Here is a 60,948-nt window from a genome sequence, read left to right on the forward strand (position 1 = left end):
TTATTTTTCCTGAAATGCACAAGATCCTCTACTCCGACAATTAATCCACAGATAAAACGGTCAACCGAATCGTTTCTAGTCATCTCTCCTCCTTCCAGGCTTTTTCATCTTTGAACTTATATGGTGATTGTCATCTAAACTTTCATAGTATTACTACACCGACCGGCAACACAGTTCGTCTTTCAATCACCCATGTGGGTATAACCAATGAGGAGATGGCACGTGGGTACCTGCTTCTATTAACCAATGAGGAGATGGGAGAGGCAGAACTTGCAGCACGATCTGCGTCAGAAATAGAAAGGAGTTCTATTTTAGCCCTTGGCAACGCAGGCGCTTGTTGACGCGACGTGAGCGGTGTGGTCAGCCTATTAGAGTATGGTTGCATCTATATCCACCGGGCTCCAACCTGCAGAGACGAACTAAAGAAAATGTTACCTGTATTTCAGTGGCGGTCGGTACCATTTAAGATGATGCAGGACAATATTTTCTTTATGTGCATGGCCTTATTTCTATTACAGCATATTGGATGATTCATATTCCATTCACCCAGTTCAATGTAACATCAATAGGTTTAGGCTACTACATGATACAACATTTTCCTTATATCCATCATGAGGTTGCTACAAACTACCCTATGAATGAAAGTTTACAACGTAGTGACACATGGGCAGACAGTGACACATTCAATACCACCTTGCACATTCTTGCCTGCATCTAGCTGATCCAGGGTGTAATCATTAGTCCAACAGTTGCAAACGAGAATTTCTATTGGACTAATTCCGATATGTTTATAACCGTTTTGTTCTGTTTGCTTCCGTTTTAAAAGTTTTTCAACAGAATCAACTTTCATAGTGTAACGGCAGTCCTCCTCCTCTTCATCTGAAGAGGAGGAGTATTGAGGGAACCAAGGCGCAGCGTAGTGAAATGACATATTTTATTAACGAAAACACGAACTTGACTAAACTAACAAAAACAACAAACGGTGTAGACAGACCTAAACGACGAACTTACATAAAACAAGAAGAACGCACGAATAGGAAACATAGACTACACAAACCGAACAAACCGTAAACAGTCCCGCGTGGTGTACAGACACAGACACGGAAGACAATCACCCACAACGAACACTGTGACAACGCCTACCTAAATATGACTCTTAATTAGAGGAACGCCAAACACCTGCCTCTAATTAAGAGCCATACCAGGCAACCCAATAAACCAACACAGAAACAGAAAACATAGAATGCCCACCCAAACTCACGTCCTGACCAACTAACACATATAACAAATTAACAGAAATAGGTCAGGAACGTGACACATAGCCACATATAAACAGCTTGTTGTATTCCTTCTCGCGTCTATGCACTCTCCTCCTCTCACCTTGTCCCTTCGCTTGTGGAATTCAAAGCACAACACATCAGCTGTCTGTGACCAGTCGAAAAAACCTTTCCAAGCCAAACCTTCATATGATAACCTCTTCCCACAGCTCACATTGTTGTCACCATATTAGCTAAAGTAACATCATAGTCAACATAGCTAATAGAACTAACGTGTTAGTAAACCTGCCACAATCATGCAATACAGTGTACAGCCAATAAGCGGTTTAGCAGTTACACAGACGGGCCCTGGTGGCAATAAATTAGTAAAACCAAAAGCTTTCCTTGACTTGGAAGAGTTCCAGTGTTGGATAGTCATAGCCAGCTAGCTAACATATCATCCATCTATTTGACCTGGGTGTTTGAGTAGGCTAAACTAGCTAGCTGCGTTTGCTAGCTAAGTAAGTGAAAGTGATTTAAAACATAAATAAATATAGCTATACTACATGACCAAAAGTATGTGGACACCTGCTCGTCAAACATCTCAATCCAAAATCTTGGCCATTTATATGGAGTTGGGACTTGCTTCCATTGAAACACAAGAGCATTAGTGAAGTCGGGCACTGATGTTGGCCGATTAGGCCTGGCTCGCAGTTGGCGTTCCAATTCATCCCATAGGGGTTTGATGGGGTTGAGGTCAGGGCTCTGTGCAGGCCAGTCAAGTTCTTCCACACCAATCTCGACAAACCATTTCTGTAAGGACCTTGCTTTGTACACAGGGGCATTGTCATACTGAAACAGGAAAGGGACTTCCCCATACTGTTGCCACAAAGTTGTAAGCACAGCATTGTTTAGAATGTCATGGTATGCTGAGGCGTTACCGGGCCTAGCCTGAACCACGAAAAACTGCCCCCGACCATTATTCCTCCTCCACCAAATTTTACAGTTGGCACTTTGCATTTGGGCAAGTAGTGTTCTCCTGGCATCCACCAAACCCAGATTCGTCCGTGGGACTGCCAGATGGTGAAGCATAATTCATCACTCAAGAGAACGTGTTTCCACTGCTCCAGAGTTCAATGGCGGTGAGCTTTACACCACTCCAGCCGACGCTGGCATTGCACATGGTGATCTTAAGCTTGTTTGGAGCTGCTGGGCCATGGAAACACATTTCATGAAGCTCCTGACAAACAGTTATTGCTTGTTGCTTGCAGAGTCAGTTTGGAACTTGGTAGTGAGTGCTGCAACCGAGGACAGACAATTTTTACAGGCTACACGCTTCAGCACTCGGCGGTCCCATTCTGTGAGCTGAACCTTTGTTGCTCCTAGATGTTTCCACTTCACAAAAAGCAGCACTTACAGTTGACCGTGGCTGCTCTAGTAGGGCACAAATTTTACGAACTGACTTGTTGGAAAGGTGGTACCTTATGACGGTGCCACATTGAAAGTCACTGAGCTTTTGAGGCAATGAGGAATGAGGCCATTCTAGTGCCAATGTTTGTCTATGGAGATTACATGGCTGTGTGCTCAATTTTATACATCTGTCAGCAACGGGTGTGGCTGAAATAGCCGAATCCACTTGAAGGGGTCCACATACTTTTGTATATATATAGTGTAGCACTCCTCTCTTTCTCCTCCATTTTGGAAGATTTTTATTTATTTTAAAAATGGTCTTTCTCTCTCTTTGAGCCATCTACTCACCGCATTTTATGCACCACAGTGCTAGCTAGCTGTAGCTTATCCTTTCAGTACTAGATTAATTCTCTGATCCTTTGATTGGGTGGACAACATGTTAGCACATGCTGCAAGAGCTCTGATAGGTTGGAGGATGTCCTTCCGGAAGTTGTCATAATTACTGTGTAAGTCTATGGAAGTGGGTGAGAACCATAAGCCTCGTCAGCTTTGTATTGAAGTCAATGTACCCAGAGGAGGATGGAATCTAGCTGTCTTCCGGCTACACCATGGTGCTACCCTACAGAGTGCTGTTGAAGCTGCAGTAGACCTTTTTTGAAAAACAGTGTGTTTTAATCAATTATTTGGTGATGTTAATATATTTTATATAGTTTTATCTAAAAAGGATAACTTTTTAAATGTTTAACTCATTTTAAAAAATGATCAAATTCACTGAGGAGTTATTCAGTGAGGAGGCTGGTCCTCCCCTTCCTCCTCTGAGGAGCCTCCACTGCTGTATTTAGGATTCATGTATCAGTTTACATACTTCATGATTCATGTCTTTAAATGGCAAGAATAGAGCTGAAAACAAATATTCATGCCATTTTGTGGCTACGACAAATTACATGGCATCCATGTGAATTTATAGCTAAGCTATTATTTATATTATGGCAGCACGTCTCAACTCACTAACAATTGCTACCTCGACTCATGACACCATGCTCCTTATTTGACTGTGGTTTTTCTGCTAGCTAGCTTAGCTAGCTGCCTGTGATTGTTGAGGGCTAATTTAGCAGTCAAACGAATTAAAATATGGTGATTAGGCTAGGTAGCTAGCTAGCTAACTACATGACAGCTCTATTAATTCTTGGGTAGGTACAACAGACAGTAAGACAAAAAAAGTACATGGGTTTGACAGAGAGGACTAACTGATGTCTCCAAGTAGCCACACACCTCTCCAAAGTGTGCACGGTTCCTAAGCAATTTCAATGCACTTTCTTCAAAGAAGAGTCTTCATCGATAAGGTCATTTTTTGAGCTCTCCTAGCTGTGCCGTTGAGGAACTAGAGCAAGCACACTTGTAGTTATTTAATTTGGAACACAACGTTGCATCCCCACCATCACACAATTACTGTTGCTGTTTACGCAATCCAAAAGTGATCAATTATAAATTGCAATCTGTGTCAGCTGGCCATGATTTGAAAGCTTGTTCTATTGTCAACATAACTAGCTAAGTTACACTATAAAATTTGATCGTACGGTGTTAGGCTTTCACAAGGCAATTCAGAGAAACAGATCGTAATTTTAGTGCTCGTAGAATGGAGTCATGATGGTTGCATTCAGGTGCGTGTGACCGGCAAATTTTCTTCACAATAAACAAAATTAGGCTCATTCTGTTCAAAACAACCCAGTGTATGACACCATGTCATCTTGTAACTGTACTTCAAACTTGCTGATCATAAACGTTGACACTGTATATGACATGAGTTTTATGATTTGGAAATGTGAAGTGCTTGCTTGTATGACATTAAAGAAGTGTTTATTATAATACTCAACATCTTTCAAATTGCATGGAGTCATCCTAATTTACAACATTTACCTCACTCAGAACCCAGAACATTTTCAAAAGTTGCCCAATTACCGGGAGTGATGTGGGCAACTTCTTGTCACCCGTGGTGCTCATGTTCAGAACATCTGTCAGTCAAAATCCATATAGCACTGTGAAGCACAGAGCCAGAGCTCTGACGAGTGTTATGGCTACTGAAGAGGAGGTCATCAATCCAGATGTATGAGAGAGAGGTGCTCATCTGATTGTTAAGAACCCTGAATAAAATCTCAGTCAAACAGCAAAGGGACATTCAATGATGTTCTCTCTCTCTCTCTCTCTCTCTCTCTCTCTCTCTCTCTCTCTCTCTCTCTCTCTCTCTCTCTCTCTCTCTCTCTCTCTCTCTCTCTCTCTCTCTCTCTCTCTCTCTCTCTCTCTCTCTCTCTCTCTCTCTCTCTCTATCCAGTGATCACTCACTTTCACCTCTATTCCCATAAGGTGTTGAAAAGCTTTAAGCCTTCAGTAGGTGTAGGAAAGAGACCATTAATCAACCTGGGCTCCTGGGGTCCGGTGTGGCTCCGTTGGTAAAGCATTTCACTTGCAACGCCAGGGTTGTGGGTTCCAGTTCGAAAAAGGACAAAAAATGTATGCACTCCCTGTGCTGTAAGTCGCTCTGGAAAAGAGTGTCTGGTAAATGACTTAAATGTATATGTAACCTTCTAAAGGACTGCTAAAAGCTCTGTTTTTTTCCTTCTGAAACCTGTTACGTTTGCAGTGACCCGTAGGACAGTGGTATTAAACAGCTGAGAAATCGAACAGTCTTGACATACTGTTTAGCATATTAACGCTGCTGTTTTTTAATACAGCATTACCAGAGATCTGTGTGTTACTGTTAGGCTTAGACTAAAATCTGTGAATATAGAGGGCTTTTCCAAAAAATGGTTGCTTTATAACAACTGAAATAATTGTATAATTGTGGCTTGTTTTAGGAAGCTAGGCACTACTTCACAGGAGCGCCATTTGAAATGCCTTCTGGAACATGTGATCGTTCATGTGCCTTAATTACAAACTAATACACTTGTTAAATTACGAGCCTAGTTGGTTCAGCCACGGAAAAGCGAGCAACCTTCCCGCTAGCCATGATAGTCTGAGATAATGAGTGGGCTGGAAATGCAGAGAGATTAGTTCAGATTGGTCTGCCATGTAGCTCGCTTCTGTCTATAACATGAGCTGGTCTGTATGTGTAGGTATTCCCTTCTAACGAGGATGTTTTGAAAGATATCCGATAGTAGAACTACGTAAGTGTTGCTCTCCACTCTCCGAGTTTTGAAATCAGTGGAATTAGAGTATGATAGCTAAGGAGATGGAGAAACGTCTGGCTTTTGATTACAAATATGCAGACAGAGTCGAAAAGAGGACACACAGAAGGCTGTTGTATAAAACACTTGCCTCCGGATTACATCTTCAAACAAAGGGCAACCATGGCATCCGTGACAGACAGGGAGAAGCGTCCATCTATGTACACGGGTAAGAGAGTTTAGCTAGTTACATTTTCAGATATTACACATTTCTAATTTTGTCAGAAAGTTATTTTCATTTCAAGTTAAAGTGTACTGTTAGTAAGCTAGGTAACGTTACGTTTATGATCAGTGTAGTAATATTATTCGTATCTCAGAGCCATTTGCATTGCAAGTTATAGCCTAATGTTAGCTAGCTAACATTGACCCTGGTTGGTTAGCTACCTGCAGATTCATGCAAGGTAGTAACATTATGAGTTGGAATTATGGTTCATTGTTTAGAAGGGTTGGGGAGTAACGAATTACATGTAATCCATTACATGTAAGGGATTACAAAAAACAGTAACTGTAATTTGTTACGTTACCAGCTAAAATATTTTAATCAGACTACAGATACTTTTGAAAAACTAGATGATTACTTCGAGAATTACTTTTAAATTCAGAAAGGATGTTTGTGGAAAAAATGACATTCAAATCAGCATTGAAAAAAGGAGCAAGTTAAAAATGTTCTAACCACCATTTATTTTATACCATTTATTTGTGTTCCAAGATGGCATAGCAGTTCAGACGTCTTTTTTGTCCTCGTATTGTCGTGTCCTGTATACATATATATTTACACCTTTCTTCGCATATCTTTATATATTTTATTATCCAAGAACTCAACTACAAAAGCTTTCCTGCAACCCGCCTCACCAATTACAAAAAAAAAAAGTATTATTTACCTCAAATCTGAAAATCCACAGTGGTAGCTAGCCAAAGGCTAACCAGAAGCCGGCCAAAACTAGCCAGAAGCTAGCCGGAAGCTACCCAGAAGTTAACTAGAAGCTAGCCAGTAGCTGATCTGAAGCTGCCCAGAAGTTAGCCGGTTTGCTGGCTAGCGTTGGTGTTTCAGCTGCCCACGTTTTGTGGTCTTCAGCTATTCCTTCAGCTCGATAATCTATCGGCACTTTTGTGCAACGCGACTCGGACCGGAGCATACCGGGCCTATTTTTCTCAGTGTCCCCGGATTTCAGCCGCAGGCTCTGGACGTTTGCACCTTGATTTCGCAGCTAGCTAGCTGCAAACCGTGTGACTATTGGCTTACGTCGATCCCGTAGCAAACTTAAATTATTCCGAAGCTAGCCAGCTGAGGAGTTCCATCAGCCATTCCTGGGCTACAGTCACCTATCCGTACCCGTTTTTTGTTTTTGTTTTGTTGTTGCTGCAGATGCGGAGCCCCATCGGGCCTTCACGACTGACTGCCGACATTATCTGCCCGAGGGAGTTATCCAACTGGCACCTCCGTCGCAACGTTACCTGAATGCTCATCTGGGGCCCGCTAATCGTTAGCTGTCTTCTCGGCTGCTATCTGAATAAGTATGTCGGACAATTTTTCTTGGGTCACTATATCTATTTTGCCAATTGGATTGATCCCCTCTACTACACGGAACCCCACTAATCTACCGACGGAAACGCACGAGGTGTCTAAAAAAATTAAAAATAGACTTCCATCCTATGCTATCTTGCTACCGATAGCCATCTACCCGGCCAGCTGTCTGGATCGCCGTTACCCCAACCAACCTCTACTCACTGGACCCTTATGATCACTCGATTAAGCATGCCTCTCCTTAATGTAAATATGCCTTGTCCATTGCTGTTCTGTTTAGTGTTTATTGGCTTCTTTCACTGTAGAGCCTCTAGCCCTGTTCACTATACCATATCCAACCTTTCAGTTCCACCACCCACACATGCGATGACATCACCTGGTTTCAATGATGTTTCTAGAGACAATATCTCTCTCATCATCACTCAATACCTAGGTTTACCTCCACTGTATTCACATCCTGCCATACCTTTGTCTGTACATTATTCCTTGAAGCTATTTTATCGCCCCCAGAAACTTCCTTTTACTCTCTGTTCTAGACGTTCTAGACGACCAATTCTCATAGCTTTTAGCCGTACCCTTATCCTACTCCTCCTCTGTTCCTCTGGTGATGTAGAGGTGAACCCAGGCCCTGCAGTACCTAGCTCCACTCCTATTCCCCAGGCGCTCTCTTTTGATGACTGCTGTAACCGTAATAGCCTTGGTTTCATGCATGTTAACATTAGAAGACTCCTCCCTAAGTTTGTTTTGTTCACTGCTTTAGCACACTCTGCCAACCCGGATGTTTTAGCCGTGTCTGAATCCTGAACCAAAAATTCTGACATTTTCATCCCTAATTACAACATTTTCAGACAAGATAGAACGGCCAAAGGGGGCGGTGTTGCAATCTACTGCAAAGATTGCCTGCAGAGTTCTGTTTTACTATCCAGGTCTGTTCCCAAACAATTTGAACTTCTACTTTTAAAAATCCACCTCTCTAAAAACAAGTCTCTCACCGTTGCCGCCTGCTATAGACCACCCTCTGCCCCTAGCTGTGCTCTGGACACCATATGTGAACTGATTGCCCCCCATCTATCTTCAGAGCTCGTGCTGCTAGGCGACCTAAATTGGAACATGCTTAACACCCCAGCCATCCTACAATCTAAGCTTGATGCCCTCAATCTCACACAAATTATCAATGAACCTACCAGGTACCACCCCAATTCCGTAAACACGGATACCCTCATAGATATCATCCTAACCAACTTGCCCTCCAAATACACCTCTGCTGTTTTCAACCAAGATCTCAGCGATCTGCCTCATTGCCTGCATCCGTAATGGGTCAGCGGTCAAACGACCTCCACTCATCACTGTCAAACGCTCCCTGAAACACTTCAGCGAGCAGGCCTTTCTAATCGACCTGGCCGAGGTATCCTGGAAGGATAATGATCTTATCCCGTCAGTAGAGGATGCCTGGATACTTTTTTTAAATGCCTTCCTCACCATCTTGAATAAGCATGCCCCATTCAAGAAATTTAGAACCAGGAACAGATATAGCCCTTGGTTCTCTCCTGACCTGACTGCCCTTAACAAACAGAAAAACATCCTATGGCATTCTGCATTAGCATCGAACAGCCCCCGTGATATGCAACTTTTCAGTGAAGCTAGGAACCAATATACACAGGCAGTTAGAAAAGCCAAGGCTAGCTTTTTCAAGCAGAAATTTGCTTCCTGCAACACAAACTCAAAAAAGTTCTGGGACACTGTAAAGTCAATGGAGAATAAGAACACCTCCTCCCAGCTTCCAACTGCACTGAAGATAGGAAACACTGTCACCACCGACAAATCCACTATAATTGAGAATTTCAATAAGCATTTTTCTACGGCTGGTCATGCTTTCCACCTGGCTACCCCTACCCCGGTCAACAGCACTGCACCCCCCACAGCAACTCGCCCAAGCCTTCCCCATTTCTCTTTCTCCCAAATACAGTCAGCTGATGTTCTGAAAGAGCTGCAAAATCTGGACCCTTACAAATCAGCCGGGCTAGATAATCTGGACCCTTTCTTTCTAAAACTATCTGCTGAAATTGTTGCCACCCCTATTACTAGCCTTTTCAACCTCTCTTTCGTGTCGTCTGAGATTCCCAAAGATTGGAAAGCAGCTGCGGTTATCCCCCTCTTCAAAGGGGGGGGGGACACTCTTGACCCAAACAGCTACAGACCCATATCTATCCTACCCTGCCTTTCCAAGGTCTTCGAAAGCCAAGTTAACAAACAGATTACTGACCATTTCGAATCTCACCATACCTTCTCCGCTATGCAATCTGGTTTCAGAGCTGGTCATGGGTGCACCTCAGCCACGCTCAAGGTCATAAACGATATCCTAACCGCCATCGATAGGAAACAATACTGTGCAGCAGTATTCATTGACCTGGCCAAGACTTTCGACTCTGTCAATCACCACATCCTCATCGGCAGACTCGACAGCCTTGGTTTCTCTAATGATTGCCTCGCCTGGTTCACCAACTACTTCTCTGATCGAGTTCAGTGTGTCAAATCGGAGGGTCTGTTGTCCGGGCCTCTGGCAGTCTCTATGGGGGTGCCACAGGGTTCAATTCTTGGACCGACTCTCTTCTCTGTATACATCAATGATGTCGCTCTTGCTGCTGGTGATTCTCTGATCCACCTCTACGCAGACGACACTATACTGTATACTTCTGGCCCTTCTTTTGACACTGTGTTAACAACCCTCCAGGCGAGCTTCAATGCCATACAACTCTCCTTCCGTGGCCTCCAATTGCTCTTAAATACAAGTAAAACTAAATGCATGCTCTTCAACCGATCGCTGCCTGCACCTGCCCGCCTGTCCAACATCACTACTCTAGACGGCTTTGACTTAGAATATGTGGACAACTACAAATACCTAGGTGTCTGGTTAGACTGTAAACTCTCCTTCCAGACTCACATCAAACATCTCCAATCCAAAGTTAAATCTAGAATTGGCTTCCTATTCCGCAACAAAGCATCCTTCACTCATGCTGCCAAACATACCCTTGTAAAACTGACCATCCTACCAATCCTCGACTTCGGTGATGTCATTTACAAAATAGCCTCCAATACCCTACTCAATAAATTGGATGCAGTCTATCACAGTGCCGTCCGTTTTGTCACCAAAGCCCCTTACACTACCCACCACTGCGACCTGTACACTCTCGTTGGCTGGCCCTCGCTTCATACTCGTCGCCAAACCCACTGGCTCCAGGTCATCTACATGACCCTGCTAGGTAAAGTCCCCCCTTATCTCAGCTCGCTGGTCACCATAGCAGCACCTACCTGTAGCACGCGCTCCAGCAGGTATATCTCTCTGGTCACCCCCAAAACCAATTCTTCCTTTGGCCGCCTCTCATTCCAGTTCTCTGCTGCCAATGACTGGAACGAACTACAAAAATCTCTGAAATTGGAAACACTTATCTCCCTCACTAGCTTTAAGCACCAGCTGTCAGAGCAGCTCATAGATTACTGCACCTGTACATAGCCTATCTATAATTTAGCCCAAACAACTACCTCTTTACCTACTGTATTCATTTATTTATTTTTGCTCCTTTGCACCCCATTATTTCTATCTCTACTTTGCATTTTCTTCCACTGCAAACCAACCATTCCAGTGTTTTTTTACTTGCTATATTGTATTTACGTCGCCACCATGGCCTTTTTATATTTTTATTTATTTTTATATATATTTTGTTTGCCTTCACCTCCTTTATCTCACCTCACTTGCTCACATTGTATATAGACTTATTTTTCCACTGTATTATTCACTGTATGTTTGTTCTACTCCATGTGTAACTATGTGTTGTTGTATGTATCGAACTGCTTTGCTTTATCTTGGCCAGGTCGCAATTGTAAATGAGAACGTGTTCTCAATTTGCCTATCTGGTTAAATAAAGGTGAAATAAATAAATAAATAAAAATTTAACCAGGCAAGTCAGTTAAGAACTAATTCTTATTTACAATGACAGCCTACCCTGGCCAAACCCAGACAACGCTAGGCTAATTGTGCACCACCCTATGGGACTCCCAATCACAGCCAGATGTGATACAGCCTGGATTTGAACCAGGGGCTGTAGTGATGCCTCTTGCACTGAGATGCAGTGCCACATTGCAGACCAATGTGCCACTCGAGAGCCCGAGTCAGAGACCACTATTATGACACCACCAAATGTGTTTGATGGATCACGGGAAAAGAGCAGGAATATACTTTTGTCTTCCAATGGTGCGACTGCTGTCGGCATTCCAAAGATTATCCAACTTGAATAAACGCTTGGAGGTAAGGATGACCGCAGTGCAGTAGTCTACGGCGATACGGATATCACTTATTATTGATATCTACATGGCGCATTGATGTGAATCACACTGCTGCGCTCTCATTTAGCTATTTGCGCTTACGGATTGTGGTTGTTGTGGATGGCTGTTCACAAATCTAAATGTGTATTTGAACCCAATAATGGTTGAATTCAATAAGTTTAAGCTGCCTATCAATCATTGTTTTTGAAACCAGTGGACAGCCAGTGAAAAATGCGCTCTTGCAATAGCTGCATAGTGCAATCCCAGCCTGTGGAATAAAAGTGGGGCTTTTATTGTTCAATCTAATTTATGCTGATTAAAAAGAAATCCATCGGCCTAATGGACATATGCTGAAACTCGCACTCTTTTGATAGACTTAAAGAGGCAATCTGTAGTTGCTACATCCATTTGTGGATTTATATATATATATCAATTGATTCTTGATGGACTCCATGAGAACCCAAAATATAAGCTTGTTTTTCGCCACAGTAAATGTAAACAAACACTGTATAGCCTCATAACATGGTTAAAACAATACTTTTGATATCATGGATGGTCAGTCCTTGCATCCATAGCTCTGTCCATTAATCTGAGAGTGGTAACATTTCTCCAGGCCCATCCCTCAGCTTTTTACCAAAACAGAGTAGGGACAGCTGTTTTATTGTTTCATCTGTGGATTTGCTCTTTAAACAGCTGCATATTATCAAGATATCAAAGTGTCACCAACAAAAAGGTAAACAATAGGCCTATAGCAAATGCAGCACATGGCATTCATTTTTCACATGTAAATAGCACTTTTCAGTAGTGCTCAAAGCATGCCATTCCATGAGCGCAGCATTTACTGGAATCAACTGGAATCAACTGGAATCTATGAGCACAATCAGTACTCCATGACGACAAAATCATAAACAACTACTCTGTAGTTAATAAGTCCTTAGTTTTGGGGTTATGCTCAGGTAAAATAATTTGGCTAATCTATACTTCCATATTTCCAAGTCCTATTCTTGAAGATCAAGGGGTATAGCATTTACTAGAATGACTGGAATTCTGATAGACTTTGGTTTTTAATGTAAAGATATAATTTAATTGTATTAATATATGTAGTAGAAAGCGATAGCTTAGAAGAAGCCTACATAATCCATAAAGTAACATTTTACATCCATATGTGGCCAGCTAGGTAAACTTTAACATTGATTTATCCTGCAATAGATGTGGTTCAATTGGTAACATACTGTAGCGACCCGCACAGACAGCTGTGTGTTATGTGTTAGGCTAGTAGGTGGTTGTGTTGTACTGACCAGTACCCAGTGTTCGCGGGGTCCGACATGTCAATCAACCTGCTATCTGCCAATCACGGGAATGCCTGGAATGTTCTGATGCCGGGCATCCTGGCGGTTGGCGGAGTGGTGTGGAGGGGGGTTGGGCAGGGGGATGGAGCATTGGAAGTTAAGACCAGGTTTCGCCTTTGTTCTCTCTCTTACGTCTGGGCTTCACAAGAGAAGGTCACGATTGGCTTGTGGGTTATCTGTCATTTATTTGGCGTGTGCTACGGCCCAAACAGTAGCCTGTGTAAAGTTGGTTTAATAAACCGTCAATTCGCAAACTCAAGCCTCTGTCTGGACAATTGTTCATTTATGATCTAGTCAGGTCATTACAATACATTTTTGCCTTCTTCTAATGCCTCTTAAGAGGAAAGTATTCTAAAGGGAACTGAATGTAATCAGATTACGTTACTGAGTTTGGGCAATCCAAAAGTTACGTTACTGATAACCATTTTGGACAGGTAACTAGCAACTGTAACGGCTTACATTAGAAAGTAACCTACCCAGCCCTGTTGTTTAGCTAGCTAGCTACATGTCTAAACAAAAGACTCCACAAGTAACTATTTCAATAGAATGTTTATGATGTCACTGCGGCAACTGTCGATAGACGTAGCTTGTAAATCTACTCCGATTTCAGGGCACTCTCATCTGGGTGTGCCAGAGCGCAAAATAACGACAAATTTACAAACGCTCAACACCCGTTGAATGTGGCCGGTGTCAGTAAACATTGACAAAAAAAACGTAATTAAATTGTTGCCAGCAGCACAGTTGCAGTCAGCAACGCTCTGGATAACATAAAAACAGCCTCACCGGCTCTGCTAGGGCGAGAAAAATGGTCAGAGTGAGCTGTTCTCTCACTTGTGTCTGGAAGTAGCTAGCAAGCTAGCCAACGTTAGACAGTTAGCTTGGGTGCTTGACTGCTGTTGCTAGGTCAGAACGCTCAGATCAACCCTACTCCTCAGCCAGAGCGCCCAGTGTGGGCTCTGAACACTCTGAGAGCGAAACGCTCTGAATTTACGAATGGACAATCTGACAAAGCTCTGAGTTTACAAACGCCCAGAGCACACTATGGCATTCCAGATTAAATTTACAAACACACCCGTAATATAAACCTGGCTTTAGTCTGGTCTTTAGACATGTGAATCCTTAAAGAGATGGGTGAGGCTAAAGTTTAACCTTTTGGGGCTATAGGGGGCGCTTTGGAAAAACTGGAAAATATGTGCAAATTTTCAAACGGCCTCTTAATATATTTTTGCTCTTACCATATGCATATTGTTACTACTGTTGGATAGAAAAGAGTCTATAGTTTCTAAAACCGTTTTAATTTTTTCTCTGAGTGGAACACAAGTCCTTTGGCAGCACTTTCCCCGACCAGGAAGTAAAATGCAAGATGTTTATGCTCGCTTCAACGCTCTGCCTATATATGGTCATGCCACCTATGACCCGAAACACACGTCGTACGCCTTCCTCTGGGTGTCAAGAGGACGTCAGAAGAGAAATCTTGCGTTTATCTTGTTCTGACGTGAAATAAGACCTATTTCTTTGGCGTGACCGTCAATTTCAGGAAGTCAGAAGCGCGCGACTTGGGAGAGATATCATGTTTTGTTTTGCTGCCGTTTCTGATGTGAACTATCTCCAGCTCGGATTTGATTTGATAAATGAGACCATGTCATCGTAATGTATGTTTTTTCAATATAGTTTAATCAGATTATTTGAATTTTTTCGGGAGTTTTGCCGTGTTCTGTAATGTTTCCTTTGTTTACTTTGGAGAGATCCATGCCACTCGACTAGTACCACTGCTAAAGGAAGATGGAAAGTTGCCATTCTGAATGGATTGAACGACTATTCTGGACTAAGGACAACTTGATCAACATTCTGATGAAAGATCAGCCAAAGTAAGACCAAATTTATAATGTGATTTCATATATCTGTCGTGCATGTCAACTGGTCGCGCGCGCCCAAGTGTGTCTGTCTGGCGTGGCTATGCTAATTTAGCGCTACATTTAGTTTTCGATGTAAAACATTTCATAAATCGGAAATATTGTCTGGAATCACAAGAATCCTGTTTTTCAATTGCTGCACAGTATGTATTTCTCCGAAATGTTTTATGAGGAGTAATTAGGTATTTGATGTTGGTGTCTGTAAATGCTATGGCTGCTTTCGCTGCAATTTTTGAGTGTAGCTGAAATGTAATTTATGATTTATACCATAAATATGCAAATTTTTCCAAAAAAACATATGCTATACAATAAATATGTTATCAGACTGTCATCTTAGGAAGTTGTTTCTTGGTTAGTGGCTATATATATCTTCATTTGGTCGAATTTGTGATAGCTGCTGATGGAGTAAAAAACTGATGGAGTTAGAAAAAGTGGTGTCTTTTGCTAAGGTGGTTAGCTAATAGATTTACATATTTTGTCTTCCCTGTAAAACATTTTAAAAATCGGACATGTTGGCTAGATTCACAAGATGTCTGCCTTTCATATGCTGTATTGGACTTGTTAATGTGTGAAAGTTAAATATTTTTAAAAAATGTATTTTTTGAATTTGCCGCTCTGCCTTTTCAATGGAGTGTGGGAGGAGTGCCGCTAGCGGCACCCCTGTCCTTGACAGGTTTTAAGAGGATGTGAACGATGCTGAATGTATGTAGACAAAGAAGAGCTCTCCAGTAGGTACCAAAACATTCAAGGGCCATTTTCTCAAAAGTAAGGTTACAAGTTTATCAACTTTCAAAGCAGAATTACTTTCCCATTGTTCCTCGACTGTAGTGTACGATATATAATTTTTTGCTCTGGGTCCAGTGTAAAAAACACCATTTCAAATTTTCCTACATAAGACCGAGTCGAGCAGGTCGGTCACATATTAAGTAGTAGAATAGTATAGTATACCCACTGGGCAAAACTGGCTGAATCAATTTTGTTTCCACGTAATTCAAAAAAATAATACCAATGTGATGACATTGAATCAACGTGGAAAACTGATTGGATTTGAAAAAGTCATCAACGTTAGGGGATTTCATTTTATTTCACCCAACTTTTCACCTGAATGACAAGGTGCAATTTTTTGTTGACTTCACTTTGAATTCACATTAGTTGAAAACTCAACCAAATGTAAATGAAAACTAGACGTTGGAATGACGTCTGTGTCCAGTGAGTAGGTTCACATGGATTTGGATATGATAAGTTCCCACAAGAGTACAGACTACAGCCTCATTATCGTGGGAAAGGCTCCATTCTCCATATAATCTTCCCACAGAGTAATAAGCAGAAATAAATGGGATTAAAATGTGATCATTTTTCTAATCCAATTTCATTCCATCTGGAGAAATCTGTGTCCAATTGACTGAAACTTCTCATCAAACATCTTAACTAAATTCCCATCTCTTCCAATCAGTTTGTTTCTGTGGTTAGTTTTCACCACTTTGTGTACAATTTTTCTCATTGTCAGTCCATGGGAAGCTCACTGTCTCTGCACGGAATAATTAAAAGGCGCTTGAACTTCATGCAACAAGCCTCTCAACATCCGTATCATCAAATCCCACATGCCAACTCACTGAAACCACTTTAGTAATTCTATCTCACTGTTAAAGCCCCAGAAAGAATGTAAAACAACATACAACAAGGAAACTGCCAGAATCCATTTGGACTGGAGTTGATATTATGTAACCTTTTATGGAACACATCCTTTCCAACATGGCCACTATTGACCTGGATGCGTCCGAAATGGCACCCTATTCCTTTTATAGTGCACTACTTTTGACAAGAGTAAGGAATAGGGTGCCATTTGGTACACAGGCCTGAAGTTCCCATGGCTTGAGCACGGGGACCTTGTCAAGCACCAGGAACTAACAGGGTTCTACATGGAACAGGACATTTCTCCCGTGAGCCCTGTGCACACCCTGGCCCAGTTTAGCTATCAAGATGTTAAAGAATTTAATTCACCCTCACCATGCTGTGCCTAACGTTACCCCATACTCCTGACTCAGAGCCATGTATTTAGCTTCATTACTGTTTTGAAGTGTCTGTCTTATATCTAGGTGACACAACATATTTGTTTACACAAAACTACCTCCATACTTCCATTTGTTTGTATGGGTTCCATAGAGTGGTCCTAATAGTTTCAAGGCCAAACCGTTCAGACGCTACAGACGTTTTCGTGAGAAGACCGATTTTCAGGATGTCTCATGGTCTGACAAACATCGCTGGAGCTCAGCTACCTTCCACCGCAGATGCCTTGTTATCTCTTGCTTAAACTGACAGATTTTGATGGGGATTCTTTTATTATGTTACTTAGATTGACATTTAATGATGAATTAAATGAGTGTCAATATGTTTTATTTTTATCCAATCACCACAGGGGAGAGAGTCATTTGATTTGTGGAGCAAGCAAGTGAACAGCCGAGCACTAGCTCGCCAGGGTGTAAAAGCAGGTGATTACTCCTCATCTCTACAAGCCATTCCCTGTCAGAATCAATTATACCTTTTCTTAGCTTTGTTATCTTTTCATCAATCAGTTTCTATGGTTGTAAGATTTCCAACTCAATATAGAAGTGATGCATACAGTATCTAGGTGTTGACTGTCTAAAAGCATGCAAGTGTTTTATTTTAGGAGACTGATAGATTATATGGTTCTAAGAAATAAATTATAAACCAAGATCTGGCAGCAGAAGTTATTTCCGAACACTAATCTACCAAATCTGAGATAAAATCCTATCTCAGGAGGATACATTTGTCTGTTTCACATTAATAAAAATGTGTTACATTGTCTTTTATGGCAGCTGGTATCATGATACTAGGTGAGACCCAAATGCAGACACAGGAGGCAGATGGTTGGAGTTTAAGATGTTTATTAAATCCAAAGGAGTAGGCAAGAGAATGATCATGGACAGGCAAAAAGTCATAACCAGATCAGAATCCAGGAGGTACAGAGTGCCAGGCAGGCTCGAGGTCAGGGCAGGCAGAACGGTAAGGCAGGTGGGTACAGAGTCCAGAACAAGCAAGGGTCAAAACCGGAAGGACTAGAAAAAGGAGAAAAGGCAAAGCAGGAAAACGGGAAAAACCGCTGGTAGGCTTGGACATACAAGACGAACTGGCACAGAGAGACAGCAAACACAGGGATACATACACTGGGGAAAACAAGCGACATCTGGAGGGGGTGGAGACAATAACGAGAACAGGTGAACAGATCAGGGTGTGACAGCTGGCCCTGTTATTATTATGGTTGAACACATTCAATCCAAGCCTGGCTTGGATGGTTCGCACTTTCAGTTTGGAGCGAATGCTGCCATCTATCCACGGTTTTTGGTTTGGATATGTTTTTATCGTCACAGTGGGAACAACTTCCCCTATACACTTTCTGATTAACTCAGTCACTGTGTCAGTGTACACGTCAATGTTATTCTCAGAGGCAACCCGGAACATATCCCTGTCTGTGTGATCAAAACAATCTTGAAGCATGGATTCCAATTGGTCAGACCAGTTTTGAACAGTCCTTACCACAGGAACTTCCTGTTTGAGTTTCTGCCTATAGGAAGGGAGGAGCAGAATGGAGGCGTGATCTGATTTGCCGAAAGGAGGGCAGGGGAGGGCCTCAGGATTTATTAAAGTCCCAAGCTACAATAAATGCAGCCTCAGAATATGTGTTTTCCATGTTGAGAGCCATCGTGGTATTGGCTTCAGGGAGAATATACACAGCTGTAACGATGACCGGAGAGAATTGTCTCGGGGGGGAATGCGGTCGGCATTTGATTGACAGTTTAATAATTATTCCTATATCAACAAAAATCTTACTCAACATTCAATTTACTATTTTCTTATTCTGAATGGGCGTCGAGATCAAGAATCCAAACGCTCGTTAAGGACTTCAATGCAACAACGGATTTAGTTCAACGTTTTATTACAAAAAAAATTGGTAGGTACAGTTGTCTTAACTCTTAAGAATCCATTTCGGTCGTTTACTTTAAATTACTATAGCGGGCACGAACGGCCTTGTTTTTCTAAAAATAATATCTGTGTCAATATCGCAAAATTAACTTGTTGTGTATTCACGTGACAGTTGTCATCAACCAGAAACCGAAAACAGAGAACGCTGTCATTTGACTTTTAAAAGTTTTTTTTTTAACTTCATTACTCAAAATGACTGCACTGAAGCGGACACGACTTTTCACTGTGAAAGAGGCTGTATCTAATGTTAGTTGGTGATATGGATTCGGACACATCCTTGCACTTTGAAAAGTGAAAACAGCAGATACAGTATTCACCCGCTTGGTATTTCTCCTGTTTTGTTGCCTTACAACCTGGAATTAAAATATATTTTTTGGGGGGGTTTGTATCATTTGATTTACACAACATGCATACCACTTTGAAGATGAAAAATATTTAAGAAAGATATTTAAGAAAGAAAAAAAAACTTGAGCGCGCATAAGTATTCACCCCCCCCCCCCCCCCCCCGCAATGTCAATACTTTGTAGAGCCACTTTTGCAGCAATTACAGCTGCAAGTCTCTTGGGGTATGTCTCTATAAGCTTGGCACATCTAGCCACAGGGATTTCTGCCCATTCTTCAAGGCAAAACTGCTCCAACTCCTTCAAGTTGGATGGGTTCCGCTGGTGTACAGCAATCTTTAAGTCATACCACAGATTCTCAATTGGATTGAGATCTGGGATTTGACTAGGCCATTCCAAGACATTTAAATGTTTCCCCTTAAACCACTCCAGTGTTGCTTTAGCAGTATGCTTAGAGTAATTGTCCTGCTGGAAGGTGAACCTCCGTCCCAGTCTCAAATCTGCCAGCACCATGCTTCACTGTGGGGATGGTGTTCTCAGAGTGATGCAAGGTGTTGGGTTTGCGCCAGACATAGCATTTTCCTTGATAGCCCAAAAGCTACATTTTAGTCTTATCTGACCAGAGTACCTTCTTCCAAATGTTTGGGGAGTCTCCCACATGCCTTTTTGGTGAACACCAAACGTTTACTTATTGTTTCTCTTCTTTAAGCAATGGCTTTTTTTCTGGACACTTTTCCATAAAGCCCAGCTCTGTGGAGTGTACGGCTTAAAGTGGCCCTATGGACAGATACTCAAATCTTCACTGTGGAGCTTTGCAGTTTTTTCGGGTTATCTTTGGTCTCTTTGTTGCATCTCTGATTAATGCTCTCCTTGCCTGGTCCGTGAGTTTTGGTGGGCGGCCCACTCTGGGCAGGTTTGTTGTGGTGCCATATTCTTTCCATTTTGTAATAATGGATTAAATGGTGCTCTGTGGGATGTTCAAAGTTTCTGATATTTTTTTATAACCCAACCCTGATCTGTACTTCTCCACAACTTTGTCCCTGACCTGTTTGGAAAGCTCATTGATCTTCATGGTGGCACTTGCTTGGTGGGGCCCCTTGCTTAGTGGTGTTGCAGACCCTGGGGCCTTTCAGAACAGGTGCATATATACTGAGATCATGTGACAGATCATGTATCACTTAGATTGCACACAGGTGGACTTTATTTAACTAATTATGTGATTTCTGAAGGTAATTGGTTGCACCAGATCTTAATTAGGGGCTTCATGGCAAATGGGGTGAATACATATGCACGCACCACTTTTCCGTTTTGAATTTCTTAGAATTTTTTGTTATTTTTTTCATTTCACTTCACCAATTTGGAGTATTTTGTGTATGTCAATTACATGAAATCCAAATAAAAATCAATTTAAATTACAGGTTGTAATGCAACAAAATAGGAAAAATGCCAAGGGGGATGAATACTTTTGCAAGGCACTGTATGTTGGGTGTTGTCGATTTTTGATGCTCTGAAACTTGGGGAATAGCTCTCAGATTAGCAAGTCCTGTCATGATAACTTGGTTGCTACAGGCGAGCACATCAGCAGTGGAGCTCAAATGATTGCTCTCTGTCTCATAGAAATAGTTGAAGTGTTTAGCTGTATATAGTCAGCTAACTAGTTGCTTTTTTTCTCTTGTTTCTATCAGTGTAATTCATATGTAAATGGCCAAGTTGCTTGCTATAGCTAGCTAGCTAACTAGTTAGTCTGTCAGGCAAGAAAAGTTGTGTGTAGCGGTAAATTTGGGCTTCGTTCACGAGCGTCAACCTCAGTTGTAGCTTTCACTAGCTAGCCACACAGACAACCAGCTAACTAGCCAACATAATAAAGGCTAGAGTAACTTGTGTTTATCTGTTGAGCTTAGGTTATGGTTTGTCATGCTTGCTTGGTGCAGATATTCATTGAGTATACATTGCCTCGTTTTCTTATTATTTGTCAGCTTAACTGTCATGTTAGGGTAGTAGATGCCCGCTCATATGAAGAGTTGGATATTTGTTTCCATAGCCAGTTAACAAGTTGCTTGTTTCATACCGATGCAATTCATTTGGAAACTGTCCCAGCTTCATAACTAATCAGCTAACATTGGCAAACCCTGTAGTCTGCAAGAAAGAAAGAGTTGATGGAGGAGAGAGAGAGTGTGTGTGTGTGTGTGTGTGTGTGTGTGTGTGTGTGTGTGTGTGTGTGTGTGTGTGTGTGTGTGTGTGTGTGTGTGTGTGTGTGTGTGTGTGTGTGTGTGTGTGTGTGTGTGTGTGTGTGTGTGTGTGTGTGTGTGTGTGTGTGTGTGTGTGTGTGTGTGTAATGGGAGGCGTGTAACTGTATCAGTTTCTTATGGAAACACCTTATTAGGAAGAGAGTATGTGTATGGCAGTGGTGGTCAGTGCCGTTTAAGATGAGGGAGAACAATTTTTTTTCTCATGAGCATGGCCTTATTTCTATTACAGCATATTGGATGACTCTCATTCCTATTCCATTCACCCAGTTCAATGTAACAGCGATAGGTTAAGGCTACTGCATGAGGTTTCTACATCCTAGCCTATGAATGAAAGTTTACAACGTAGGTGCACACAGGTCAAGAGTCAAATTTGAGGTGACAGTGGCATTCAATACCGCATTGCACACTCTTGCCTGCATCTAGCTGATATAGGGTGTAATCATTAGTCCAACAGTTACAAACGAGAGTTTCTATTGGACAAATTTAATTCCTCTTCCTCTCCACTTTCCTCTCCCTCCACTCTCCTCCTCTTCACTCTCCTCCACCACTTTCCTCTCACACCACATCTCTATCCGACCAATCATCTCCTACTCCTCTTCCTCCCTGCATTTTGCTGCTGAACCCTGACTCTCCACATCACTTCCTTCACTTTCCCTGACCTAGAGGAACAGAGCAACAGAGGGAGAGGAGAGGAGCAACAAATAGGATACAATTGTGGTCAGGAACATAATCTCCCTCTCACACTCTCTCTCTTCCTTCCTCTCTTTCTTTTTCTCAACCATACACCAGTGGAGACTCCTCAGAGGAGGAAGGAGAGGACCATCCTCCTCAGTGAATTTCATAAACATTTAAATTGCAAAACATTTACAAGTTATAATTATTAGATAAAACCATACTAAATATAATCACGTCACCAAATAACTGATTAAAAGAAGTAAGTCTACAGTACCCTCAACAGCACTCTGTAGGGTAGCACCATGGTGTAAGCGGAGGGCAGCTAGCTTCAGTCCTCCTCTGGGTACATTGACTTCAATACAAAATCTAGGAGGCTCATGGTTCTCATGCCCTTCCATAGAGTTACACAGTAATTATGACAACTTAAGGAAGACGTCCTTCTGCCTATCCACGCAATCAAAGGATCAGAGAATGAATCTAGTACTGAAAGCAAAACTACAGCTAGCTAGCACTGCAGTGTATAACATATGGTGAGTAACGTTAGTTGACTCAAAGAGAGAGAAAGACAATAGTTGAACAGTTTTGAACAAATACATTTCTTCCAAAATGAAGGGAAATCAAGAGAGAGAGAGAGAGAGAGAGAGAGAGAGAGCGCAAAAGAGAGAAAGAGAGAGAGAGAGAGAGAGAGAGAGAGAGAGAGAGAGAGAGAGAGAGAGAGAGAGAGAGAGAGAGAGAGAGAGAGAGAGAGAGAGAGAGAGAGAGAGAGAGAGAGAGAGAGAGAGAGAGAGAGAGAGAGAGAGTGTCTTTTTTCACTTTCAGGTTCATTTACTTTGCTAGCAAATGTAACAAGCTAGTTTATCCTACTGAAACACCCTGCTCAAAGAGAGGGATGCCATGTTAGCTAGCTGGCTATGACTTTCAAACACAGCACTGGAACTCTTCCAAGTCAAGGTAAGCTTTGGTATTACTAATATATTGCCACCGGGTCCTACCGGTGTATCTGCTTACTGACTGTACACTAACGTTACTGCATGATTGTAGCGGGTTTACTAATGCGTTCGTTCTATTAGCTATACTGACTATGACCTTACTTTAGCTAATATGGTGACTACGATGTAGGTTGTTTGTAGGGGTTTGGCTTGGAAAGGTTTTTTCGCCTGGTAACAAACAGCTGATTTGTTGTGCTTTGAAGTCCACAAGCAAAGGGAAGAGAAGGAATACAACGTGGGTGTTATAAGAGTGAACTCTGTTAACACGTGATCAGGGGGGTATTCATTCCACCGATTCTGTAACATATGAATTTGTCCTACAAATCTTTTATTATCTCCGAACAGTTGTTGTGTTTTGTATCTTCTCTCTTTATCTGTCTCTGTCTAGTACTTGTTGCATTCACTGAATTGTTGTCGTAGTAGGCTATGATTTCTACATTTTGTGTCAGGCCTGGTCTGTACTAAATCTTATTGAGAGAGGTTACCTATATGTTGTGTCAGGCCTGGTCTGTACTAAATCTTATTGAGAGAGGTTACCTACATGTTGTGTCAGGCCTGGTCTGTACTAAATCTTATTGAGAGAGGTTACCTACATGTTGTGTCAGGCCTGGTCTGTACTAAATCATATTGAGAGAGGTTACCTACATGTTGTGTCAGGCCTGGTCTGTACTAAATCTTATTGAGAGAGGTTACCTACATGTTGTGTCAGGCCTGGTCTGTACTAAATCTTTTTGAGAGAGGTTACCTACATGTTGTGTCAGGCCTGGTCTGTACTAAATCTTATTGAGAGAGGTTACCTACATTTTGAAATAGTATCTGAATAGTTGTTTGCATTTTTACATTACAGTGATCCCTCGCCACTTCGCGGTTCACTTATCGCGGATTCGCTATTTCGCGGATTTTCATAATGCATTTTTTTTTTTTTTTTGGTGCATTGTGCTCTGCATTCTGATTCGCTAAAAACTCACTCCCGCTTCTTGTATCAAAACATGCTACGAATTGTGCTATCATTTTGTCGTCTCGTGCAGTTATGTGTACGTACATAAAACAGCTTGGCAAATTTACATTAAGTTGGCCAAATTATCTTGTAATTTCGAACATCTCCTAAACCCATAATGTCGACGAAACGCTCTGAAGAGCAGTGAAACGGCCTACACGTGAGTCACTGTATTTGTATACATGTAATAGTTGCTAATTGTAAAAAAAAAAAAAGTTTTCTATTTCGCGGATTTCACTTATCGCGGGTCATTTTCGGAACGTAACCCCCGCGATAAACGAGGGATTACTGTATTGCAGAAGTAATACTCATTGTCAATCAAATAGCCTATGTTGTGTGGGTATTGAAATACAGTACTTTCTGAATACTGTCCTCTGGTCACAGTTTGGATACTTTTTGAATGTATATGTAAATTACATGTATAAGTATAATATATTATACCTGGTACATTTGAGATAGTAATTTAGTCAAATCTACTACAATTTAAATACTTGTTGTGTTGAGTGTTAATCGTTTTATGATAGTGAGTGTCTTTATACAATGGAAGACAAAATGAGTGTTGACATGAATGTGGTGTCATATTAAAGAAGAGGTTGTGGTCATTAAAACTAAGTTAACTTGTTATAATCATTTGTTCTTTGTTTTTGAGCTATGTCTGTTTGTTTGAAATGTATTTGTCATACATGTATTGAACACACATACACACAGGTATCCAAATGTGTAAAGTATGGATGTGTATTCCGAACATAACACACTATCAATACAAATAAGGGGAAAGAGTGACCAAACAACAAAAGCGCAGTAGAAGAAAACAAAAGCATTTGTGCTAGAAATAAATAACAGAAAAAAATGAGGCTACATCTCGCTGTCTTTGTGGGTCTGGCCATAAGACTTCCTCCACATCACATGTTGTCTTGAGCTAGGCAGTGTGGAAAGTATCACCTGGTGTACCGTATCCAGGCCTGGCATGACCCCTGATCGAAGTCTCCACAAGCATCCTCCATTGCCTCTAGAAGGGGTATGCGTTGGTGGGGCTGGCGATCATACACCTTCCAACACCATGCAGAGAAGAATTCAAGAACGGAGAGTAGGGGGGAGATTGAGTGCGATGAAAAGTGGGTGACCTGTGAACCAATTGCGGACAATTTCAGACAGCACCTGGGCTGCTCTTTTTTTTTTTTTTTTTTACTTGGCAAGTCAGTTAAGAACAAATTCTTATGTTCAATGACACCCTAGGAAAAGTGGGTTAACTGCCTGTTCAGGGGCAGAACGACAGATTTGTACCTTTTCAGCTCGGGGATTTGAACTTGCAACCTTTCGGTTACTAGTCCAACACTCTAACCACTAGGCTGGCCCCTGTTCATTATGGATTAGTCTGTTGTGGAGGATGTCCACAAATGTGATAATGTGTGCAGTGTTGTATGGGCCTAGGATTGCATGATGGTGAAAGACGCCGTTTTGACACATTGTTATGTTGCAACCACGTTGTCCCGGGACATTGGTGATGGCATGGTGTCCGATGATATTTCTGCCACAGCTCCTTGTTTTTGAAACCAGCCTCGTCCACATATATTAGCTCATGATGAACTGCATCTGCTTCTAGCTCCATGACTCTCTGAAAGAGACAAGACAAAACAATGTAGCACAGTATGAAAAGACAGGGATCAGTCAATATGATGTAGCACCATACACTTCCAGATCCAGTACCAATGATAGGATAGTATAGCTTACCTGCACATATTCATATCTCAGTTGTTTTACAAGATCTGCGTTTCTTTCGAATGGGACTCAGTACAGCTGCCTCATCCTAATTGTATTGTGTTTCAGTAGATGAGACAGTGCAGAGAGACTCACTCTGTTGACGTTTTGGAATATGGTGCTATCTGCCATTATGTGGTCCTGCAGTTATCTGAGTCTGATGCAGCTATTTGCAATGACCATATTTACAATATGGGTCTCCTCCTATTGGGGTGAACAGTCGACCTCTTCCACCAGATACTGGTTTTCTTGCAGTTCTGTAAACACATTTGAATGGTTTTAGTGATGCATCCTTCTCATTATGAAAGTACAGTACATATTACTGTACCAGTAAGACTACAGTTACTTACCGGTTCTCATTTCAAAACATCTGGATGATACCTGTAAACAGTATAGCGGAAGAATTGATTGAACCCGTTGCCCAGCCTCCCTCATGCTCATCCCATGGTTGACAACATGGTCAACCACGGTCACTCTGATTTCATCTGTTATCTTGTTCCTGACTCCCCTTCCTCTTCCACTGCCCCGTCCTCTCCTTCTCCCCATCCTACTTCACCTCTTCCTCCTCCTCCTCCTCCTCCTCCTCCTCCTCCTCCTCCTCCTCCTCCTCCTCCTCCTCGTACTTCTTCATCTTCTCCTCCTCGTCCTCCTCTTCCTCCTCTAGTTCTCACCCCTCTTACTCTCTGTCCAATATTGGCCTCTATTGTTGTCCAAACCAAATGTTTACCTGTGGCCTATTTGTAGTGCTCAAGCTCTGATTTGTAAGTGAACTCATTATCTAAAAGTGTTTTCACATGTGTCAATGTGGAAAGGCAATTGGCGAAATAGTGTAGCAATGTAGAGACCAATGTTCACAGTTTTGCTAGCAGAGTGTTATTAAATTGCAAACTGAGTGTAAAGCAGTGAGTTGTGTTTACAGTTTTGCAAAAAGTGTGTCATAAAATTACAAACTGAGTGTAAAGCAGAGTTTGGCACACTTGGTAAATGAATTGTCTACAAGTGTAAATGGTTTCAGAGATAATGTTAGTGTTTAAGCATTCAGAAAAAACTGTAAAGAGAGAACACTGCACTAATGAGGAAAGGATATGTCATGACCAGTTGGAACTTTATGGTTTTACTCTATATGATCATTATTAGACTGTGATTGGATACAGAACATTATTCATTTGGTTTCCATTAATATCAAGTTTCAAGTTTTTATTGTCACGTGCACAAGTACAGTGAAATTATTTTCTTGCAAGCTATTTCCCAACAGTGCAGTAATCAATATCAATGTAGTACTAAATATAACATAAGGTAGAACAAAAACACGACAAATAAAAATAAGAAATGAGAAGAACACAAGAAAGTAAGTAAGCTATGTACAGGGTCAGGTCCAGGGTCAGTTCCAATACCATATTTACAATGTGCAGGGATACTGGAGTGGTAGAGGTGGGTATATAAAGGGGTAAGGTAGGGGTGTGTGTGTGTGTGTGTGTGTGTGTGTGTGTGTGTGTGTGTGTGTGTGTGTGTGTGTGTGTGTGTGTGTGTGTGTGTGTGTGTGTGTGTGTGTGTGTGTGTGTGTGTGTGTGTGTGTGTGTGTGTGTGTGTGTGTGTGTGTGTGTGTGTGTGTGTGTGTGTGTGTGTGTGTAGAGTCTTGTGCGTGTGTGTGTGTAGTCTTGTGAGTATGCATAGAGTCAGTGCAAAATAAAAAAATCATCAACTGAGGTGGAAGGTCCTATACAGTGCCTTCAGAAAGTATTCACATCCCTTGACTTTTTCCAAGTTTTGTTGCATTACTAAATTTAAAAGCGATTAAATTGAGATTGTTTGTCACTGGCCTACACACATTAACCCATAATGTCAAATTGGTATTATGTTTTTAGACATTTTTTACAAATTAATTACAAATGAAAAGCTGACATGTCTTAAGTCAATAAATATTCAACCAGATTGTTGGCAATTAAGCCTAAATAAATTCAGGAGTAAAAATAAGTTGCATGGGCTCACTCTGTGTGCAATAATAGTGTTTAACATGATTTTTGACTGACTACCTTATCTCTGTACCCCACACATAAAATTATTATAGTCAAGCAGTGAATTTCAAAAACAGATTCAACAACAAAGACCAGTGTCAGGGCTGTGTGCGGAGAATACTTGGAGTCAAACGCAGGACACAGGTGTTGAGCGAAACCACAGAGTTTTACTCAAAATAAATGCACAATTCCACAAATGGAACATAAACAGATACGAACACGTATCAAATACAACACCTAACGCACAAACAATCACGGACAAACAGAAATGAAAGCGAGAGGGTTAAATAGGGAACATGATGGGGGAATTGAAACCAGGTGTGTATAATACAGACAAAACAAAACGAAACTGAAAAGTGGATCGATGGCGACTAGAAAGCCGGTGACGTCGACCGCCGAACACCACCCGAACAAGGAGAAGGGCCGACTTCGGCGGAAGTCGTGACAACCAGGGAAGTCCCCCCCCCAAAAAAGCAGACATTGAATATCCTTTTCCACATGGTGATGTTATTCATTACACTTTGGATGGTATATCAATACACTCAGTCACTACAAAGATACAGGCGTCCTTCCTAACTCAGTTACAGAAGAGGAAGGAAACCGCATAGGGATTTCACCATGAGGCCAATGGTGATTTTAAAACAATTACAGTTTAATGGCAGTGATAGGAGAAAACTGAGAATGGATCAACAACATTGTAGTTACGCCACAATGCTAACTTAATTGACAGAGTGAAAAGAAGGAAACCTGTAGAGAATTTTAAAAATCCAAAACATGCATACTGTTTGCAACAAGGCACTAAAATAACACTGCAAAGAATGTGGAAAAGCAATAATTTTTTTGGTCCTGAATACAAAGTGTTATGTTTGGGGCAAATCCAATACAACACATCACTGAGTACCACCCTTCATATTTTCAAGCATGGTGGTGGCTGCATCATGTTACGTATATACTTATGATTGTGAAGGACTGGGGAGCTTTTCAGCATAAAACTGAATGGAGCTAAGCACAGGCAAAATCCTAGAGGAAAACCTGTTTGAGTGTGCTTTCCACCAGACACTGAGAGATGAATTCACCTTTCAGCAAGTCAATAACCTAAAACACAAGGCCACGTTTATGCTGGAGTTGCTTGCCAAGTAGACAGTGAATGTGGCCAAGTGGCCTAGTTACAGTCTTCACTTAAATCTACTTGAAAATATATGGCAAGACATGAAAATGGTTGTCTAGCAATGATCAACAACCAATTTGACAGTTTTCGAAGAATTTTGAAAATAATAATGGTAAATGTTGCACAATCCAGATGTGGAAAGCTCTCTCACTCACACACACACACACACACACACACACACACACACACACACACACACACACACACACACACACACACACACACACACACACACACACACACACACACACACACACACACACACACACACACACACACATACAATCCCATATCATGCTACTGCTACTACTGTGCTGTCATCAGGAACTATAATTCCATATTTCTTGATGTACAATTTAGCAATAGGATTTTGCTAATGACAGCACTCTGTACCAAAATCATCACAGCAAAGACCAGCATATGTTTTTTTCCACAGCACGCTGTACCAAAATCATCAAAACAAATACCAAATGATTAATTTCTACATCACTCTGTACCAAAGTAATCACAGCAAAGACCATCAGATCATAAGAGAGGATGACTGACCACAGAAAAGTACATCAAAACATTAGCTCTAATGGATGTTCAGAGCATTGTTAGAGGAGACAGAACAAATAAACCAAAGAGAGGAAAAGAGAGATGAAAAGAGAAGATACATGATAAGAGCAAATTTTAATTTTAAAGGTCATACTGAATATGAGGGTTTGCGGAAACTTGGGCACACAGCAAAAAATATTGGTGCTTTGTGGTTGTATGTACTTTTTTGAGAGCTGTATATGTATGATGGAACATTGATGGTGGTGTAAACAAAGTAGGAGCTATAATTGACACAGAATGTTATCTAAAGCCATCAATCACACTGTTCATGTGGCCATTATACTGTACATGCGGCGGCAGGACACCTGCCCTAGATCCAGGTCAAATAAAGAAGGTACAGTGGTTGTGTCACGCCCTGGCCTTAATGTTCTTTGTTTTCTTAATTATTTTAGTTAGGTCAGGGTGTGACATGGGGAATGTATGTGTTTTTTGTAGTGTCTAGGGTGTTTGTAAAGTTTAGGGGGTTTATTAGAGTAGTTGGGTTTATGTTTAGTATAGAAGTCTAGCTGTGTCTATGGTTGAGTGTAGGTATCTAGGAAAGTCTATGGTTGCCTAAATTGGGTCTCAATTAGAGACAGCTGATTATTGTTGTCTCTGATTGGGAGCCATATTTAAGGCAACCATAGGCTTTAGCTGTTTGTGGGGAATTGTCTATGTTGAACGTAAGTAGCTTGTGTGTGCACTTTCGTTTGTAGCTTCACGTTTGTTATTTTGTATAAGTGTTTTGTTTCATGGTCATCTTCAAAATAAAGAGATGTATTTTGCACACGCTGCGCCTTGGTCCACTCTCTTTAAAGAAGACAATCGTGACAGGTTGTTACAGTAAAAGTGATGAGTGTTAATGCTCTGGATGCTATAGCACATGTGATTTACTATAAATACATATACTTATCGCCATAAGCAACCTAATGTACCATGAATGGGGTTGTGTGCCCTGATTGTTTTTTGACCACAGCATTCCTTGGGTGGAACAGTGCCATTTAAACTAACTAAAATCATAAATAATGGTACTCCTGGGGGAAATACTTTTAGGGAGATTATTTTAAGGACTTTCACAATTCATAATCATGTGACCCCTGACATTTTCATATGACTCTTATGTCCCAGTGAAATGTCCAGGGAGTATCACTCGAATCAAAGGAGAGAATCTAGTATTTCTGTATTAGTTATATAATCTGTCTTGTTTTTCACCTCAGAAAAGCATTGAATTTGAGCGAGATGTGAGGAGCAAGGAAAGGAGCCCGTGTGTGATATCTCCGCACACTCCTAAGAGCAGACATGATAGGGCTTTTAGTACCAGACACACCATTTGCTAAATTTCGCACACTAAAACAATTATCATTGTTTCACTATCTAATCGTGGCATGGGATTATATTTGTTTGAAATCTATCATTTGCTGGTTTCATTGCAGAGACACATAATGTTTTTTTGCTAAATACTATATATCCACCTCCCTCTCAGATAAATAATTAGCACAGCTAGGTTTTACACAGGCAAATGTAACAAATAACTACATTTTTAATCTAGAACTGTACAAATGATACAAGTGAAAACATTTTTTTTTAAAGAATCGATACAGTAATATGAGATTTGTATGTAAAACATCTACATTTTACATTTTAGTCATCAAGCAGATGCTGTTATCCAGAGCGACTTACAGTTAGTGCATTCATCTTAATAAAGCACGGTGCGACAACCACATCACAGTCAACTATACAGTCAACTATGTGGTGTGGGGGCTGTGCTTTGGCAAAGTGGGTGGGGTTATATCCTGCCTGTTTGGCCCTGTTCGGGGGTATCATCAGATGCGGCCACAGTGTCTCCTGACCCCTGCTGTCTCAGCCTCCAGTATTTATGCTGCAGTAGTTTGTGTCGGCGGGCTAGGGTCAGTCTGTTATACTGGAGTACTTCTCCTGTCTTATCCGGTGTCCTGTGTGAATTTAAGTATGCTCTCTCTAATTCTCTCTTTCTTTCTCTTTTTTTCTCTCTCTCTCAGAGGACCTGAGACCTAGGACCATGCTTCAGGACTACCTGGCATGATGACTCCTTGCTGTCCCCAGTCCACCTGGCCGTGCTGCTGCTCCAGTTTCAACTGTTCTGCCTGAGGCTATGGAACCCTGACCTGTTCACCGGATGTGCTACATGTCCCAGACCTGCTGTTTTCAACTCTCTAGAGACAGCAGGAGCGGTAGAGATACTCTTAATGATCGGCTATGAAAAGCCAACTTACATTTACTCCTGAGGTGCTGACTAGTTGCACCCTTGAAAACTACTGTGATTATTATTATTTGACCATGCTGGTCATTTATGAACATTTGAACATCTTGGCCATGTTCTGTTATAATCTCCACCCGGCACAGACAGAAGAGGACTGGCCACCCCTCATAGCCTGGTTCCTCTCTAGGTTTCTTCCTAGGTTTTGGCCTTTCTAGGGAGTTTTTCCTGGCCACCGTGCTTCTACACCTGCATTGCTTGCTGTTTGGAGTTTTAGGCTGGATTTCTGTACAGCACTTTGAGATATCAGCTGATGTAAGAAGGGCTATATAAATACATTTGATTTGATATACAGTAAACAAACATCCCATTCCAGCTTAACAATGGAAACATATCTATGAATAAAAATCTATTTTTCATACACATGGATGTACCCATAAGCAATCATTTCTGATGAAAAGACACAAATGTGGAAAAACTGGTGTATATAGCGTTTTGGAAATAAACTCTTCGTATATTGCTCATCGAAATGTTTATTCCTGGAATTTGTAACAGCCAAATATAATGTTTGATAGTGCTTTGATATACATATTCTCCAGGATGGAGGTTTACTGTGATAATGTTTTACAGTTCTACAACCTTAAAACCTTGGCACACGTCCAGTGAGAATGTGATTGTGATCCAAGCCCAGATAGTAAACCTTGTCACGTCCCCACTCCCCCTTAACTCTCCATCTACCTGGGGGACTAAATCTGAAAATCCCTTTCCTACCTTGACCCTCAAATAGACATCAAACTCTCTCTAAAATGCTCACATCTCTCTCTCTCTCTCTCTTTTACACACACACACACGCACGCACACACACACGCACACACAAACACCTAAAATAGTTTCACATGCACCATGCCAAAAGCGCAGGCCTTTTCGTCGTGAAGACATCACAGTGCTTTTTTTCAGTGGGTTTCCTGCTATCAAGAAATTTATTTTTGAGGTTTATTTTTGAGGGGAAAGATTGGCAGCATTTTCTATGACGTTCTCTGCATCCTGATTATGCTTAAGAGCGTGAGGGATAGGAAACAAAATGTATAATCAGACACAAAGCAGACTTGTTGTGGTCAATTGAAGGAGGAAAACTAGAGAGGACTGTGAGTCACCTGCAGTTCTTCTCACAACTGCACAAAGTAAAAATCTATTTTCAGACACAGGCTGACTGGCACATTCAGTAGTCCCACTGTTCCTGTATAGTAGCTGTGCTTTGTTTTAATGGAATCACCACATCCATTTTGCACAATTTGTCATTAAATTGCACTATTTTCTTTTGCTGCAAGTGTAAGGCTTTTTAGGCATGTTGTACCTCCACCACTCAAATAAATTGCACTTTCTCAGCTCTGGGAGTGGTGTGCACTCAGTGTGTAGTGCAATTCTACACTGTGTGCCAGTTTTCAAAGAGTACCTTACAAACTTTTCAACAGTAACACAGGACATTGACTCTTAGACACTTGGAACATTGAGCCAATAATGATTTAGAATACATTGGTATGAAAATACATAAGTAATAATAGGGTAATAGCTATGCAACCCTCTCAAATTAAAATAAAATTTCTATGAAGTAGAAGTTGAGAAAGCATCCCAAATAGCACCATTTTCCCTATAGGGCACTCCTTTCCCTTGATGGGGCCCAAAAGTAGTGCACTATGTAGGGAATCGGTTGCTATTTGGAACATAACCTTACTGTTTGGAATTGGTACAATATACAGTAATCACATTAAGTGAATCAGTTCATGGATAGCATATAACATCCTAGAACATCATAGGGGGTAGTTTTCTTAGGAAATGTTCTCATGTGTTTGACTAGACAACATAAAAAAATGCGTTTTCTATTTATTTTATAAGGCTAGGGAACCCCTCGACAACATCCGCTGAAAGGCAAAGCGCAAATGTAAAAAATATTTTTGGGAAATATTTTACTTTCATACATTCACAAGTGAAATACACCAAATTTAAGCTTAACTTCTTGTTAATCTACCCATCGTGTCCGATTTCAAAAAGGCTTTACAGCGAAAACACACCATATGATTATGTTAGGTCAGAGCCTAGTCACAAAAAACATAGTCATTTTCCATCCAAAGAGAGGAGTCACAAAAAGCAGAAATAGAGATAGAATTAATCACGAACCTTTGATGATCTTCATCAGATGGCACTCATAGGACTTCATGTTACACAATACATGTATGTTTTGTTCGATAAAGTTCATATTTATATCCAAAAATCTCAGTTTACATTGGCACGTTATGTTCAGTAATGTTGTGCCTCGAAAACATCCGGTGAATTTGCAGAGAGCCACATCAACTTACAGAAATACTAATTTACAGAAATTTACAGAAGTGTTATGCACAGAATTAAAGATATACTTCTCTTTAATGCAACCGCTGTGTCAGATTTCCAAAAGACCTTTACGGAAAAAGCACACCATGCAATAATCTGAGTACAGCGCTCAGACACAAAAACAAGCCATAAAGATACCTGCTATGTTGTAGAGTAAGTAAAAGTCAGAAATAGCGTTATAAATATTCACTTACCTTTGAATATTCATCAGAATGCACTCCCAGGAATCCCAGTTCCACAATAAATGTTTGTTTTGTTAGATAAAGTCCATAATTTATGTCCAAATACCTCCTTTTTGTTAGCGCGTTTAGTTCACAAATCAAAACTCATGAGGCGTGGGTAAGTCCAGGCGAAAGTTCAGGCGAAAAGTCCAAAAAGTTATATTACAGTTCGTAAAAACATTTCAGACGATGTATAGAATCAATCTTTAGGATGTTTTTAACATAAATCTTCAATAATGTTTCAGCCGGACAATTCCTTTGTCTTTAGAAATGCAATGGAACACAGGTCGCTCTCACGGCCACGCGCGTGACCAGCTCATGGCCTTCTGCCAGACATCTGATTGAAACAGCTCTTATTCTCTCCCCCTTCACAGTAGAAGCCTGCAACAAGGTTCTAAAGACTGTTGACATCTAGTGGAAGCCTTAGGAAGTGCAATATGACCCCATTTACACTTTATATTAGAAAGGCAATGAGTTGAAAAACTACAAACCTCAGATTTCCCACTTGGATTTTTCTCAGGTTTTCGCCTGCCATATGAGTTCTGTTATACTCACAAACATCATTCAAACAGTTTTAGAAACTTCAGAGTGTTTTCTATCCAAATCTACTAATAATACGCATATATATAAGTTTACTCTGGGCTCGCTTTTCATCCGAATGTGAAAATGCTGCCCCCTATCCCAAACATTAAGTGACATTGCCAGAGAAGCCGGTGTTTAGCGAATATATTGTCACGGGTGTTGTTCGTCTCGGGTCTGCAAACCGTGCCAATAGATCCTCCAAACACCGGCTTCGAGGGCACTTATCACTTCTATACAAAGGGTTACCAACATATTGAAATAATGATTACGTATTTTCATTAAAAACTTTATTTTAATTCATTTATTCATTCTATTTTATCCTTGCACAAGATATAGTCCCGGCACAAATCTAGGGTTTCTACTCAAACTTCTGGTCGTTCGTTTCGATTGGTTTGGTTGCGTTCGTTTAAGCTGCTTTCTAGTTACATTTATTTGGATACATCCATAATGATGAGCTAATGATGTGGGATTTCGCCTGCTGTAGAAAATGTGCTCTCTCGTTAGGAGTTAGGACACTTGTTCAGATGAGCTAGCCAACAACACAGCTAACACAATTACTTCAAACTGAAGCTGGAAAGACAGCAAACTAGCTGCACTTTGTTTCGTGTTACCTGTTTTCTATTGATAGTTCTTTGTGTATATCCCCAAAAATTATGCTGATTCAAGATTTCGACTGGCTGAGAAAAACTGCCTGTCTGTCTCATACGGACAAATTCAGTACTATGGGACATCTGGAGTTGAATATTGAAACAATGTTGCAAATGTCAGCGACAGACAGTAAGGTTTATACAAGTCTCTGCTGTTGAAAACTAAATGTTAGTCTAAAAGAAATGTGAGATAATGTCTAGATGCTTTTTATGGTGGAGATGAAATTCACTGGCTGGCTGGGCTGATGAGACAGTGGATTGCGCAGTCAGATGGAACAGAATACATGTTAACGTAATACATTTAGCTGGTGGTAACTTGTGGAATAGAAACAGGCTGGAATGAGGTTTTAACCAATCGGCACTCAGGATTAGACCCACCCGTTGTATAAATATAGTATATTGACACAGGTATGGTGCTGGAGTTAATATTTGTTTGATACCCATGCAAGCCGATGGAGATGTGAGAGTACTTTTCCTATTCTGAGATTGTGAATTGAATTGTCCCTTATTAACAATACCAGGGATAATTGAGTTTCACACCCTCAGGACTTTCATGGCATTACATTAAAAACATTTAGAATCAGACTAAACAAGAGGTCAATGGGTGTGGCCTTTTATTTGTTAAATTAGGACAATGGAGGTGTAACGGATGTGAAATGGCTAGCTAGTTAGCGGGTACGCGCTAGTAGCGTTTCAATCAGTTACGTCACTTGCTCTGAAACCTAGATGTAGTGTTGCCCCTTGCTCTGCAAGGGCCGAGGCTTTTGTGGAGCGATGGGTAACGACGCTTTGTGGGTGTCAGTTGTTGATGTGTGCAGAGGGTCCCTGGTTCGTGCCCGTGTCGGGGCAAGGGGACGTACTAAAGTTATACTGTTACAGAGGCAGGGGAAGAGGAGTTATGCAAAGGATTGGATTATCATATTCATATTCCGTTAACTCCCAACATGGTGTGTATTTTAAATCTGCTCAGCTTAAGTTTCAGGTTGAAGTTACATTTGAGGTTATTAGCCATATGTGTTGGTAAACTGTATGCATGCAGTGGAATTTTGGGATTAAGGGCTTTCATAGAGTACATATGCCTAGTAATAGAGTACATAGGCCTAGTAATAGAGTACGTAGGCCTAGTAGGGCTCCTGAGTGGTGCAGTGGTCTAAGGCACTGCATCTCAGTGCAAGAGGTGTCACTACAGTCCCTGGTTTGAATCCAGGCTGCATCACATCCGGCCGTGATTGGGAGTCCCATAGGGCGGCACACAAATGGCCCAGCGTCATTCGGGTTTGGCCGGGGTAGGCCATCATTGTAAATAAGAATTTGTTCTTAACTGACTTGCCTAGTTAAATAAAGGTTAAAATAAAAAATGTAAGGTCATTTATTTTAAATAATGAATTGAACTACAGTTCAATAAATGGATACTTGTGATTGGTGCTATCTCTGCATGTTTGGCAAATTATGTTCCTCACTGATAAACCACTAACGCACATCCAGCAAACACTGTTGAAAATAAAATTGTGGCGTCGGGAGATTGATTGTAGCCTAGAGAGGTCGAGGTAACCTTATTCTCTGTATGAATTGATACTAGAGTAAATACTTTTCATGCGTAAAACAGTGTGCCAGTTTAACATATTTTGGTGAATCCACTGATAACGCATTTTGTTTTTGTTTTAATTACTGTCAAAACAAACAATTCATGTCCTGCGTTAATTACAGATTGGAAGATCATGCATACGGTGGCTTGCATAGCCATCTAGCGATGGCCGTTAGTATCTCAGCCGCTCCTCCGCTGAGACGATAGTGCTACGAATAAGGATGCGGGACACATTGCGCGCGGGCAGAGGGCGGGTCGAAGCTTCTTCAACTTGGTATACTGTGCTTGAACCATTCCATTAGACCCCATGCACGCTGCACAGGCACATATGGATGCGGTAGGCAAAAGCCTCTCTTGAAAAAATCTCTGTACACGAGTTGTGTAAAGTTGGAAAGTCTCGGTCTTTCTAATAAGGTATGTAAATGAATATTCATTATTCTAAAGTTATCATTTTGATCAGGATTAGTATGTATGATTGGAATTATAATTAGTAAGATTATTGTGATTATTATAATTAGTCTATTATTAGTATCCTATTAATATTGTTGACATTGATTGATCAATTGATTTCGCTAGTATAATTGCACATTGCGCATATCATATATTTATGTATTAATTCATCCATGTTCGATTTTTTTTGTCACTGACTTGTAAACGATATTTTTGTTTTTGTTTACCTAGAACGTATGCCTATCTCTCATAGACTACGCCTAATTGGGACACCTTACTATTGGAATTAACTTAGCCTTTATAGGCCTACCGTCGAAACATGTAAACGGAAAACAAACTTGTTAAACTTTGGAAAAACGGGGAATGATAAACAAATGAAAAGGAACAGATCAGGAGCCAATAAGTCTCTCACCTCACTGATCTCTGGTGCTGGAAGCAGTGTTTTTGCGCTCAGGGTGAAACGCTTTAGTGGCCAGTTAACCCATGAATGATGGAGAACCAACGAGACCAAGACGTGTGGGCGATGATGAACGATTCATGGACCAACTCGAGTCGCGGTGGAAACGAGACAGGTATCAGGAACCAGACCGGCGTGAACCCCCTGAAGCGGAACGAGGATGTGGCCAAAGTGGAGGTGACCGTTCTTGTCCTCGTCCTGCTGCTCGCGTTGGCCGGTAACCTTTGCGTCCTCTTGGCTATACATACGAGCAAGCACAGCCACTCTCGAATGTACTACTTCATGAAACACCTCAGTATTGCGGACCTGGTGGTGGCAATCTTCCAGGTCCTCCCGCAGCTCATATGGGACATTACATTTCGATTCTACGGGTCTGATTTACTGTGCAGGCTGGTGAAGTACCTACAGGTTGTCGGGATGTTCGCGTCCACTTACATGCTTGTTCTAATGTCCATAGACAGATGCTTGGCGATATGTCAGCCCCTCCGCTCTCTGCACAAGAGGAAGGACCGTTTTTATGTGATTGCTTCCTGGATGCTTAGTCTGGTTTTCAGTACCCCTCAAGTGTACATATTTTCCTTGAGGGAGGTGGGCAACGGAGTTTATGACTGTTGGGGAGACTTCGTAGAACCCTGGGGCGCCAAGGCGTACATTACGTGGATTAGTCTTACAATCTACATAATTCCAGTGGCTATTCTAAGTATTTGCTATGGCCTGATAAGTTTTAAAATATGGCAAAACTTTAAAATGAAAACCAGACGGGATCAGTGTATGTCTCTGACACCGCGGACGTCCAAAGGTGCAACGCTCTCTCGGGTGAGCAGCGTAAGGCTCATATCAAAAGCGAAGATCCGAACTGTCAAAATGACTTTTGTCATTGTCGTAGCTTATATTGTTTGTTGGACTCCTTTTTTCTTCGTACAAATGTGGTCGGCATGGGACCCTGCTGCGCCCAGAGAAGGTAAACTATAAAGGGCTTTATGCGTGAATTACACACTGCTTTATACATGGATGGGGTTATAAGGAGGGAGGCACAGAGAGTGACATGTCATTAGTTGAGGAATGTCTTGTTCTCCTGTCTCTCTCCTGGTGCTATTTGTCACTATCTGAACAGGTCAAATGTTGTTTTAGTAAGAGAGTTATGGATTTGCTCATAAGAGGGAAGAGGGCATTTTCAATGGCTTTTTGATCCGGCTCAAATGACCGGCTCCATTCGGTCTTATGTAGCAACATTTGAAATGTTTTTTTTTATTTTTATACATTGGATAAAAGTAGAGTCTCAGAGCTAGAAAATTGTATATTATGCACTACAGTTGAGGAACAATGGGAAAGTAATTCTGCTTGATAAACTTGTAACCCCACTTTTGAGAAAATGTCCATTGAATGTTATGGAGAGCTCCTCTTTGTCTACACCCATTCAGAACCATTCACACCCTCTTAAACCCTATCCCCACCCATCTCTTTAAGGATTGTACTATGTACTAAACAACCAAATATTTCAAGACTAAAGGCTGGTTTTAACTACGCCTGTAAACAGTTGTCGCAGTGACATTATGAACATTCTATTGTCGTTCAACATCAAACTTGTTTTTGTTGTTATGAAAAAGTATGAACACAAAAATGACGGGCTGCATGACATCAACAGCCTGGTGGTCCAAAAAAACGGGTATATTTTAACACCAATAAACCCATCTGTTTAAAAATGAATTTAGTATATGTCAATCTAGAAAACCAGGCAACTAAAAGCAACTTTCTAACCAATGTTTTTGTTTGTTACTAGCTTGTTAGCTAGCTAGCTAATGTTAAGTTAGCTGGCTAGCCAGTTCAAATAATGACCATATTATATAGCTTACAACGCCTTAACTTTAGCTAATTTGTATTCTTTATTACAGGAAAATAAACTCACAGCAAGATCCTTATTTACAAGTTAATGGCGAGCTAATTACAGAACATAGCTTAGGGTTGTGAGTGTGACAAAATAAAAGCAAGGCATTCCACCGGAGAAATTTAGAACTTGTCTCGTTGGGCTAAAGTTATATCCTAATTTGACTATAGTGCAGGTCATGTTGTTCTTCACATTACCATCTCTGGTAAACACACACTGTATCAAATAAATCAAAGTTTATTTGTCACATGCACAGGATATAGAAGGTGTAAATGGTACAGTGAAATGGTTACTTGCATAGTCTTTTGTTTAGACATGTAGTTAACTAGTTAGCGAAACAATGAACCATAATCCCAACTCATAATGTTACTATCCTGCATGAATCTGTAGCTAAAGCTAATCAACTAGGTTCAATGTTAACTAGCTAGCATTAGGCTATAACTAGCAATGCAAATGGCTCTGAGATACGAATAATATCACTACACAGATCGTACACATAACGTTAGCTAGCGAGCCAGCCAGCTAACGTTATCTAGCTAGCTAACAGTATGCTTTAACTTGCAATGAAAATGACTTTCTGACAAAATTAGAAATGTATAGTATCTGAAAACCTAGCTAGCTAGACTATCTTCCCCGAATAAATGGAAAAAAGCTTCTCTGTCACAGATGCCATGGTTGCCCTTAGTTTGAAGATGTAATCTGGAGACAGGTTCTTTACAACAGCCTTTTGTGTATTCTTTTTTCGACTCCCTTCCCATATTTGCAATCAAACACTTTTGCAGTTCTTCGTGATATCTTTCCAAAAGCCGTGTTATGAAGGATTACCTACACATACTGAGCAGCTCATATTATAGACAGGAGCGTGCTACATGGCAGACCTATCCAAACTCATTTATCGGCATGTCCAGCCCATCCATTTTCTGAGCCAATCATGGCAAGACGGAAGATTCCTCTCTTTTTCAGTGGCCAAACCAACTATGATCATAATTTAACCATTTTATTCGTATTAACAGATGGCATACAAGTGTGTTATTAAGGCACATGAAAGTTCACATGTTCCAGAAGGCATTTCTGCCAAAAAAACGCATTTTGATAAAACATTTAAGTTTTTGTTCAAATGCCTCTCCTGTGAAGTAGTGACACGCGTCATACGCCCAGTTTTTTTAAATGAGTCACAAATGCCAAAATGTATAATATAATCACAACCGGCCGTCATTTGGAGTCCCATAGGGCGGCGCACAATTGGCCCAGCATCGTCCATGTTTAGCTGTCATTGTAAATAAGAATTTGTTTCTGACTTGCCTAGTTAAATAAAGGTAATAAATTAATAATAATACTAAAGTATGTGTACACCCCTTAAAATTAGAGGATTCGGCTATTTCAGCCACACCCGTTGCTGACAGGTGTATAAAATTGAGCACACAGCCATGCAATCTCCATAAACAAACATTGGCAGTAGAATGGCCTTACTGAAGAACTCAGTGACTTTCAACGTGGCACAGTCATAGGATGCCACCTTTCCAAGTAGTCAGTTTGTGAAATTTCAACTGTAAGTGCTGTTTTTGGGGAGCGGAAAGTCTAGCAGCAACATCGTCTGAGCCGCAAAGTGGTAGGACACAAGCTCACAGAACCGGACCACCAAGTGCTGAAGCGCGTGGCACGTAAAAATCATCTGTCCTTGATTGCATTCCTCACTAATGAGTTCCAAACTGCCTTTTGAAGCAAAGTCAGCAAAATAACTGTTCATCGGGAGCTTGATGAAATGGGTTTCCATGGCCGAGCAGCCGCACAAAAGCCTTAAATACAATCCATAAATACACCTCAAAATGGAAACAACAAAATTAAGGGATGAGGAGGAGAAAGTAGCAGTTATACATTCCAATAGCCCTGCAGAGCCCGTTGAGAGTTAGGGAGGGTAAATGTACTGTGACATCAAGGTGTCAGCCTTGGGACCTCTGGAAGTGGGGGAGGCTAGGAGCAACTCAGGTTTTGAATGAGCACTGTAGTTGGAAAAGTCAAATATAAAAATTAAATGTATGTTCTTGACATGGCCTATCAGTGTAAAAATGGCTCCTTCAGCCAACAAAAAAGTGTTTGAAAGCTTCATCCCCCTCTTTTGTTTACCCATTCATCAGTAAAATGGGATTTTCCACCGGCCTGGGTTCAAATACTATTTGTAATACTTTCACATACTTCGACTGTAATATGTGGTTGTATCACCTAGCTATCTTAAGATGAATGCACTTACTGTAAGTTGATCTGGATAAGAGCCTCTGATAAATGTAAAAGTATGCTTGATTTAATGTAGCTTGCATGTTGTAATGAACCAATAGCAAAATGCGAACTCTGCCCACCTGGTACTCCAGGCACGCTAAAGCAAAACCTCAATGTATTAGAAAGATTTAAAAACTTTTTTGAACTTAGGTCTGATGTCTTGTGGTCATGGCCATGCCTTAGGCCTTCGGTCCATAAGTGATATAGATGGTGTCTGTGGCAATGGATTGCAACGGTGTCTGTCTGAGTTGTCACCGTGAGGCTATTTGTCAGCTTAGCTCTGAATGCCTGTCAAGACCATTAATGTGGAGGAAAAAGAACAGTGGATATATGACTCTGTCGTTTGGCGTGTGATTAATTCTCTGGATGGTTAGAATCATGAGCTAGTCCATGCTTCATAATGGCCATGGCTTCCTGCGCCAGACTAATCTAAAATACAAGGCCTTATTTGGGCAAAAGTCCGTTCTCCGTCCTCTCTCCTCTGTCCTTTCTCCTCCATGACCCGGAAACCGAGTCCTTCCCAGAAGAGTTTTAAATCTGCCAAACCCCATGTTGAATCAGCTATTGTTTTCATGAAGGAGAAAAGCATGCAAACATTTAAAAACAATATACTACTTATCCCTTTATCTATACGATGTCTGCACAACTAACTGTAGTTTTTTTTATCATGTTATACATTTATTTTGGGATTCCACCCTGTAAACGTAATTTGCCTGAGGGAGCACGACAAGGAGTCTCATTTCATACAAGCGCATTTTCGTCCACTTTCCCTCTCCTTGCCGCCTCTCCGAGATTACCTTTGACCTCTTTCAAAAGGAAGCCAGAGAGGACAGAGGAGTAGGATGCAGAATTGAGCTAATCTAATTGAGAAAAGGCCTGTGTCTTTGCACAAATTAAGATCCATGACCAGAGAAGGATTTACAGTCTTAATGACAACATCCAGCGAGATGGTCTCTCTCTCTCTCTCTCTCTCTCTCTCTCTCTCTCTCTCTCTCTCTCTCTCTCTCTCTCTCTCTCTCTCTCTCTCTCTCTCTCTCTCTCTCTCTCGCTCTCGCTCTCGCTCTCTCTCTCTCTCTCTCTCTCTCTCTCTCTCTCTCTCTCTCTCTCTCTCTCTCTCTCTCTCTCTCTCTCTCTCTCTCTCTCTTCTCAACGACATCTCTGGGACTCTGTGGTCCCTTTCCTTGTGGCCTCTACTAGCCCTCCGCACTCCTCTAGCACATATCTCTCTCTTTATCCCCCCTCATTTACTTTCTCTCTCTCTCTCTCTCTCTCTCTCTCACTCTCGCTCTCTCTCTCACACACTCTGCAGATTCATTATCTCAAGTCTAGTGGAGGTAGCACAACACAATATTAATTGGATGATTTCAGGAATAATGAGTGCACCTGACAAGAGTCTCTCTCTGTGCATGATTAATACATGAGTAGGAGAAAACTATTAATACCCATGGTAACATGGGTATGCCCATGTTACCATGGTGACTTATAATTGACACCTGTTCAGCTGTTCAGCTCTCAACTGTCCTAATTGATTGTCAGTTAATTTCTACTCATATAAATATAATGTAGATAGGTCTATTTCTATGGTTATACTGTAACATTGGGTACTGCTCTGAACTTCTTTAGGATCAATCACTTCTATACCAGATCAAGTTTGCCCTTGAGGCTTTGTTCAATATATCTTTATAGCCTGATGTATATTTAACAGACTGTAGAATGAAGAGAGAGAAGCTGTCACCATATCTCATCACACTCACTTCATTACCCTAATATTCCTTCGCTTGTGTAGGTGTTATACATTATATTCTTAGGAGGCTTCCTTGCATGCATGCATTATCAAATTGAATAAAGAGTTGAGAGTTCTCTGTAGATGATGGATTACATTTCAGGCCCACTTGATGAATGAGGGATAAAAAGTATACTGAAAGCAGGTGCTTCCACACAGGTGTGGTTCCTGAGTTAATTCAAGCAATTATAATCCCATCATGCTTTACACCATGCCCAAACCGGACGCGTGCGTGCGTCCACGTGTGCCATCGTGCGCAAATTGATTTTGTCCCCCCACATCAAACGCAATCACAACACGCAGGTTGAAATATCAAAACAATCTCTGAACCAATTCTATTACTTTTGGGACAGGTCGAAAAGCATTAAACATTTATGGCAATTTAGCTAGCTAGCTTGCAGTTGATAGCTAATTTGTCCTATTTAGCTAGCTAGCTTGCTGTTGCTAGCTAATTTGTCCTGGGATATAAACATTGAGTTGTTATTTTACCTGAAATGCACAAGGTCCTCTACTCCGACAATTAATCCACACATAAAACAGTCAACCGAATCGTTTCTCGTCATCTCTCCTCCTTCCAGGCTTCTTTTTCTTCTTTGGACTTTATATGGTGATTGGCAACTAACTTTCATAATAAGGTGCATTACCACAATCGACCTCAGTTCATCTTTCAATATGTTCCTAAAAACCAATGAGAAGATGGCACGTGGGTATATGCTTCTAAAAACCAACGAAGAGATGGGAGAGGCAGGACTTACAGCACGTTCTGCGTCACAAATAGAATCAACCTCTATTTTAGTGCCTGGCAACGCAGACGCTCATTGGCATGCGCAAGCAGTGTGGGTGCAATGATTGAATAACATGTATGTGTACATTTATTTTGCAGAGTTCATGCACGCGACGCGACTGGTGTGGTCAGCATGTAGGGTCATGTAAAAAGATGCTGGGCAGGCCATTATTTTGGCTACCGTGGCTATGCCCCCATTGGATGACAATGCCCCATCCAAAGGGCACGAGTGGTCACTGAATGGTTTGCATGAAAATGTAAAAAAGGGGCATCTCAGTCACAAAATCTCAATCCTATTGAACACTCATGGGAGATTCTGGAGCGATTTCCACCATCAATAAAACACCACATGATGGAATTTCTCATGGAAGAATGGTGACGCATCTGCCGAATAGAGCTCCAGACACTTGTACAATCTATACCGAAGTGCATTGAAGCTGTTCTGGCTCGTGGTGGCCCAACGCCCTATTAAGACACTTTATGTTGGTGTTTCCTTTATTTTGGCAGTGACCTGTGTATTGAAAGCTGTCGACAGGTGAAAATTACAGTATTTATAAAGCCTTCCTTCTCTCTCTCTTTATCCTAGACATGGCGTTCATCATTGCCATGCTGCTGGCCAGTCTGAACAGCTGTTGTAACCCGTGGATCTATATGTTCTTCGCTGGCCACCTGTTCCATGACCTGATGAGGTGCTTCATCTGCTGCTCCTCACAGTACCTGAAGGCCTCACAGTGCGGAGGGTGTGACCGCCAGCAGAGCCGCAGGAGCATCTCCACCTCCACCTTCGTCATCAAGAACCATAGTAGTCAGAGGAGCATCACTCAGACCACCAGCACATGAGGAGTGAGGACCATGGAGGAGATGAGTTTTGGGTGGGACAGGAACTCACTACTCCCGTAAGCCCTTCTTCATATCAGTCAGAGAGGGGGTTGCATGGTGAAGACTTAGATCTTCACCATGCAATGCTTATCGATGGGGTGGGCCAGATACCAGCAAGAGGTGCAGCACACAGATCTCCAGCACATGAAGACCATGGAGAGAGGTTAAGTTGCGTACACTAAACCTGAAAGACCTTCATCCGAGGCTTGGTGTGGGCCAGGTACCCCTGTAAGACCAGGGCCTCATTTCCCAGAGCCTTTGTAGCGTTAAGATCATCGTTAGAACGATCTTACGATGTATCTTTAGTAGCCAAGCTGTTTCTCAAAACCATCATTACTAAAATTGCACTTGAAAACCCTCATTAGTTACCGAATGCCTCTGACCACTCGTAGAACAGCTAAGTGCATCGTTAGTGTGCATTGCCCTTTTATTCACAGAATATCTTAGCCTAAACATCTTGATTCTATATTTAGCTATCTGTCTGACTGTGACCGCCGATACCTTCTGAACGAAGTTCAATACAAATATGAAGTTGCCCAAGTATTTGCCATTGTTATAAGTGGAGGATAAAACTATGCTTCAAATTAAAACTGAGATGACTTCATTAAAAGATAAATATGCTACATGGGCCTATACATTGCCTTCAGAAAATGTTCACACCCCTTGACTTTTTCCACATTTTGTTGTGCTACAGCCAGATTTGAAATATCCCATAATATCAAAGTGGAATTGTGCTTTTATAAAAATGCATAAAAAATTAAAAGCTAAAATGTCTTGAGTCAATAAGTATTCAACCACTTTGTTATGGCAAGTCTAAATAAGTTCAGGAGTGAAAATGTGCTTAATAAGTCACATAATAAGTTGCATCGAGTCACTTTGTGTGCAATTATCTGTAAGGTCCCTAAGTCGAGCAGTGAATTTCAAACACAGATTTAACCACAGAGACCATGGGGTTTTCCAATTCCTCGCAAAGAAGGACACCTATTGGTAGATGGGTAAAAAAAATTAAAAGCAGACATTGAATTTCCCTTTGAGTATGATGAAGTTATTAATTATACTTTGGATAGTGAATCAATACACCCAGTCACTACAAAGATACAGGTGTACTTCATAACTCAGTTGCAGAAGAGGAAGGAAACCGCTTAGGGATTTCACCATGAGGCCAGTGGTGATTTTAAAACAGTTACAGAGTTTAATGGCTGTGATAAGAGAAAACTTAAGATGGCTCAACCACATTGTAGTTACTCCACAATACTAACTTAAATGACAGTGAAAGAAGGAAGCCTGTACAGAATAAAAATATTCCAAAACATGTGTCCTGTTTGCTATATGGCACTAAAAGTAAAACTGCTAAAACTTTGGCAAAGAAATGAACTCTATGTCCTGAATACAAAGTGTTATGTTTGGTGCAAATCCAACACCTCACTTAGTACCACTTTTCATATTTCAAACATGGTGGTTCTGCATCATATTATGGGTAGTGCATGCTTGCTATCGTCGGTTATAACCTTTACTCTGTGTTTTAGTCTCACAAACCTCTCCAGCATGTTACTGAAATCCCTCTAAAATGAACATTTTCTGAGGAAGAGATGTATTTTGCCCATAAATTGTTGCCCATAGTTCAAGTTATGGTATGTCTTTGTAGCACACATATTCATTCCTGTTTAATTTTAGTTTTCCATATACTGTACAGCTGATGATCAGACTGTCAGTCAATGTGTACCATAAATCAAATGATTTATTCTCTAACTGTATGGCTTTTCAAGGAAAATATTAAAAGAGACTGTTTCCACGCCAACCTTTCCCCTCCTCCTCTTCTTCAGCAAAAATGTTATATTGAATTCTTATTATATACACTTGATGTAAGATTTGTTTCTACACAGAGCTCTATGACTCTCTCTGTATTTCTCAGGTCTAAGTAGAGAGAAACTCAGCAGAGCTTATTCACACACCAAGCTGACCTTTCAGTCACCACAATAACAACATGGGAAATAGAATGAAGTTTCACAATGAAACCTGTTCTCTTGGTGACCTTACTGCTCAGCCAGGGATATTGCATTGCTATTGATCTCTACACAGAGAGATGTTAGATTAGATTGCCTATATCTTCAAACCATGGAGGGGATATTAAAGACACTTTATTGTTATTTATCTAAGGTTGTGTGTCCCAAATTGTACCTTTTTCCCTACACACTGCACTACTTTTGACCTGGGCATATAGGGTTCTGGTAGAAAAAAATTGTGTACTATAAAGGAATAGGGTTCAATTTCTGACGCAATGTAAGCTATACTGTAGCTTTGTAAAATAAGAAAACGTGCATATGCTTTTAAATGTGCTCCAACACATGTATATTTTTTCTTTATTGTTGTGTGGGTGATTACAGTAGATCAACGCAGGTGTTATTTTGTGTATATATGTATCTGCTCATTCACCTTTCGGATTCACCTTACAGCAGGGGTCGCCAACCTTTTCTAGCATGAGAGCTACTTTATTTATTTTTTAAATGAAGCTTCGCGAGCTACAATTTAATTTCATAGCTTTCAAATAGGCTATTCTTTTTTCTCCTCTACCTCGGTGTACAAGAGATGTGTTTTTTTGTCAACATACCTTATAAAATAATGGTTAATAAACAACTCTAATGGGGCCCGATAAAATTGAGAAAATTATGTGTAAGACTGCCTGAAATTTCAGACTATTTTGACCTTCCATGGTGACATAAGCATGCAGTCAATTAGTTAATAGACCAATAAGAAAGAGAGTTCCAAACCTTTCTGCCAATAACAGCAAATGTTCAGTTTCCCCCTCCCCACTCAGACCACTCCCATACAGTCCTAGTTAAATTATTGCTTGAGAAATTGATCTTTGCTAAGAAGCAATTTTTTTGTCTTTTTGAATATTTAATTCGGAAACAATCACAGTAAGGTACTTAATTGTTACTCAGAGATGATTTGATATTGAGATAGAAATGGCTACATTGGACCTTTAATTAGGAGAGGAATGTGGTGGTCTAGTGCTTTTTCTCCTGTTAAGCGCACTGCTGCACCACATGTTATGGCAGAGTTTGTAAAACAATGGCCACCCAATTGATACAAATTGTCATAACATCTTTATATCAGGTAAGCCAGCCTGGTCTTATAGACTAGAGGTAACATAGTAAATGTAAATCCGGGACACTCAAATTAGTATGATACTTACTGTATGTTATGTTTGGTATGGTTTCATAAGACAGATGGTTACTTAACCCTTTAACCTAACTCATAAACTTAACCCTAACCCCTAACCCCTAGCCTAGCTAATGTTAGCAAGCTAGCTAACGATAGCCACCTCGCCACCTAGCTAGAATTCGTAACATATCATATGTTTTGCAAATTAGTAACATATAATACAAATTGTAATTCGTTACATATAATACAAATGAATACATATCATACGAAACACAACATATCATACTAAATGGAGTGTCCCGGATTTAAGTACAGAATAATACAAAATGCTCTGAGACCAGGTTGCAGCGGTAAGCCTACTTTGCAGCGGTAAGCCTACTTTGCAGCGGTAAGCCTACTTTGCAGCGGTAAGCCTACTTTGCAGCGGTAAGCCTACTTTGCAGCGGTAAGCCTACTTTGCAGCGGTAAGCCTACTTTGCAGCTACCTACCCACAAGATTGTTATCATTAGCATCGATAACTGGCTACATACAGGATGATAGACAAATGCATGCACCAAACGGACAGACGGGAAATATTGCTGGAAAATAAGTGGTAGATATTGTTTTACCGTTGGCTTTTCAAGCAATAGAGGCTAACCAGTAGTGGGATAATGTCAATTTGGCTTTGATTGGATAGTAGCTTTATGTTTATGACAGTTTGTGCTGGAACACATAAAAAAAATGCATGTACTTTCAGAATTGCTTGGCGAGCTACTCATAGGTGGGCTGTGAGCTAATTGGTAGCTAGCGATCTACCTGTTGGAGACCCCTGCCGTACAGTGTTTACAATATATTCAGGAAGTAAAGATTCCCTTTATATCAATTATTTATTTGAATGTAAATAGAATAAATGTATCACTAACGTATGAGAAAAAAGAAAGAATTTGTGTGTGCTTAATTTTCTCTTCTTCTTAATGCATAGATAGGAGAGCTTGGTCCATCCACACTAAATAAATTAATAAGTAGTCAGATTGTTGTCAGTATGAATGAATGAATGAATGAATGAATGAATAAATAAGGTGTCATGTTTGTTAAGGTCTTGTTTTCTCAAGTCCTCTCAATGTCTATGATTCAGATCAAGTTACTCCCTGACAGATAGCATTGAACAACACGCAAAGGCTGGAAAACGTACCATGTAGTTCTACCTAGTGGCCAAAAAGGTTTATGTCTTTAAAAAAAGTGTGGATTTACTCTGAAGCTGGGTAGTGTTCTTTAGGGCACGCAAAGCAAAATGTTTTGCAATGAAAAACTAAAATGAGTGTTTCTTATTGGACAAGTCCAGGTAGTCACTCCGTGTTTCAGTCTTTTTTCCCCATTTGATGCCTAATAAACATGACCCTGGGGTCGGTTATAACCTTTACTTTGTCTTTACAGGTCCATGTTTGGAGTGTACTATGGAGTGATAACACTTTGTCTCCACTTGGTCATTGTGTAAATATTGTGTATATATATATATATTGTGCCCATCTCATTCATATAAAATACACAAGTTGTTTTTGAAATATGTCACTGTAATTATATCTACTGCCACCACTTGTCATGCGCATATTGGTCATACGGGCGTGTATTCCAACAATTTCCAGTGTAATCTCATTTTTTTTTACTGTGTAGGCTTTAACTTGAACAGATTTGTATGTATATAACCTGTTAGGACCATATGTACCTCTGTGATTATGCGCAAATGTGAATTGAATTGTTTCCACACCCACCATGCGTCATGTGCGTAATGGTCATGTGAGGTGAAATGTTTATATTTTAGTATGTGAGCACTCAGTCTGTTAAACGTTTGTCAATAAAGTGGTGGATTGGGAGCAAAAACAGTGTGTGGGCCTTCCTGTTTTAATTTTTTTTTATCTTTAAGTGTTAACATAAATTGGATTTTATGGTGTATCTTTGGATCAGATAACAGAATATTCCTTATCCTTTGTTGATGGTTACCTGGGTTGAATAAGACCAAACGTGGTGTCTTTATACATTTCATCTCTAGGTCATAAGATTATTTTCTGATATGGCTAAACATGCTGTCAATTCCTATAGATTGGATTTCCATATCATTCACGAAATAGATAAATTAGATATAACGTTCCCTATTGGTACTTAGATATGTTGTTGTGGATCCATCTGGCCTCACCCTTGCCTGAACATACTGGGAATTCTTTCACTAAATATTTTCTATATCAATTACGTACTGTATGCAGATTCTAAGTCACAACTAGCACTAAAGACTGACATAACAGCTAACTGTAACAATAAACAATTATTTTATTGTAGAATCAATGTGTGAAAAATGACTAAAAAGAAAACACAATAAATCTTTTTTTTTTTTTTTATAAAGTTTGTAAAATAGAGTATGGAATACCATTATGTTTGTAGTGTACCATATTGTATAGACCATAATTGACCCCCCATCTACATGTACAAATGTACTTATTTTGAGCCAGTTTGCCACAGCAGGAAAATAATCCAGGAACTTGAAACATTTTTAGTTCAGGAAAGTCAATTCTGACATTTTAAAGTGGAAATTAAAAACTTTAGAAGGCATTTTAAACCTTGAATACACTAAAAGTGTGCAATTCTCAGCAACAAAAGAGAGATCAAATTAAGAGCACTATTCTTTTTGTCTTCTGATTGAACACACTAATCTCTATCAATCACAAGCTCTTTTTGGAAAATGAGTCAGACCCAGCATCAGCAACCAGACATGAGGCCAGGGAAGTAGCCTACTTTAGGGTGGAGAGTATACCGTGCAGCACCATCACTATCACTACCCTATCCAAATCTTAATCTGGCCCATGCTTCTGAACCTTACACATCCTTCTGTAGCACCACCCGAACACTTGAGAATATCTTTCCCAGGGCTTCAAATAGCGGGTCGCAGAAGATGTGTATGGCCAGGGAATAGATACGGCTGAAACACTGGGACTCTATCATGCAGCTCTTAATGCAAGGCACCACAGCCCAGATGTGGCAGAAGGAGAGGCAGGCAAATAGGAAGCCCCACAGTAGAGCCATGGGGATCCCCAAAATGGCAGACAGGATACGGTAGCACCAGTATTTGGACACAGTGAAGGTGGTGTAACTGGCCTTCCACACCCCGTCCAGACTGTGAGTCCCGTCAGGCTCAGCGATCACGTCCTCAAAGTCCACCTGCAGGTGGAGACAGAGAGGCCATTGTAATTGATATCAGGATTCCACTTCTGACACAAATGCCAATTAGACAAGACACCATTATGCTAGCTTCAGGTACATCTGTACTAAAATAAAACCTAATATCCTACTCAAAACATTATGGGTAATGTAGTACATTATGCTACAGCCATCCACAGCTAGACCTTCTTTTAGATAAATCATTTTTGCGCATAACTGTTGCTTAATCATAATTATATTGTGTGAAACCTCTCACTGTCCAATGCAGATACTTATATCATGAGCAAATATCTTAAAGTAACTGTCCAGTGAAAACCTCAAACAGAAATAATTTTTACTCATATTTGTGGCCAAAGTACACATTTTAGGGGGACGCACACTTTACTTGTATTTCAAACAGATCGTTTCAAAATGCCTGCTATTTCCTCAGAGGATGATGTCATCCTCGTGAGGAGGATGAACAATCAGCGGTCTACTCGTATTAATATTTTAATGACCAGTATACGCCCATACCATTCTGTTGTTGAAGTACGCCCAGACCAATCCAACACAGAAGAAGCTTTTTAACATACTTAATTGCCATTTTTTTGTAAGGAAAACTATTTCACTCATATTGTAATTCATTCTAGGTCATATTTCATAGAAATCTGGAGACACTGAACAGTTTCTATAAGAAATCACTTAAGACAGGCCAATTGGATACATTCTCACAACATGAACACATAGATGTTCTCTTTCTAACAACCTGCCTGTTTTAAAGTCACAGATCTAATTAATGGAACAGTATTCGTAAGCTGCAGTCTATCTGATATCACTACCGGTACTTATGAATGCACTTACTGTATATCTATACAGAGGCCCATGTGTGCTATAATAGCCACACAAGCTGAATGCTTAATGAGCAAATCAAAGAATACCACAGAAAACCATCAAAGACATTATGTTAAAATAACGAGATTAGAACAAATTCAATGATGGCAGTATTGGCAGATAAACATGTTGAACTGCATCTCATGCCCTTACATTGGCCTTCCCAGAAATAGAGCTACTATCTGTAGCTGGGCTGGTAAAGCGCTACAGGAATACAGGCTATTTCAGGGAACATTTTGATGGGGCACAATCGTAACCCAAAGGATACACTGCCAGCTCAAGATACCCTCCTGGCTACTCCATAGCACGAGCAATAAACAATAATTGAATAAATCATTATCATAGACACATGTGCGTATATAACAGAGTGATTCCTGTCCTTCCCCTCCCAACCTGACTCAGAACCCTCTATTTCAATGAGACAACAAATTGCAAAACCAGAAGCTCTGTCACTGACACAAAAAAGCCAAGGCATTTCCAAGTCCAGTCCGGGGCGACAATACTTCAATAGGTCCATACTTAGCTATCTGGTGCACACGCACACACACTTGTAATGTAGCCTACCTTCACTACATCCTCGTTGACTTGCTTGGGGTCTCTGTTGATCAGGTCAATCTCTTTATGATGTCTGTCCATCTGGAACTTCTGTTCATAACCGTTGTTGATGTCAGCCATGGTCACGGTCATATGATAGTCAGAGGAGGGGGGCAAAGAGGGACGAGGCAGGGCCCAGGTCCTGGAAGAGTACAGGGGTTCGAGAAGAGTGGTCTGAGCAGGGCTGTTACCTATCCTGGAGCTGGGCAGTAGTAGATGTAGTAGTCAAAGGGGCAGAGTGGGTAGTGGGACAGGGAGTGGCTGTGCCCAGGCTTCTGGATCACCAATCACTGTGATGTCACTCCTGGAATTCCAGCAGCACTCAGCAGGCAGCTGCAACTGCTGACAGTCCCTAGTTGTCCTGTCAGACTGTAGCCACTGTAGCCATAGAATAGCACAAGCACACAAACACACATAGACTACAGGGGGCAGCAGGTAGCCTAGAGGTTATGAGTGTTGGGCCGGTAACTGAAAGGTCGCTGGTTCGAATCCCTGAAATCTGCTGTTCTGCCCTTGAGCAAGGCAGTTCATCCCCAACAACTTCTCCGTGAACGTTAACTAAGTCAGCCCCACTTCTCTGATTCAGAGGGGTTGGGTTAAATGTGGAAGACACATTTTGGTTGAATGCATTCCCGTTCCCCTTTCCTACATATGCTGTGTTGACAATATATTGTAAACACACATACCGTTGTGGCTCATTCTCCATCCACACTCATGCCATACCTCACACTGGGACCCTAAGAATTTCTTTAAGAAAAGAGCAGACCTACTGTATGTTGCATTTCACACTTCCCTCATGGTTCACCACAGTTGTTATTGTAGCCTACTACAGTGTGGAGACATTTTAATCCTCCCACCTGTACACTAACAGTACGTTTTCTATGTCATATAGCAATTCTCAGATATAAACAAGTAGTGTCCCTACAGAGAAGTAGATGACATTCAAAGTATGATACTCATGCTAAAATGTTTATTCAATTCTACTGTGCCATTTACTTTATGTTCATATTCTTGTCTTTTCGTATTTCTTATTGTTGTTGCGTTGATGCGAAAGAACCCGCAAGTAACCATTTCATTGGACGGTGTATACCATGTGCATCCCATAACAACTAATAAAACTTGAAACTTGACACTTTCTATGAGGCATCTATTTATAGTGCCTTGTGATACACTACCAAGATATGTTCTGGTTATTCCCTCTATGGAGAGACTTGTAGTATATGTTTGAGCGGGTGGATCTGCTGCTGGGACAGAGAACTGTGCAAAGATCTGTAGGCAGTATATGCAGTATAATACATTTACTCCTACACCTTAAGTTGGGAGCAGACTGTGGTGATAAACAACATAACAATTATTTCCCTTCTAACATTAACTCCATAAATCGAAAATACAACTTGGCAGGAGATGTAGCATGCTGCTGATAGTGGAATGTACCATGAATATCTGCCTGTTTTTTCTTGTCACTCAAACCTGTGTTTCCACAGCAACCATGCCATTAATTAAGGGACACTCTTTTCATCGCCATTGCAGTATACAGTTATAAAATGGTAGGATGACTTTACAACAACAACAAATATATCTGCTTTATTTCAATCACAGTTTCCCTTCTCTTGATTATAATATCCATGGGGTTGGGTAACAGGATATTTTGCTTTGTTTTTTAAAAGTGGTACCTTATAAACCAAATGTTTGATTTATACCTTCACACCCATGCTTATATGATTATGTAAAATCAAGCCTTTTTATGCTAACATTAGTACAGGACAACCTCCTCTCCTCATAGAGGAGGTCTGGATAATTGCAGCTAATTTAATATTTTTTTAATTTAACCTTTATTTAACTAGACGGCCTACCAGGAACAGTACTGTCAAGCAAATCACATTCAAACCAATCACATTCAAACTTGTTTTTGCATGGATTCCAGTTACGTAATCTCAATTTCCATCTACGGACTGAACATACTGTCCTGCTATCCGCCTCACCCAATGGGGTACGGATTTGCTATTTTTTATACTTTTGAACCGGAACCCCCATCAGAGCTAGTCAGCTAACTAGCTACTAGCTATTAGTCAGTTAGCCACAGCTAGCGGTCATCACCGTTAACTCGGACATCAGCCAGCCTCAGCCCAGTCAATTCCTGCCAGTCTGCACAGCGCGATATCAACCCAGAGCATATCGGACTGCTTTTTCTCTACCACATCTCCGGATTCCTACAGCAAGCTCTGAACCTTTACATCGGATCATCGCAGCTAGCTATCTGCTATCTGAGTGGCTACTCCTGGCTAATGTCTCTGTCCCGAAGCAAGCACCAGTTAGCCTGGAGATAGCCTCGAGCTAGGCCCGTCTCCCGGCTAGCCGAAGAGGTCCATCAGCCAATTCTTGGGCTACAATACCTCTTTTGCCAATTGGCTTGGACCCTTTACTGCCGACACGGAGCCCCACAGATCCATCACGACTGGTCTGCCGACGTAACCGTCCGAGGTGGATTCAACAGGCTCTTCCGTTGCGACGTCCCCGGAGGCCCATCGGCTATCCCCGGCCCGCTAGCTATCTGAATCGCCGTGTCTCCTGCTCGCATAGCATATTAGCGACTACTGAATTTGGTCCCTGACTCATCTATTGCTACTCACTGGACCCTATGATCACTCAGCTACACATGCCACATGTCAATATGTGTAACGGCAGTCTATTTCGTCCTCCTCATCGGACGAGGAGAGGCGAGAAGGATCGGAGGACCAATTTGCAGAGTGGTAAGTTTCCATGATATTTAATGTACACAAAAACAATACACGATACAAAATAACAAACGAACATACCGTAACAGTCCCGTGTGTCACAAACACTGACACAGGAAACAAACACCAACAAACCAAACGTGAAACCCCGGCTGCCTAAGTATGATTCTCAATCAGGGACAACGATTGACAGCTGCCTCCGATTGAGAATCATACCAGGCCGAACACAAAATCCCAACATAGAAAAACACACATAGACAACCCACCCCAACTCACGCCCTGACCCTACTAAATACATACAAAACAAGGGAAATAAGGCTAGGAACGTGACAGAACCCCCCCGTCAAGGTGCGAACTCCGGGCGCACCACCTAAAACTCTAGGGGAGGGTCTGGGTGGGCGTCTGTCCGCGGTGGCGGCTCCGGCGCGGGACGTGGACCCCACTTCACCATTGTTTTTGTCCACCTCTTTAACCGCCCCCGTGGCCTCTTCTGAGCGGCGATCCTGGGGACCCTAGCCATGGGTCCCGAATGGACAGGATACTCCGGCAGCACCGGAGTGAAAGACGACTCCGGCAGCGCCGGAGTAAAAGGCAATTCCGGCATCGCCGGTTTGACAGGCAGCTCTGGCAGATCCTGGCTGACTGACAGCTCCGGCAGGTCTCCAGTGCGTCTCCTCTGGCCGGCGTACATGGCACCAGCCTTACAAATGGTGTCCCCGGTTCGCCAGCATAGCCCAGTGCGGGCTATTCCACCTCGCCTAACCAGACACCTAGGTATTTGCTTTATCTTAGCCAGGTCGCAGTTGTAAATGAGAACTTGTTCTCAACTGGCCTACCTGGTTAAATAAAGGTGAAATAAAAATAAATAAAAAGGACTGCTATTACTTGTCCGGGAATCCCGCTTAGTTGTTAAGTTAAAGTCTGCTTGAAAGAGCCGCTAACCTAGGTAAGCTGCTAACGTTAGCCATCATGCTCACGAAGTTAGTCCCATATGAGTTTTCCAATGGAGAAGTAAATGAACGGTTCCAGCGCTGTAGGAGCTGTATCTACTATGCTTTGTTTCGGGAACAAACTGGATCACTCAGAGTTCCAATGCAGCAATTGATTGCTTGCCGAGGATTATAGGCTTGAGGTGGCTTCCTTGATCACGCAGGTAGACAGCCTACGTAAGAAATTGGTGAAAACGCAGAGTGGAATGTTTACCTTTTCTATGCCAGTGGATCGATGCCTTTCACGCATGTTGGACGCATCGCTGTCTTGTCGTTTGTCGTTATCCGACTGGCCGATGTTGCCCGGAGTTGTTTCGCCAGGGGAGCATCTCCTGCCTCTCCTCCCCCATCTGATAGCGGAGTTGAAGGAGCACAGCAAGAGGAGCCTGGCGATCAACGATGGTCGCATGTCACGAGCTGTGGAAGCCGAAGACAGCGGCCTCACGCAAAGCAGTCTAGACTCCAAACGAGAGTCCTGGAGCGGATACAAACAATGAATAGTTTTGCCACCCTGGAGCTTGCACCTTCATTGCTGTGGGTACTTGTGTCTGTGGCCGTTGTGCCTACTCCTACTCCTTCTCCACCAAAGTTGACGTCAGCAACCTTCCGTCCCTGCTCTGGATCGAGCGGGGTTTCTCCATCTGTCGGAGGTCTGCACCATCCTGTGAAACGTGGGAGTGGATTTCCTCGTCCTTCTCGCCAGCTGTGATTTTGGGCAGCTCTATGGTAAGAAATGTGACTGTTCCTGGTGCAAAAACGATGTCCTCTTCCGGAGCTCGAGTAAACGACATTACTAAGTTGCTTCCAAATGTACTACACCAAGACATGGACATCGATTCTATCGTAGTGGGTTTTAATGACATTATGAAGGGCAACTCTCAAAAGCTGAAACGAATTTCAAAGAGCTTATTGACTCTCTGCTAGACACTAATAAAATACCCATCATATCTGGCCCTGTGCCCTCTCTGAATCGTGGCTTTGTATGTTTTAGCAGGAATCTTTCTCTTTACTGCCTACGTGATTATTGCAGCTCAATGGGTGTAACTTTTGTTGACAATTTCGATACCTTTTCGAAAGAAAACAAGTTTTATAAGGAGGGTGGGATCCACCCAAATCATTTGGGTCCCTGGATCCTTTCACAGCCTTATAACTCTGCGTTGAGACAATGACTTATCAGTGACCCAAGCCCAGATCAGTTAATCACTACCATTGTGCTGTAATCATATGTAGCTTAACAAACAAGGTTCGTTGATAAATGAATAACTTGCTAGTAACAGATGAGATTCATGTTCTGACTATCTGTGAGACTCCCTTAGACAACACCTTTGATGAAAGTAGTAGCAATACAACGGTGTAACATTTACAGAAAATACAGAAATGCCAGTGGTGGAGGTGTTGCTGTCTACATTCAGAACCACATTCCTGTGAAGATGAAAGAGGATCACTGTGTTCAATGCTGCTGAAGTAATATGGCTACAGGTTAATCTGCCTCAACTAAAGCCCATTCTTGTGGTAGGCTGCTATAGACCACCAAGTGCTATCTGGATAACATGTGTGACATGCTTGATAATGTATGCGATATCAACAGAGATGTATATTTTCTGGGTGATTTATATATTGACTGGCTTTCATCAAGCTGCCCACTCAAGAAAAAAACTTCAAACTGTAACCAGTGCCAGGTTATCAGTTAACCTACCAGGGTAGTTACAAACAGCACAGGAATGGAATCATCAACATGTATTGATCACATCTTTACTAACGCTGCAGAAATGTGCTTGAAAGCAATGATCACAATATAGTAGCCATATTTAGGAAAACCAAAGTTCCAAAGGCTGGGCCTAATATAGTGTATAAAAGGTCATACAATACGTTTTGTAGTGATTCCTATGTTGTTGATGTAAAGAATATTTGTTGGTCCATAGTGTGTAATGAGGAGCAAACAGACGTTGCACTTGACACATATATGAAATAGCTTATCCCCGGTTACTGATAAGCATGCACCCATTAATAAAATGACTTTACAAACTGTTAAATGCCCGTGGATTGATGAAGAATTTAAAAATTGTATGGTTGAGAGGGATGAGGCAAAAGGAATGGCAAATAAGTCTGGCTGCACAACCGATTGGCAAACGTACTGCAAATTGAGAAGTAATTTGACTAAACTGAATAAAAAAGAAGAAGAAATAACAAAGATAAATAACATAAAGAATGATAGTAAAAATCTTTGGAGCACCTTCAATTCCATTTTGGGAAAAAGGCAAACTCAGCTCCATCATTTGTTGAATCAGATGGCTCATTCATCATAAAACTGACTGATTTTGCCAAATACTTTAATAATTTTTTAACTGGCAAGATTAGCAAACTTAGGCATGACATGCCAGCAACAAACACTGACACTACACATCCAAGTATATCTGACCAAATTATGAAAGACAAATATTGTAATGTTGAATTCTGTAAAGTGAGTGTGGAAGAGTTGTAAAAATGATTTTTGTCTATCAACAATGACAAGCCCCCGGGGTCTGACAACTTGGATGGAAAATTACTGAGGATAATAGCAGACAATATTGCCACTCCTATTTGACATATCTTATTTGGTGCCCTAAGGCCTGGAGGGAAGCAAAAGTAATTCCGCTACCTAAGAATAGTAAAAATGTTGTTTGACCAGTTACATAGCTATTTTACAGTAAACAAATTGACAACAGACTTTCAGTACACTTATAGGGATGGATATTCAACATACACAGCATTTATACCAATGGCTGATGATTGGTTGAGAGAAATTGATTTTAAAAAGATTGTGGGGGCTGTTTTTTTTTTACTTCAGTGCGGCCTTTGACATTATTGATCATAGTCTGCTGCTGGAAAAATGCATGTGTTACGGCTTTACACCACCTGCTATGTTGTGGATAAAAAGTTACCTGTCTAACAGAACACAGATGGTGTTCTTTAATGGAAGCCTCTCCAACATAATAGAAACAGGAATTCCCCAGGGCAGCTGTCTTACTTTTTCCAATCTTTATTAATGACATGCCACTGGCTTTGAGTAAAGCTAGTGTGTCTATGTATGCGGATGACTCAACACTATACACGTCAGCTACTACAGCAACTGAAATGACTGCAACACTTAACAAAGAGCAGCAGTTAGTTTCAGAATGGGTGGCAAGGAATAAGTTAGTCCTAAATATTTCAAAAACTAAAAGTTATTGTATTTGGGACAAATCATTCACTAAACCCTAAACCTCAACTAAATATGTGACTAAACTACTTGGAGTAACCCTGGATTGTAAACTGTGATGGTCAAAACATACTGATACAACAGTAGCTAAGTTGGGGAGAAGTCTGTCGATAATAAAGCGCTACTCTGCCTCCAGCACTACAACAAGACTGTCACGTTCCTGACCTTATTTCCTTTGTTTAGCCTTGTTTAGTTGGTCAGGACGTGAGCTGGGTGGGCATTCTATGTTATGTGTTTC

At 41.1% G+C, this 60,948-nt stretch overlaps 2 protein-coding genes across 2 annotated transcripts; one reads left to right on the plus strand and one right to left on the minus strand.

Moving 5' to 3' along the window:
* The first annotated feature begins 37,680 nt into the window (after positions 1-37,680).
* LOC129843902 (isotocin receptor-like) lies at positions 37,681-50,955 on the plus strand. Its single transcript, XM_055912379.1, has 3 exons — positions 37,681-37,834; positions 38,102-39,288; positions 45,640-50,955. The coding sequence occupies exons 2-3, from the start codon at positions 38,358-38,360 to the stop codon at positions 45,891-45,893; spliced, it is 1,185 nt and encodes a 394-aa protein (XP_055768354.1). The 5' UTR covers positions 37,681-37,834; positions 38,102-38,357; the 3' UTR covers positions 45,894-50,955.
* Positions 50,956-51,464: 509 nt separating this feature from the next.
* On the minus strand, positions 51,465-54,007 carry LOC129843918 (caveolin-3-like). Its single transcript, XM_055912380.1, has 2 exons — positions 53,719-54,007; positions 51,465-52,284 (listed from the first exon to the last, which is right to left on the minus strand). Exons 1-2 carry the CDS (start codon positions 53,839-53,841, stop codon positions 51,943-51,945), a joined length of 465 nt encoding a protein of 154 aa, XP_055768355.1. The 5' UTR covers positions 53,842-54,007; the 3' UTR covers positions 51,465-51,942.
* Positions 54,008-60,948: the final 6,941 nt, after the last annotated feature.

Source organism: Salvelinus fontinalis, chromosome 3 (genome assembly GCF_029448725.1).
Source record: "Salvelinus fontinalis isolate EN_2023a chromosome 3, ASM2944872v1, whole genome shotgun sequence".
Classification (NCBI taxonomy): Eukaryota; Metazoa; Chordata; class Actinopteri; order Salmoniformes; family Salmonidae; genus Salvelinus; species Salvelinus fontinalis.

Bases quoted from the DNA above. Each gene is read 5' to 3' on its own strand.
- LOC129843918 (XM_055912380.1), bottom strand. From the start codon at position 53,841: ATGACCGTGACCATGGCTGACATCAACAACGGTTATGAACAGAAGTTC. The intron at 52,285-53,718 runs GTAGGCTACATT...CTCCACCTGCAG, and splicing joins TCAACGAGGATGTAGTGAAG to GTGGACTTTGAGGACGTGAT.
- LOC129843902 (XM_055912379.1), top strand. From the start codon at position 38,358: ATGATGGAGAACCAACGAGACCAAGACGTGTGGGCGATGATGAACGAT. The intron at 39,289-45,639 runs GTAAACTATAAA...TCTTTATCCTAG, and splicing joins CCCTGCTGCGCCCAGAGAAG to ACATGGCGTTCATCATTGCC.